A 72089-nucleotide genomic window follows, 5' to 3' on the forward strand; every position below is an offset into this window, starting at 1 on the left:
CTGTCCCTGACTTGTGAGGCTGGAATTACAGACAAGCTGCCACCCACAAGGCATTTAAATGAGGTGGCTCTCACACTTGGAAATAAAGTCCTTTAAATACTGAGCAATCTCTCCAGCCAGGGTTTATACACCTTAGTCACCACCCTGTCACAATGGAATATTGTAAACTTGCTGTACAAGATGGAGGTGACCAGTGACTCCCATCATGTCCTTGTCTGCCATAGCCAGATTTCTCCATGAAATTCCTGTACAGAAACGGCATGAGAGGCTCACTTTCTGAGATTTTATTGTCTTTTGTGCAATTAATTAGTCAGAGAAGTACAAGCATTAAATTTTTTTTCTTTATCTTTCAAAGACAAAGAAAATATTTAGAAGTCTTCCAAAAGTAATAACAAAGATAACAGAGGGAAGTGATCCTTGGTGGATCAGAGATATTATTTTTAAATTAATCTTATATATTGTATTTTTAACATTTAAAAGAACTATTAAGTTCAAACATATTCATATTATTCTTCCATTACTCCAAGTATTTCCAGATCCTCTCCTCCTCACTACCCATCAAACTTCAAGCTTCTCAATAAACAAAACCAAATATAAGAACAAAACATCCATGCCGGGCCGTGGTGGCCCACGCCTTTAATCCCAGCACTCGGGAGGCAGAGGCAGGCGGATCTCTGTGAGTTGGAGACCAGCCTGGTCTACAAGAGCTAGTTCCAGGACAGGCTCCAAAACCACAGAGAAACCCTGTCTCGAAAAACCAAAAAAAAAAAAAAAAACAAAAAAAAAAAACCCACAAGAAAACAAAATAATAAAATGCACATCCAAAAAGAAAAAAACACCAAACTTTGTGCAATAAACACACACACACACACCTGTGGAATCCAATCAAATGTTGCTCAACTACTCCTAAATGTGAGGTCCTGCAGGGGTTGATAAACCTAGTGTCTCTCTATTGGAAAAAACTGATTTCCCTCTCCCAGCAATTATAAGGGACAGTACAGTCATTAACTTTTACACCAGCTTAGGTTTCTGTTCATTCATTCATTGTATATGTACATGATAAAACAAGACCTAACACATCAAAGTTAGAAAAGACAAATAAACAGAAGGAAAGAACCTAAAAGATGGCACAAGAACCAGGGGCCCACTCACGAACATAAAGCACACAGAGACCCTGGTGCAGACCCCTGCAGACACTGTATTTGCTGCTTGAGTTCTTATGACCTTTGCTCATGTGGATTTAGATGTTTTCTTGGTGTCTTCCATCCCCTCTGGCTCTAATGCTCTTTCTACATCCTCTTCTGTAGGGTTTCCTGAGCTCTGAGGGGGAGGAATTTGATGGAGACATCCCATTCAGGGCTGTGTGTTCCAAGGTCTCTCACTCTCTCTGTAGTATCTGGCTGTGTGTCTCTGTATTTGTTCCCATCTGCTGCAGGAGGAAGCTTCTCTGAAGATGGCACAACAAGACTCTGATTTATGACTATAGTACAGCGTCATTAGGAGTCATTTTATCACTACATTTCCCCCTTTTCAGACCTGAATTATTTGGTTTTACCCTAGGCCCCTGGGCTATTTAGTCTCAGGTTCTTGGTTAACCAAGCAGTGTCAAGCACAGGCTTTATCTTGTGGCATTGGTTACTGCCCCAACATTTGTGCTACCAGTGTGTGTCCTAGCATATATTTCAGGCAGTATGCCATTGTAGATAAAGGGTTTGTGGCTGGGTTGGTGTGTATGTTTCTCTTTTGACAGGATGCAGAGTACCTTCCTGTAGTAAAGATGCTGGGACATAGGGATGAAGCTCCTTTACATCTCCAAGATCAGTTAGTATTTTCAGTGAGGTGTTAAGCAATGCAGCCTTGCAGCCAGTTTGTGGGCAGCAAAAGCCTGGAAATAGCCTTGATTTTTTAGGGATTCTATGGACCCTTTTGACCAAGAACCTCATTTTCCAATGTTTTTGTCTGTTGTAACATATGTAATGTACAACTTAGTTTCCCTGATCCTGGATTCCACATTCAATAGAAAGAACATAAATTTTGGTTTTCTCAAAAGCTGTCATTTAATTTCTGGAAGAAGCATTTTCAGCTTCTAGTATGTGTCAACTGTGCCTATGTATATGGAGACACCATCATGCAGGGGACAGAGTAAGAGCCGTAGCCTCGAACTCATCTCCTATGTCAACCCAATGATGCTTTCTTTTCAAGAATAAAATAATGATGTCATGATTTCTAATCTTAGCATTATATATTTCTTTGCATCATTTTCCATCTGGGACAGGTAGAGTCTCGTAGGACTGGAGAGGGAGGGGGAGAGGGAATAGGGGGAGTGAAAGGGTAATGGGAGGAGGTGGAAATTTTTAATAAATAAATAAAAATTTAAAAAGAATAAGTTACAACAAAGACCTTCACTACAACGAGGAAAGGTAGAACAAAGGATTCTCAACTTGTTCTAGTCCATGTTTGGGACATGCACATGAATCCCCAGTGTTGAGCATCATTCATTCTAATCCAATCTAGGAATGGATTTAAGGAAGGAAAGCCAGTGACTTGATCTATGTGTCAGAAGTTGGTCCATGCCAGGCCATAGCTTGGCACAAGGAACTCCAAACTTGTCTTGGTCCATGTTTGGAATCTACTTAGAAAGTAGAATTCCTAGAGCTAAGAATCATTTATTCTACTCCTGTTTAAAATGGGATTTAGAAAGGGACTTGGTCTGTCATTCAGAAGTTGCTCCCTGCCAGAGCACACCTTGGCACTTTGGGAAGATGAAAAACAGGAGTTGCGAGGAGCTCTGTACACAGAAAGGTAATTAGTTGTTCATTTTCCCACTTCACATCCTTTCTCTAAAATAATTAATCCCTAATTATGCTTGAAATTACTTTTGAACAAAGCAGATGTAGTAATTGTGGAAAGAGGGAAAACTGTACTTCAGGGACTGGGGCTCTGTAGAGAACTCCTTTTCCCCTGACACTGTAAGAACATGAAACTTGAAGTCTGCAATACCTGATGGCAGCCAAGAACCCATAAATCCTGAAGTACAAATAAGACCTGGAAAGTGTCACCTTCCCAGAGCTGCTCCAAAGCCTGTCTGCACCACAGAGGTCCAGGTGAGTACATGGAGGTAAGAGCTTCAATCCCCTCTGCTGTGCCATGGAGAGTTTCATTAAAGCAGAAGAGTCTCTCTGACTAATCCAGGGAGCAGGTGATCCTCAGCACCTCCACTTTCCTTCTGACCCTGGCTCCAGAGAAATCAAAGGAGACTAATTCCTGGAGATACAGAGATGGAACAGAAATGCGGAGGCATTGCTATCCATCCTCAGGCTGGAGTATCATGGCAGAGCTCTGGATGGGTCTTTGATTAAGGTTTCTTTCTTTTTTGTTTTTTTTTCTTCTTTTAGGAATCAATAGTATATAGTAGATTTTCAGAGGTCTGTCAAACCCTGGAGACGATCATGACACATTCCTGTCACGTCGAGACTAGAGAGACTGAGGCAAGGTACTTGCTGTTCAGGGCAAGCCTGGTTTACATAGAGAGACTCTGTCTCAAAAATAGCAAGACAAAAGAAAAACAAAATTTCTTGTTTTAACTACCATGTTTCCCAGTCTTGTGACTTCTTCAGTATCCCTAGTGTTTATAAGATTGGTTCTTGTCACTTTTACTACATTTCCAGTTTTCAAATATTGGCACGTGTTTTCTTTTACAATAACATTATAACTCCTAATTTATAGAAGGTTTTCCTTCTGTATCCATCCTTAGTCTCTGTAGTCTATCACATAATATTATACAAACTTATATCAGCCACAATCTTTGTATTCCTGCTGGGTATGGAGAAACATAAACCAGCAAACCATATTAAGAATTCTTGCTACAAAGGATTAAGGCTGCGAACTAGAACAAATCGAAATAGCTCATTTTAGGTTTATTCTTCTGCTAAGCAGCAAGGACAAATAATCTGTTTTGCTTTTGTTTCCTTGTTTTTAGAAAACCAGGAAAGATGGATGTAACCTACATCAGGTTATTGGGGTTTATTACAAGGGATCATCCATATAGCTAAACATAAGTCCATCCTGTCTTTTAAATTAATTTTCTATAGCATAGCCCAATATATATAATATACATAATTAATTATAATATAATATAATGTGGAGGATGAGTCATCTCTCTCTCCTGGGACAGTGCATTCCAGTAGAAGGAATACCTTATTAGGAGATCAGAATCTGTTCTGAAATGTGATTGAAACTTCTGGGGGAAAAAGAGAAGACCAGAAAACTAGGAATTTCCAGGAAATCAAACACCAAATAAACAGAAAAATGTTAATATTTTTTCATCAGAATTTAGGGTGAATATTGAAGGATTATTACAAATTCCAACCTCTGAATAGACACATAATTTTATTGTAAATATGTTAATAAATGCTGATGTGTTTGGTATTAATGTCTGGAGCATATTTTATTATGTGCAGATATTTGGGGTGTTATTGTGATTTCCAGATGTACCAATAATACAGGCAACAATTACCCCTCTGTCAGAGGAACAATTGAAAAACAATAACTGACATTTCTAGAGCCATAAGGCAACATAAACCTAAACCTGGGAACATGGCTCAGTTTATTCAGGACACAGGTAACATCATCAAGACATAAGCATTTAAAACAATCCTGTGAGTTTCACAGGAAGAAGAGCAGTGTGAACAGAGGCAGTACCTACTGTATACTGTGCATAGCCAATACTGAGGAGTCATAAGTTGATAACTGCATTCATCTCACCACAGCACCTAACACCTCATTAATCCCTTTCTTCCATCCCCCTCATCTTCTCCCCTGGTGGAGAGCTGATTCCTGCTCCCTGAGATGCCCTGAGGTCATTCACAGGAGTCACAAATGTCCTGAATCTCCACTGAAGTCACTGCTCTCTGCTACCCCCTCTCCTAGGAAGCACTACAGGGTTCTGCTAGACATGCTCCTTAGCTGCTACCAGGTGGATCCTTGAATTTTTCAGCATATCTTTTTATGACTCAGCTTTAACTGTCAGGCCCTACCTGGAAAGGTTTTACAGTTTGATTTGACATTGAGAATTATCTGAAAAATGACCAGTAAATATTTATACGGAATGAAATCAGAAATAGAAGTTATAAAGCTTCGACATCAAAGGCAAATCTAAAAACTGTTATGTAAGTCAAGATAAGTTAGATAAAAAAGGAATATCAGACAAAGGAGGAAGCAGTGTGGAGGATAAAGTTAGCAGATCTGAGAAAAGTTAGAGGTGCTGACCCAGCAGGTTTCACCGGTGTCTGTGTGATGTGGGGAAGCAGACAGGGTCAGCGTGAACCTCAGATTCTGGGAACTGAGTGCGGAAATATGAACTAGAATGAGAAACAGAGGAAGAAATCTTGGTTGGAGAATCTTGGAGTTCAATTCAGCTATGCTGAGAGTTAACTAGGATAAGCCATGCACGCAGACACACACACACACACACACACACACACACACACACACACACGACTTCATCAAGTCAGTTTTGCTAGTGTAGAGCTCAAAAATAAAAATCTTCTTTAAAACTTGACATTTTGAATATCAATTACCAAACTCACCTGTCAGAGCACACACAATATCCCAGAGTCCACAGTGTGGAAAAAGGAGGTATTTCAAGGATTTAAATCTGACTTGCTGATTCTTGCACACTAGAAAATGCTATTGTGTAAAATGTGTTTTTCAGGTCCACTTGTAACATTATTGATGCTTCCTTGAAAAGTGTTTGCATCCTGGGCACAAATTCTTCTATGTGGAAAGGAAGAAATGGTTTTGAATTTTATTATGGAAGTGATTTTCCTCTTCATGACTGTGTTTGGCACTCTGGGGAATATTTCTGTTTCTGTGAATAATATGATCAGTTGTTGGAGAGGCCCTGAGAAGAAACCCATACATATTATTCTCATCCACTTGACTTTTACAAATATCATGATCCTTCTTGCAAAGGGATTGCCAAAGACATTGGCAGCTTTTGGTTTGAGAAACTTCCCAGGTGACACAGGATGTAAGATTTTCATTTACCTGCAGAGGGTGACCCGTGGGGTCTCCATCTGCACCAGCAGTCTCCTCACTGTGGTCCAGGCCATCATCATCAGTCCCAGAGCATCTTGGTGGAGGAGGCTCAGACCAAAGTCTGCATGGCACATCCTTCCATTCTTTTCATTCTTTTGGATACTCAATGCTTTAATAGGTATGAACTTAATCCATTCTGTCACCAGTGTAAGCCTGAATATATCACAGTTTAAGAGTGAAGACGGCTACTGCTATTTTATGTTAGAAAGTCAGCAAACAAAATGGATTGTTCTCCCTCTCATGGTCCTGAGAGATGCTGTGTTTCAGGGAGCCATGGGAGGCGCCAGTGGCTACATGGTACTTCTTCTCCACAAGCACCACCAGCATGTCCTCCACCTTCAGAACTCCAAGCTTCTCTACAGAACTCCCCCTGAGCTGAGAGCTGCTCAGAGTGTCCTCCGTCTGATGCTCTGTTTTGTTTTCTTCTATTGGACTGACTGTGCTTTTTCTCTAATTTTGAGTATCTCTTTAAGGAACAATTCCTTGATGGCAAATATACAAAAATTTCTGGCCCTTGGCTATGCAACTTTTAGCCCCTTTGTGTTGATTCACAGGGATGGACTCCAGCCCGAGTGTTGGCATGCTCAGTGGGAGAAATTGAGAAACTATCTCTAATTTTTCTGTTCAATAAGTGTGAAAGAACTCTCAGTCTGTAATGCCGTGGGCAACACGAAATCTCACCCTGCAGTTTAAGCATGTGTTTATTCTCAGACAATCTTCCTGAAGACCCAAGCCTAGACTGGAGAGAGAGGGAGTCTAGAGCAAATCATAGTCATATAGAAACGTCATTCTGTTTATTGCCACACTTGGAAGGGTCTCTATTCTTTAAACTTTTTCATATTTGTATTCATTCCTGTGTATGAATAGTTTGCCTGAATTATGTTTGTATAGCTTCTGTGTGTCTGGTGCCTTTGGAGAGTGAAAAAGTCCATCAAATGCCCTGTTACTACTGGAGTACGACGTATGGTTCTGAACTAAAGTATGGGTACCAGGGACTGAACCAGGATCCTCAGCAAAACAAGCTAGTGCTCTTAACTGAACCATCTCTCAGGCACTGAAAAAAATGGCTTTAATTAGAATTTGTAAAATTGGTTTACTACTAGCATGACTGGAAACATGAAGATAAAGTTGACAAATTTTATCAGAATTCATAATGTCTTAATCCTATCATTTCAAGAAATTCCATATTTTGTTCCTGATGTTGTGATTGCTAAATGTTAGTCCCACAAGTCTATTTTGGGATTCTTCAAAGTGTCTGTAAGATTCCACCCACATAAAAGACTTTACAGAATTGTGAAAGGCTGACATGTGATGGATGAAGTTCATTGGCTAATAAAGGAACTGCCAAATTTATAGGCAGACATTAGCCCGAGGCGAACATGCCCCCCAAGGGGCGGGACCTATCCCTACATCTCCCCTTTTTGTCTAAATAAGACAGAACCAAACCAAATACAACTATATACAATAACAACAAATAATAAATATAACAAACAATATTGAGAACAAAAGCTTTGCTAAACATTCTATCTCAAGGAGTCCAAATAATGGAGAGAGTAACTACAACTATATAATCTTCAACTCCGTCAAAGATCTGAGAAGGGAATAAACACTACTCAACAAACGAGATATATCCAAAATGTGCAACAATTGACAGAGACAACTGACTACCTGGGCAATCACCCAAAGTCTCATTTGCAATGTTGAGTCAACCAATTTTGGCTAAGGCCTAACATAACATAACTGACATACCATTATTAAAGGCAAGGAACTTTTCAAAACTATCTTACCCTGTCTTGGCAGGATATGACAGTCCTGTTTTATCCATTGATGCACGCTCTGTATCTCTGTCAGTGGTTGAGGTATGGGCATTTCTTTGCCCAAAGGCCAGTTCTGTCAAATAGAAAGGCTCCAGATGGAGTGTCTTTGGTGCTCAACATTCTCTCGGGAATAGAGTGGTGTTGCCAGTAGCAATTGTGTCTCACTATCACGAAACTCTGAGTTAGATTAAAGGCCATTTTCTACAGCTCTTTGAAGAGGTCGAAGATTATCTATCTATACTGAGTATAATCTCTATATATCTAAAGAACCTGATTAGTCTAATTATAAATGACAAACTTAGATGACTATTTATCTATATAATTCTCAATCTCTATCTAACTTAAAGACTAAGACAATAAACAACTGTGTAACAAATGAGGATAATGACCTCCAAATATAAACACTGTACAAATATACATTACAATATGGTAAATATATATCAATACACAAACATTATATAAGTTTCTTAATCAGAGGTAGAAATGTACACTGCAATATGGTAAATATATACAATATATATTTATCAATACAATATATGTCAATACATAAAATATGTTTTAAACAGAGATAGAAACATGCATGCATACAATAGTCAATATAATTTAACTTTGTATCAATATACAAGAATCGATACCAATATATTTGTCTAAAAGCAGTAACTCACAATTATGAATCTATTATCCCATCATTCCCTCTTTTTTTTTCCAAAATGATCCCTGAGATTATAAAATTCCTCCCCCAACCTCCCAACCCCTAAATGATGTCCCTAAAACCAAGGCTAAACTTTACTGGGAGAGGGGACGTCGTCCTCTAGAATTACTTCCAGCTGTCATGGGGGCGACGTTCTTTCTGGGGGATCCTGTGAAAGTAAAATGATGGTTAAATTTCAAGATCAATGTCTTTTAAAATTGCAAATTGTCTCTGAGTATTTTGTGGAGGTCTGGCCAGAATGTTGTACAAGATGTGCAGCATTTCAGCTAACCAAGTTGAGATCGTCTTGTGCAGCTGGTATCCAAAACAGGTCTTGTAGTAGCGCTATCAGTATCATGACGTCATATCAACCAGGTAGAGTTGTTGTGGGGCCCCATCTTCTTCCTGGAAACTTCAAATGTCACTTCAGGAAAAACTCATTGTTCATTATGAAAAACTTAAACATTAATCATATAGACATACATATATATATATTCAATGAAAGGCATGATAGATATATTCAATGAAAAGTATGATAGATATGGAGAAAAGCAAAGATGTTTTCTAAACTCATATTTCTTTCTGTCCCATATCATGGCTCTTGATATGAGACAGAAACTCCAGAAACTCTGGGTTTTTCACTTACTAACAGGCTTGGAATTGGAGAGGGACTGAGCCAGAGTCCAACTTCAAAACCAGCTCTCTATATTTATAAAGAAATGTTTAATAAGACATATATATATATATATATATATATAATTAATACTTACAAAATGTGTCCATCCATCAGTAATTAAATATTCAGGGTCCCTCAATTTCTTTGAAGATGAGTATTTTCCTGTGGAGATAAGAAAAGAACCGTGCCTCCAACCTATCTGTATTTCTTGCCATCAGTATGTTCGCCATCCTTATGAAAGAATTGTTAAAAAAAAAGAATTGTTATTTATCTTTTCCAAGTGGCTTCTCTTCTTCAAATCGAACCTTTATTAATTTTGATGGTATCCACAATTTTTCCTCACCTGTGGAGATAAGAGCAAAACCCCTTCCCCAACGTAGCACATCTCCTGGCTTCCATTGTGAGGTCAGCACATCCTTGAAATAAACTGGTTGATTTAGTTCAGTAGACTTTTCCATTATCCAATGTCTTTCTGCAGCCGTTGTTCCCTTCTCATTAGCGTTGAGAAAATTCAAGGTTAACAAAGCATTATGTAACCTATTTCTGGGGGTGTTTTCCACCCCTTTCTGTTTGTTCAACATATCCTTTATAGTTCGATTTGATCTTTCTATGACTGCTTGACCTGTAGGATTGTATGGTATACCTGTAACATGCTTGATATTGTAATAATCAAAAAAAACCGTTTCATTTTCCTAGAGACATAAGCAGGACCATTATCCGTCTTTATTTGTGTAGGTATACCCATGATAGCCATGACTTCTAATAAATGAGTGATTACTGAATCAGCTTTTTCTGAACTTAAAGCAGTTGCCCACTGAAAGCCTGAATAAGTGTCAATGGTGTGATGAACATATTTTAATTTGCCAAATTCTGCAAAGTGGAACACATCCATCTGCCAGATTTCATTCCTTTGGGTGCCCTTTGGATTAGCCCCTGCAGGCAGTGGCGTTTGGTTATAGAAAGAGCAAGTAGGGCATTTCTTTACAATCTCCTTAGCTTGTTGCCATGTAATTGAAAATTCTTTCTTCAAACCTTTGCTATTAACATGATGTTTTTTATGAAATTCAGAGGCTTGTAGCACACTGCCAATCAATAATTGATCAATTTCTGCATTACCTTGTGCTAGAGGACCTGGCAGACCCGTATGGGATCGGATGTGTGTTATGTATATAGGGCAAAGCCTGTTCCTGATCAAATCTTGAACCTGGAGAAACAATGAGGTTAGTTCTGTATCATCAAGTATAAATTCAGCAGTTTCAGTATGTAAAATAACTCTGCGTATTGTGAATCAGTGACTATATTAATAGGTTCTTTAAAATCCCTTAGCACCATAAGAATGGCATATAATTTCGCCTTCTGGACAGAATTATATGGACTTTGTTCCACCTTACCCAAGTCTTCTGATTTGTAACCTGCCTTCCCTGATTTATTGGCATCAGTATAGAATGTAAGGGCTCCAGTTATTGGAGCATCACGGACGATTCGAGGAAGGATCCAAGAGGTTCTCTTTATGAAGTTAAGCCTCTTGCTTTTTGGATAGTTGTTGTTAATGTCTCCCAAAAAATTAGCACAAGCTCTTTGCCATGGTTCATTATCTTCCCATAATTTCTTTAGTTCATCAGCAGTGAAAGGCACTATAATTTCTGCTGGGTCTATGCCTGCTAGTTGATGAAGTCTCAGCTTGCCTTTTATAATTATCTCAGAGACTTTTTCCACATAAGTTTTCAGTTTCTTACTTGGTTTATGTGGTAAAAAGATCCATTCCAAAATAATATCATCTCTCTGCATTAAAATTCCTGTAGGAGAAATTTTTGATGGTAGCATGACGAGAATACAATCGAGCTCTGGATTCACCCTGTCCACATGTGCCTGTTGTAATTTTTCCTCAATCATTGTCAGTTCCTTTTCTGCTTCAGCTGTTAATTCTCTGGGACTGTTTAAATCTTTATCACCATCCAAGGTTTTGTTCAAATGAATTATTAGATCAGGTGTTATTCCAATAGCTAGTCGTAGCCTGGAAATGTCTCCTAACAGTCTTTGGAAGTCATTAAGAGTCCATAGGCGATCCCTCCGAATTTGTGCCTTTTATGTCTTAATTTTTTGCAAACCTATTTTATAACCTAAATAATTAACAGAATCTCCCTTCTGAATCTTTTCAGGAGCGATTTGCAATCCCCATTTAGGTAAAAGTATCTTTATTTCTTCAAACAGTCTGTTCAAGGTATCCATGTTTGAATCGGATAACAAAATGTCGTCCATGTAATGGTATACTATAGATTTGGGGAATTTCTTGCATATTATTTGCAATGGTTGGTTCACAAAATATTGGCACAGGGAGGGGCTATTTAACATACCCTGGGAGAGAACGGTCCAGTGGTACCTCCTCGAAGGTTGAGAATTGTTATAAGTAGACACTGAGAAGGCAAATCTTTCTCTATCTTCTTTTTGCAAAAATATAGTGAAAAAACAATCCTTTAAATCAATAACTATGAGAGGCCATCCTTTTGGTAATAAAGAGGGCAAAGGAATTCCAGATTGCACAGGGCCCATAGGTTGAATAACCTTGTTGATGGCCCTGAGATCTGTCACCATTTTCCATTTACCTGATTTTTTCTTAACCACAAATACAGGAGAATTCCAAGGGCTGGTAGATTCTTCTATATGTCCAGCATCTAATTGTTCTTTTACCAGCTGTTCTAAAGCCTGTAACATTTCCTCAGCTAAAGGCCATTGCTTTGTCCATATTGGTTTCTCAGTCAACCATTTTAGAGGCAAGCCTGTTGGTATCTCTGAAGGGACATCAATTGCTTGTTCTTGTACAGCCAGAATGGCCCGTTTTCTCCATTTGTAATATCTTTTAATATTATTCTCAGAAATATAGGCTCTAGAAGTAGCAGGAATGTTAATTTCGGTATTCCATTGTTGTAATAGGTCAAATTTAATCCCAGCACTCGGGAGGCTATTACTACAGATTGGCGCCCAGATGTGTGGACAACTGAATCCACTGAAAGCCTGAGAAAGCTTGGGAAAGAGAAGAGCATGTTTTCTTGGTAGCTGCAATTTAATAGAGGCTTCCTGACTCAGCTTTAGCTGCAAGCTTGCAGCTCTTTTAAGAGGTCCTGCTACGAAACACTTAAACAGTGTTGACGAAAAGCTGAATGCATGCTTTTTGGTTTTCAGCCGTAGCAGGAAAAAAGCTGAGCTGTTTAAAAATGCCGGCTTTCTGGGCCATCCTGCCAGGGCAAACTCTGACTGTTTGAGGCAGGAGGGCCGGCTACAGAGAGAGGACTTGAGTGTTGTCTGTTGTAGCTCGCTGGCTGGCAGGGACCTTGAAACACCATAGAGTTGTGGCTATAAACATGGCTGCAGCCTGTATATCTGCCATGAGGCTGGAAAGCTAAGGAATGGACTGGATCTAGCTGGCAAAGCCACGGCTTTAATCCTACTGATATTGCTTGGTAAATTAAAGACTCATGTGATCAGAAAAAAGAGAGATATACAGTAAAGAGAGATTCAAAGACAAAGAAAATTTTTAAATGGTTTACAGTGTGTTAAAAATCTATGCAGACTAAAAGTTGAATTTCTTAAAGTAAAAAACATAAGAAAGGAAGAGATTTGTTGTGTGTGGTAGTACACACCTTTAATCCCAACACTTGGAAGGCAGAGGGAGATTGACCTCTGTGACTTCAAGGTGTGGTAGCACACGCCTTTAATCCCAGTTCCTAGAAGGCAGAGACAAACAGATCTCTGTGAGTTCAAGGTGTAGTAGTGTACACCTTTAATCTCGAATGCCTGGGAGGCAGAGACAGGCTGATCTCTGAGAGTTCAAAGACAGCCTGGTCTACAGAGTTACTTCAGGTCAAAGATACAGAGAACCTGTCTCAAAAAGCAAAGAGTTAAAAGTAAAAATAAACAAAATAGAGGTTAAAACAAAGCTGCACAAAGATGGAAAACACACTGAGAATTTTGATACTGTATGCTATTATGCTCTCTTTAAATTATTTAAATGGTGAGGAAGGAGCAACAGATGCTAAAAGATATTTATTTATAAATGCTGCTGAACTAATCCAACATAGATATTTTGATGCCTTGACTTTGAAATTTGGATCTAAGGACATGATGCTTTGGAAAGGAGTTTCTTATTTTGTTTTCACAGAGGATGAGACCCTGTTCATTTCTTCTATTCCGATTTGGTATGATGGACCACGCCCTCCTGAAGGGTTGGTGTGAACACCTTCAGAAAATTGCTTCGCTCAACTGCCAACTGAGATGAATCTAGCACACAGGTTATACCATGAAAGACCTAATTAACGACGCCCCCATTCAGCAGGAAGAAGTTTGGAGAGAAATAACTGCGCCCATATTCCCAAAAAATGTTTATAAATGTTCTTTTACATTTAAAGGGGGATATGATATAGGTATGAATAATTTGCATTAGTATAGATTTTGCTTTATTGATAGAGATTTACGGTCAATTTTGTTATTTGTATATGTATTTCTGATATTGATTAAGGTATTGTGATTGTGTAGTTCACTTAAAATGTAATATATATATATATATATATAGCTTGTTAATAGATAATCATAATAGTCAAGTTTGTAGTCATGTTAGTTAAGATTTTCTAGATGTGCATAGATATATCTTAGACAGGCATTCTTCATATCTTTCAAAGATTATAGATTATGGCATTTTAAATGTTTTAATAACTTAGGACTTTTCATGACAATGAGACACTCTGCTCCTGGCAGCACCAATCTACTTCAAGAGGAAGATGGGCATCGAAGAGGCTCGTTATGGAATTTGATAGCCATTTGGGCAAGAAACGGTTCTTGCCTGGACTATTGCATAAACTGGACACAGAGAACCCGCAGAGAGAGGACTACTGAACTTGCCTAAGGTGAGATGATCTTTCAGGGTTCCTGATTCATGAAAGAGTCTGTGAGACATTCTGCAGGACACAACAGATAGTGACTGAACTGACTTTGAATTTTCCTGCTTTATGGAAATGTCTGCTGGATACCATGGGCCTGAAGGCTGAAGATGGATGCCCCAACGGTACAGAGGAACTTTGGGTGACTGTCCAGGCAGTGAGATGTCTCTGTCATTTCTAGAGTTTTAAAAGTTGCTTTTTTCTTCTTTGCTTAGGTAGTATTGTATCTTTCTGGAGTCTTTGATGGAGTTAAGAATAGTTAGTTATAGTTATAGTTTTCCTTAGTTATGATAAAGATTATTGTAACTTTTACTTGATAACTGTTTTGTTATATGTAATTTTGCTATGTTAAAGTTAAAGCCTTTTTTTTTTTTGTTTAAACCGAAAAAGGGGAAATGATGGAGGAAGGTCATTGGCTAATAAAGGAACTGCCTTGGCCCATTTTATTGGTTAGAAGACAGGTGGGAGGAGTAAACAGAACAGAACGCTGGGAGGAAGAGGAAGTGAGCTCAGACTCCACAGCTCTCCTCTCGGGAGCAGACGCCTCAGAGAGATGCCATGCCCCGCTCCCGGGCAGACACACGCCATGAAGCTCCGACCCAGGATGGACTAGGCTAGAATCTTCCCAGGTAAGACCGGTTTTCACAGATTATTAGAGATGGGTTGATCGGGATGTGAGAATTAGCCTGTAAGGGCTAGAGCTAAAGGGCCAAGCAGTGTTTAAATGAATACAGTTTGTGTGTTGTTATTTCAGGGCATAAGCTAGCCAGGCAGTTGGAGTGCCAGGGACGCAGCCCCGCCGCTCATATTACTACAGACATGTACTGTGCAGTCAGTCACTAGATGATCAATGCTCAGTCACTACACTTAAATGCCCTGAAACTTCTTACTGGTCTTATACCTGAGAGCATTCTCTGCAGGAATAAACATTGCATGTGTAATAAAAAAATTATTACTCAACATAGAAACGTGGGATAATGTAGATCAAGGTAAAAAAGTGAGAACTCTTTTTAAAAGGGTTACAAACACACGAAAACAGGGTCGAGCATGGCTTCTTGGTAACCACCTTTTCTTTGGTAGGCTTATTGCTAGTGGCAATCAGAGGCACAGCCACTTTAAGTGGCCCTGCTACTGAGCACTTAAATGGGGTTTATGAGCTGTGTGCAGTGTGCTACTTGGTGGTAAAGCAGACCCAACAACTTTCCAGAGCTGGAGCAGTGAAGGTGGCTCCTGCTGGTACCTTGGCCATGAAGCTAAACTAACTGTCCGGGAGCCAAGAGGCAAGGAGCCAACCACATGTTCTATGCCAACACATGTGGTAAGCTGAGTAGTGCCAGTGACTACCATAGCAGTTTACGATCATCTCAGACAATCAAAGAACAATACAGATTCAGATGGAGAAATACTCTAAACAGGTTGCAAGGTGTTTAAAAATATACATAGGCCTGAGAGAGAAAAGAGAAAATGTATATGCAGTTATAAAATAAAAAATAGTTTAAAGATGATAGTAAATTCTTTAAACATTTTTAGTCTAAAATTTTTAAAGTTAAAAAAAATAATAAGCCAACCCTAAGGTGGCTCCCTTAACTAAGAATTGTTCTTCCGTGCTCCCCTATCCAATCTTCCTTTATCCCAATCATCTTGTTTCCCCAAGTTCCCCCCATCCTCCCCTTCTCCCTCTTCTCTCCACATCTCCCCTTACTCCCATCCCACCCCACCCCCAAAATCCCAATTTTCTCCCCGGCCATTTTGTCTATTTCCCATAGCCAAGAGGATAACTATGTTTTTCCTTGGGTTCACCTTCTTACTTAGCTTCTTTAGGTTCACCAATTGTAGACTCCATGACCCTTATTTATGGCTAGAAACCAATTATGAGTGAGTACATCCCATGTTCATCTTTTTGGGTCTGGGTTACCTCACTCAGTATCGTGTTTTCTTTTCTTTTTCTTTTTTTATTGAGAAAAGGAGAAAAAAAAAGCAAGTTTCCCCCTCCTCCCAGCCTCCCGTTTCCCTCCCCCTCCTCCCACCCTTCTCCCCCTCCTCCCACCCTTCTCCCCCTCCTCCCACCCTTCTCCCCCTCCTCCCACTCCTCCCCCCCTCCCTCTCCAGTCCAAAGAGCAGTCAGGGTTCCCTGCCCTGTGGTAAGTCCAAGGTCCTCCCCCCTCCGTCCATGTCTAGGAATGTGAACATCCAAACTGGCTAGGCTCCCACAAAGCCAGAACATGAAGTAGGATCAAAACCCCGTGCCATTGTCCTTGGCTTTTCATCAGCCCTCATTGTTCGCCATGTTCAGAGAGTCCACTTTCATCCCATGCTTTTTCAGTCACAGTCAGCTGGCCTTGGTGAGCTCCCAATAGATCAGCCCCACTGTCTCAGTGGGTGGGTGAGCCCCTCATGGTCCTGACTTCCTTGCTCATGTTCTCCCCCGTTCCGCTCCTCATTGGGATCTTGGGAGCTCAGTCCAGTGCTCCAGTGTGTGGGTCTCTGTCTCTATCTCCATCCATCACCAGATAAAGGTTCTATGGTAATATGCAAGATATTCGTCAGTATTGCTATAGGATAGGGTCATTTCAGGTTCCCTATCCTCAGCTGCCCAAGGAACTAACTGGGGACATCGCCTTGGGCTCCTGGGAGTTACTTTAGTATTATTTGTAATAGCCAGAACCTGGAAACAACCTAGATGCCCTTCAAAGGAAGAATGGATGAAGAAAGTGTTGAATATATATACAGTAGAGTACTACGCTGCGGTAAAAAACAATGACTTCTCGAATTTTGCATGCAAATGGATGGAAATAGAAAACACAATAATGAATGAGGTAACCCAGACCCAAAAAGATGAACATGGGATGTACTCACTCATAATTGGTTTCTAGCCATAAATAAGGGTCACGGAGTCTACAATTGGTGAACCTAAAGAAGCTAAGAAAGAAGGTGAACCCATGAAAAAACATATAGTTATCCTCTTGGCTATGGGAAATAGACAAAATGGCCGGGGAGAAAATTAGGATTTTGGGGGTGGGGTGGGATGGGGGTAAGGGGAGATGGGGAGAGAAAAGGGAGAAGGGGAGGATGGGGGGAACTTGGGGAAACAGGATGATTGGGATAAAGGAAGGTTGGATAGGGGATCACAGAAGCACAATTCTTAGTTAAGGGAGCCACCTTAGAGTTGGCAAGAGACTTGAAAAATATTTATTTTTATTTATGTGTTTGTATAATTTTAGCTTCCTTGTCCAAAATCAGGTGTTCATAGGTGTGTGGGTAAGTATCCAGGTCTTCAATTCGATTTGATTGGTCAATCTGTCCATTTTATGCCAATATCAAGCTGTTTTTATTACTGTAGCTCTATAATAGAGCTTGATATCAGGGATGGTGATGTCTCGGGAAGTTCCTTTATTATACAGAATTATTTTGGCTATCTTGGATTTTTAGTTTTTCCATATGAGGCTGAGTATTATTGTTTTGAGGCCTATGAAAAATTGTGTTTGGGTTTCTATGGGAATTGTATTGAATCTGTAGATTGCTTTTGGTAGGTTTGTCATTTTTATTATGTTGGTCCTTCCTATCCAAGAATATGGGTAAACTTTCCATTTTATGGCATATTTTTCAATTTCTTTCTTCAAAGACTTAAAGTTCTTGTTGAATAAGTCTTTCACTTCTTTAGTTAGTGTTACCCCAACGTATTTTATATTATTTGTGACTATTGTGAATGGCGATGTTACTCTAATTTCTTTCTCAGCTTTTTTATCATTTGTATAAATGAGGCCTACTGATTTTTTTTTTTTCGAGACGGGGTTTCTCTGTGTTTTTGGAGCCTGTCCTGGAACTAGCTCTTGTAGACCAGGCTGGTCTCGAACTCACAGAGATCCACCTGCCTCTGCCTCCCGAGTGCTGGGATTAAAGGCGTGCGCCACCACCAAGGCCTACTGATTTTTTAAAGTTAATCATGTATCCTGCTACATGGTACCATTGACTTTAATCTCAGTCCTGAACCCATGTTTATTTACATCATGTTGGATTTGGCATAGGAAGGACCTCCAGGGAACTAGCTTGAAAAACACACAGAAGGACCACTCTAGGACATACCTAAGTTTTTAAAAAGTGCCCTTAAAGTTTTCTAAGTAAAGATTGCTTTTAGGATAAGATAAGTATTGGGGAGGCTTTTATATTTCAATTCCCACATGGTATTTAAAGTATCTAATGGGCAGGAATGAATGAGTCATTTACAACAAAGTTCTTCACTACAGATGGGCGCAGGTAGAACAGGGGACTCTAAGTCGTCCTGGTCCATGTTTGGAACTTTCTTAGTAAGCAGAATCTCTAGAGCTGAGAATCATTTATTCTACTATTGTCCAATGAGGGATTTGATAAAGAACAGCAAGAGACTTGTCCATGTGTCAGAAGTAGATTCTACCCAGGTTGACACTTTGGGAAGATAAAAAACAGTCAGGAGATGCAGGGAGCTCCATACACAAAAACTTAGTTAGTTGTTCATTTTCTCAACTCACATTCTTTTTCTCAAAATAAGTAACACCTAATTAAGCTTAAAATAAGTTCTAAGCAAAACAGATGTAGTAATTGTGGAAAGAGGGAAAGTTGTACTTTAGGGACTGGAGCTCTGCAGAGGCCTTCCTTCCCCCGACACTATGACAACATGAAACTTGAAGTCTGCAATTCCTGGTAGAAGCCATGAGCCCCACAAATTCTGACAGTACAAATATGACCTGACAAGTGTCCCCTTCCCAGAGCTGCTCCAGATCTTGTCTGCACCACAGAGGTCCAGGTGAGTACATGGAGGTAAGATCTTCAATTCCCTCAGCTGTGCCATGGAGAGTTTCATTAAAGCAGAAGATTCTCTCTGAAAAATCCAGGGAGCAGTGCCAGACTCTGGAATCCTCAGGACCTCCACCTTCCTTCTCTTCTTGAGAAGGGTGGTCCCTGGTGCCAGAAAAATCAAAGAAGAGTAGTTCCTGGAGATACTGAAATGGAACAGAAAGAAATGCTGAGGCCTCGCTATCCATCCTCAGGCTGGAGTATCCTGACAGAGCTCTGGCTGGGTCTTTGACTAAGGCTTCCTTTCTAAATGGATCAATAAGATACATAAGATTTTCAGATGTCTCTCAAACCCTGGAGACGGTCATGATACATTGCTGGAACATCAGGACTAGAGAGACTGAGGCAAAGGAATTGTCGTTCAGGGCTAGCCTGGTTTACACAGAGAGACTCTCTCACTCAAAAATAACTAGATAGATGAAAGACAAAATATTCCCCTTTCAGGTATAAGTTTTCCGGCACTGTGACTACACCAGTGTCACTAGTGTTTGTAACACTTGTACTTTTCATTTTTGATGCATTTTCACTTTTCTAATATTGGCATAGGTTTACAATAGCCTTCTAATGCCCAATTTGACAGATTTCTGTCTGTATCCATCCTTAAAGACTCTTGATTTTATCACATATTATTATAATACTTGTCTTAAATTCAGCCATTGAATGCCTGGCTGGTGAAGAATAGAGCACTCAGTGTAACAGATATCGTTACCATCTTGAGAATTGCACCATTTAGGATCCAGGCTGTGGAGGAGGACATCCTGAAACAGCTCATCTTTAGTTTATCCCAGGCTAAGAAGCAATGAGCAACAATCTTTTTAGTTTGGTCTCTTTTTTGCCTGCTTGCTTGTTTCTTTTAGAAATAAACAGAACGGCTGGATGTAACTCACCTTATCAATCTAAACACAAGTCCATCCCTTCTTTTAAATTCATTTCCTTTAGCATTTCACAAATAATGTGGAAGATGAGACACCGCTTCCTCCACTGACAGTGACTTCAGTAGAAAGGAATCAATTAGTAGAAGATCAGAGTCTGCTCTCAAATATGACTTAAAGTTTGGGAAAAAGAAGAGAGGACAAGAAAAGTGGGAATCCCCACAAAAGCAAGGACTAAACAAATAAAGAAAAAGTTAATATTTTCCATCAGTACTTGGATGAACTGATAGCAGGGATTCTGGCAGATTTTAATAACTGACAAAACACTTAATTTTTTATTCTAATTATGTCAGTGAATACTGATGTGTTTTCTGTTAATATCTGGAGCATATTTCATTTGTACAGATACTTAGATGGTATTGTGATTTCTAGGACTCACTGAAACAGGCAATAACCTCTCTGATAAAGGAACAGTTGAAAACAATAACTGACATTTCTAGAGTCATGAGGCCACCTGGACACAAATCTCAGGACAAGGCTTGGTTGATGAAGGTCTCTGATAAAATCATTGGGACATACACATTTGAAACAATCTTGTGAGTTGAACAGGAAGGAGGGCAGGGAAGAGAGACATTGCAAGTACTCAGAACACACAAACCCATGCAGCCACTGTAATATTCAGATTTTTCCATGTCCTAAAAAAAGGTGCACAAGCTTACAGCAAATCCCTGAGAAATGAGAATGGAGCTCCAGAACTTGAAGAATAGCATCCTTCCTGAGTCCAATTTCTGGAATCACCTGGGACTGGTAAGTAAAAACCAGTCTGCCTGACAAACAGGTTGGAGGAAAAGCAGGCTGCAAAACCAGCTGACATAATAGCTGCTCAACAGGCCCCACAGAAGCAAATGGCACCATGAACTCTTAGATAGTGGAACCCCTACTCATACCAGTATGCCCCCACGTACTGTGCTTCATGCAGTTGATTTGAGGACTCATGATTCCAAAAACTGTACTCATTGCATGACAATATATAACACCTCATTAATCCAATTCCTAGGTTTACCTCATCAGCATCCCCAGGTCCAGAGCTGTTCCATGTTCCCGTATGTGTCCTGAGGTAACTTACTGGGGTACAGATGCCCTGAGTCATCTGCTAGGATCACAGCTCTCTGCTAGCCGTCTTCTAGGAAGCAACACAAGGTTCTGCTAGACACCATCCCTAACTGCGGCCTGGTAGTTCTATGAAAATTTGCAGGTTATATTTTTATGGTTTAGCGCTAACCGTATGGCTCTATCTGGAAAGGTTGTGCAATTGAACTTGACATTGAGAACGACTTATTAAAAATAACTAGTAAACATGTATATGGAAGGAAATCATAGAATGCTCAACATAAAAACTGTGAAAATATTAGGATGTAGAAATTGAAGTTATAAGGCTTTGAAATCAAATGCAAATATAGAAATTGTTACACTAATTAAGATGCAAATAAGAAAGGAGACTTTGCCCAACTGGGTGGGGAAATATGATGAAATAGAGAAAAAAGGGAAGAAATTTGATTGCAGAAATATGGAATTCAATTCAGCTATGCAGAATTAATTAGCATAATTCATGGACACAAATAAACACACACATTCAAACAAGTCATTTTGCTAGGATAAAGTTCAAACATATCTCCTTTAAAACCTTAGAGTTTTATTCCAGTTACCAAGCTCACCTGTCAGAGCACACACATAACTCAGAGTCTACAGGGAAGAGGAAGAGTTCAGGGCCCCAGTCTACAGCAGCACATGTGTCCATCACTGACTCTCATATATCAGAAAATGCTATTATGTGAAATGTTTTTCAGATAAATGTCTAGCATTACTGATGCTTTCTGGAAAAACTCTTTGTATCCTGATTACAAGATTTTCTACACAGGTAGGAAAAAAATGCTTTCAAAATTCATTAAGCAAGTACTTTTCCTCTTCATGACTGGGTTTGGCACTCTGGGGAACATTTATGTTTCTGTGAATTATATGTTCAGTTTCTTCAGAGGGCCTGAGAAGAAACCCGTACACTTTATTCTCATCCATTTGGCTTTTACAAACATCAATTCTTCTTGCGAAAGGATTGCCAAAGACAATGGCAGATTTTGGTTTGAAAAACTTCCTCCATGACATTGGATGTAAGATCATTGTTTACTTGGAGAGGGTGGCCCGTGGGGTCTCCATCTGTACCAGCAGTCTCCTCACTGTGGTCCAGGCCATAATCAATCAGTCCCAGAGCATCTGAATGGAGGAGGCTAAGACCAAAGTCTGCACGGCACATCCTTCCATTCTTTTCATTCTTTTGGATACTCAATGCTTTAATACCTATTAACCTAATCCATTCCATCACAGGTGTAAGATTGAATTTGTCACAGCTTAATAATAAAGATAACTATTGTTATTTTATGCTAGAAAGTAAGACTACAAAATGGATAGTTCTTCCCTTTATGGTTCTGAGAGATACTGTGTTTCAGGGAGCCATGGGAGGGGCCAGTGGCTACATGGTACTTCTCCACAAGCACCACCAGCATGTCCTCTACCTTCAGAACTCCAAGCTTCTCTACAGAACTCCCCCTGAGCTGAGAGCTGCTCAGAGTGTCCTCCTTCTGATGCTCTGTTTTGTTTTCTTCTATTGGGCTGACTGTGCTGTTTCTCTATTTTTAAGTCTCTCTTTAGCAGAAAAATCTTTGATGCCAGATGTTCAAAATTTTATGGCCCTTGGTTATGCAACTTTTAGCCCCTTTGTGCTGATTCACAGGGATTGATTTCTGCCTGAGTGTTTGCATGCTCAGTGGGAGATATTGAGAGACTACCTCCTTTATTTTTCTGTTCAATGAGTGTGAAAAAGTTCTCAGTTCTGCAATATTGTGGGTAAGACAAAATTCTCAGAAAACAGGTTAGGCATGTGTTTATTCTCACACAATCTTCCTGGTGACTTTATAGCCTTGACTGAGAGAGATCTTAGAAAATTACAGTGATAAAAGAAATTCTATTCTCTAATTTTCCTCTCTTTTGAAGGGACTTTTTCATTCCTATATTTGTATTGTGCTTGGATAATTTACCTGTATTATGTCCATGTAGCACATCCATGCCTAGTTCCTGTAAAGATTGAAGAGATTGTGAAATGCTCTGTGACCGACTGAATATGGGATGTACTCACTCATAATTGGTTTCTAGCCATAAACAAGGGTCACGGAGTCTACAATTGGTGATCCCAAAGAAGCTAAGTAAGAAGGTGAACCAAAGGAAAAACATATAGTTGTCCTCTTGGCTATGGGAAGTAGACAAAATTGCTGGGGAGAAAATTGAGATGTTGGGGGTGGGGTGGGATGGGGGTAAGGGGAGATGGGGAGAGAAAAGGGAGAAGGGGAGGATGGGGGGATCTTGGGGAAAAAGGAGGATTGGGATAAAGGAAGGTTAGATAGGGGAGCACGGAAGCACAATTATTAGTTAAGGGAGCCACCTTAGAGTTGGAGTTAGAAAGTTTGCTCTGAACCAAAGTGTGGTGGCTAGCAATTAAACCTGAGTCCTCTGGAAGACAAGCCAGTGCTCTCAGCCAGTCACAGAACCTAAATGCACTGAAATGTTTCCGTGGTCTTATATTCACGAAGGTTCTCTGCAGGAATGAAGGTTGTCCATATGGGATAAACTGGATAAGGAATACATAGTGAAGTTTCATTATATCTATTTGTAATTTCTCTGTTGAATAAAGATGTGGATTTCCCTTTTTACAAGATTAATCTGCAGTGTGACTGAAGCAGACTGAGTCTTGTTAGCAGCTGCCCTTTGTTAATGCCTGGTTGCTCTCCACAACACTATCCAGCTGTTTGTCATCAAAGAGCTGCAAAAGGATCTGATTCTACATCTGTTTAAGGGAAGGATTCGCTGCTTGATTTCTTAAATTAGATCCACACAATAAGATATTGACATGGTTCTAAGAATCTGATATACCCATCCTGAAAACTACGTATTGATATAATCATTGATCATGAAAGTATAGAATTGCTAGAGGTGGGTTTATGTCTTTTATTTTATTTTTAAAAAAACTGCTCTGTCATATCTGAATAAACTCCTGTAAAATTTTGGGTTCCACATGGCTTTACTTTACAATGATATATAAGTTTTTTATATTTTGCTTGGTTGCACAGTGTATTACAAATTATTTAAGTAAATGATGTGTATTGTATTATGATACATATTATTAAATAGCTTGTTTTTCAATTATAAAGATTTATTTTATGTATGTTTCTCTCTCTGTATGTGTCACGTTTGTATGGTTCCCCACACAGACCAGAAGAGGGCACTGACCACAGGGAGCTAGAGCTACAGGCAGTCATGGGTCCTAGATGTGAGTGCTGGGTAAGGAACCAGGGTCCTCTGCAAGAGGAACAGGTCTCCTAACCATCCCTGTAGCTCCTTCTCACATTTCTCATGTAATGTGACTTGTTTGTAGGGAACATTTACTATTTCTCTGAGTCCCAGTTACATAGAGGACTGGACTAATGAACACTTTCTCAGTCAGTCTGTGTAATTTGACTCAAAAAGAAGCGATGTAGGAACACAGAGAAGGAGTGAAGAAAGATGTGTTTAATCTGAATGATGAAAAGATTGTTCAGTGTTAAGAATAGAGAGAGGTGGTTAGGTGGTGTTTGTGTGCACCTTTAATCCCAGCACTTAGGAAGCATAGGCAGTCAGTTCTCTGTGAATTCAAGACCAGCCTGGTCTACAAGAGTTAGTTCCAGGAGGACAGGTACCAAAGCTACAGAGAAAACTTATCTTGAAAAATCATAAAAAGAAAAATAGAAAAAAGAAAAAGTAAAAGAAAAAAAGAAGAAAGATGAATCTTGACGGATGCCTCGGTGGGTAAAAGTATCTGCCTACAAGTCAGACAAGCTGATCCATCTCTGATGAAGAAAACTGACTCCCATGTGCTGCCCTATAACCTCCACATTCATGTTGAGACATACACACAAGAACACACACACAAACTCTTTAATTTGAAATAAAAAAATATATAGGATATACATAACTGTTGACTCAGTATGAACCAGGATGTTCTGAACTCTGAGTGGCATATAGAGTTGGTATTGTGAATTTCCCCCCAAAAAGAATAGAATTTAAAAAAATGAAACAAAACTTGGTCAGAATAATAATTAAAATTATAACATACGATGAAAATTCTAAATAAATAGTGGATAGTGAAGGCGACCGGCAAATCGGATTCAGTTTTGCCCTTCAAGTAAAGCACGTAAGATTAGACAAATAGATTAGTGTAAATAACTTCATTATTTCCTTATTCTGGACACATTGTTTCTAACCAATGTGGACCTGTGGACATTATGCTAAGTGAAATAGGTCATCTGCATACAGACAAATATACCACATGATTTTACTAGTAAGTTGAACCTAATAGAACAGAGAATAGAGCCTTCAGAATGTGGTGTGCAGCCTACAGCCCTCAGAAACTACCTCATATTTGTGAGGTGTTTATGCTTGTGTCTGGTTTCTCCATATAACTGAAAATATGAAGGGGTGGCTACTCAGAGCTTGCTAGTCTTCACCTTCAAATTCTCCCTGTCATGTGACTTCCTAGGAAGATATTTAAAAAAAAATCATTGGCCCTAGATCAGGGTAAAAACTGTGCAAGGAATTGGTTCATCTAAGCTGAGTTGAGTGGACCAGTTTACTTGGATATCCAAATTACATTGTAATTTATAGGTCATGGGAGACTCAAATGCACCTGCATGACCAGAAATTCTGGTTCAGCAGGTGACAACCTACAAAAAAAATCTGTATGAGAAAAGATCCCAAGCCTCAATCAAGATTCTACCTCCTATGCACTCCCCAAGCCAATTAGCAGCTATGGCAGGAAGAAGTGGAGACTGGAATCTTAGGTGAAGCTGTGAAAATGGCCTCCACATCCCCATGAGATTCTAACTGTCTCATTGCCAGTACCATAGGGAAGGCTACAACTCTACTGTGCCAAAGGTATTCTGTGGGCTACAGTCACTGCTTCATGGTGGCCAATGGCCATGGACTGGCTAGTTCTGTCAACTCGAGACAAGCTAGAGTTATCTAAAAGGAGGAAACTGCCATTGAGATAATGCCACCATAATATCCAAATGTAGGGTATTTTCTTAAGGAGTGATTGATGGGGGAGTCCCAGCCCTTTAGGGTAGTGCCATCCTTGGGCAAATGGTTCTGGGTTCTATACAAATGTAGACTGAGCAACCATGGTGAATAAGCCAGTAGCGCACCTCTCCATAACTTCTGTATCAGCTTGTGCCTCCAGGTTCCTGCACTAGGTGAGTTCCTGTCCTGATTCCTTGATGATAAACAGTGATGTGGAAGTGTAAACCAAACAAACCCTTCCCTCCATTAAAGAACATGACCCAGGAATATAGTAGTTTGAGAGTTCTGTGTGCTTGTGGAAACACCCCAAGAAAACACAACAAAAATGTTCTCTCTCGGTTTCTCCAAATCACAGAAATGTTCTTTCTCTGTCCAGGCAGAGCAGAAAGGAGTGGGTTTATTTCTGATTGCTGCTTATTATGTGTTATTGATAATCATTTAAATGTTTAAAAAGTCCTTTGTGTGCTTCTGTGAAGAACCTGATTTTGACATGCTCAGCTTGTCTTTGCCATTGTATACAGCGTGACCTCATGTGAACTTTCTTACCCTCAGAGTATAACTTGTCTGCTGCTCTGAATAAAGTTGGCTGTTGCATGAGACTTTAGTCCTCCTCATTCTCCCAGGTCCCACTAACTCTGGAGGGTGACAAGTGGTGCCTGAAAAGGGACCTGAAATTGGCTATGAAATCAGAGAGTGGGGACCCTCACGGAAGGAGATGAGTGAGAATAATGGGGCAGAAACCAGGGAAAGATTTGTCTTATGTTGACTTTCTGCTTCATTTTTTAAAGAAAAGAGGTTTTATAAAAACCACAACTATTAAATTTCTTTCAAGTTGTTTGTGAGTATAAGCTCCGGTTTTCAGAAAAAGAAAAATTAGATGAGGAAGTATGGGACAGAATCCAAAAAACACACTGAAAAGAAATATAAACAAGGTGAAAAGATAACCGTTCAATTCTGGGTCACTTGGGCATTAATCTGATGGTTATAAAATTCTTAGGGAAGATAAGGGCATTATTAATCATGAGAAAGAGATTGTTAATTTTTTCATGACTATAAGCTGGATGATGAAACCTTAAAATTGTTACTGGAGACTCTTTCAGATATGTCCCCTCCCTTGTTTGAAGATTTCCCTAAAGCATGGGTGAGGAATTTGATGATCAAATTAATCTTGAAATCTTGACATTTCTTAATGAGGACTTAGGAGAGCCCATGAAAAAGTTAAGTTTAGAACCCAGACAAGCTAGGGCATGGCAGGGAAAAAGAATTCATTTATCAACTATTTCCCAGCCCCATGAGATCCGCTTGATATTTCCAGTGCAATTTCAACAAAGTCAGAATGTTTATCAGCGATTGAACTTGGCCATAATGAAAGGGATATGTGTTTGGAACCAGCACCCCTGCATCTTTCAAGTACTTGATGGTGACACTAATTTCTGCAGTTATTCTAAAAATGCGATACTGTTTTCAATTCACCACTTTCCTTGGAAGATACATCACTAAAGACTTCAATTTAGCCTTTTCAATCACAATAGCCCTCACTCTTCAGGTCGGTGGATCAATGTGAGATTTCTGCCATATTCTAAGTATATTGATCCCTTTTATTCATTCTGAAACTGGGTAAATAAACATTGGATGAGATTGGAACCTATTGGACCTATTGGGATTCAGACTACAGTCATTTCTTTTCCTCTTCCATTGTATCCACCTTGTCTTCTGAGGAGTTCATGAGGAGTCTTGGTAGCATCTTCCCATTTGATACTCTTCCAAGTACTGTCTGGCTGTGTTTCCCTGAATCTATTGCCATCTATTACTCAAGAAGGCTTTGCTGATGATGACCGAATAAAGGACTGATCTATGCATACAAAAAAATAAGAGAATTTTTTAAAGACTTGTGCTTCCTATGGTACTGTTCATTGTTGTTATGAATATCTTACTGTTTAGGACAATACTACACAATGATTGGCATGATTTTTATATAACTGATAAAATGGTTCTTAGCCCTCCCCAAATTCTCCAGTGGTAAAGGTGGATTACACTCCTGAAGTCCATGAAAAGTTTCCATAACTAGGACTAAGGGGTTATCCTGGAAATGCCACATATGAGATGCTGGCAGGGGTTGGTAGATGGGTTGCAACAAAATATCAGCTGCACAATATACATCCCACAGCCCTTCCACATGTCAGTGGTGTAGCTACAGCTGCCTGGATGAAAACTGATACTAGGTCCTTCTCTGAGCCTCTGCTGATTTCATAGGGAGACTCTAAGATGCTATTGAAATACAAGTAAAGGGAATCAAACTAAAAAGCAATTATTAAAAGAGCTGGCTTTGATAAAGTCAATGAATATTGCTAAGGAATAATCAGGACTTAGAGACAGAGGAGAGGCACAGACAGACAGACAGACAGACAGACATAAACACACACACACACACACACACACACACACAGAGAGAGAGAGAGAGAGAGAGAGAGAGAGAGAGAGAGAGAGAAGAAATGTACTTATGCAGAAATGTGGATACCTACAAACAAAAAATTAGCTGCTTTAGAAACATATGCTGTTCAAAAACAGATGTCAGCAAAATGCATAGCTACTTAATGAAACAATGTAAATTGCCTTTGTAAAAAAGGAATGCTCATAGTCAAGGAGCTAGTTTATACCCTGAGTGCAAAGAAGTAAAGCACTGGTCTACAGAAGTGCCAAACTAAATACGCTAAGTCTTTACCTTGCAACAATAGCAATATCAGCAAATAATTGGGAAATGGATTAAAGGCCCTCCCACAAGCCTCATAAAATTAGAGGATTAAATCCAAACATGATAATATTTGTACCATCTTCTTACTGTAATCAATTGTATTCTTTTATTATAGGCTGCTACTCAAGGAAATGCTGCTATTGATATTCATTGTCCTAAAGACATGCCGTTTCCCCCTTTCAATGGCCTTTTACATTATTCACAGGATATTGGGGACCCATATAGTCTGGAACAGTTGAAAATCTATTGGCTCACAATAGTTTATCTATGAAAGGAATCACAGATCATACAGGATTTATTGATAAAGATTATAATAGGAGAAATTATAGTCATAATCCCAGTACTGACTGGCAACTAAAACAGGAGGAAAGAAAAGTACATGGTGGTTTAGTCCTTTTGCATAAAAAGGTACTTTGTGGGGGATGATTTGGTATTAATAAATAAAACTATAGCTTTAAGCACCATATTAAAGTAAAATTATAAATCACTTTGGGCATAAAAATAAGAAAAAAAACTTTTAAAAGTTTGATTGATTCTGGAGCTGATGTCTCTATTTTAATTATGGAAAAGTTGCACCTGGAACGGTCTTTTGTTGTCTTTAACAAAGTCTCCATTGTTCTATTTTACCAATAAGAACTTGGGAGTCAGATGCTGAGATGAAAACCTGGTAGCTCAGAGAAGCAGAGAAAGCACCCAACTGCTTCATCATCATCCCAGAAAAAGAGCTTTCTCCTATGCCATCTCAAAGAAAAAAACCTCCAACCAGATGTCCCTCCCTCCTACTTCCTGTGCATCTCTCTCTCAGTCTTACTGATTTCCTGTTACTCTTTATGGGTCTTTTTTTCTTGTAAACTGGTTGTTAACTCCTCCTCTTGGCCTATGGTTAATTTTATTTAATCCTGTTGACAATATTCAAGCAGAGAGCTCTTGGATAAAAGGTGTGTGTTAGGGATAGTTCACACTACAGCTACAAGTAGGTTTTTCCACCAAATAATATAATCTTGGGGCTCACGGTGTGATCAAACAGCCTGCCCTGACAGGGTTAGGAACTATGAGCTCTAATGAGATTAAGCAACATTGAGAAAGCACCACCTGTGAAAATTACATGGAAATTTAGCGAACCTGTCTGGACTCCTTAATGGCCCCTTTCTAGAGATAAGTTACAGGTGCCTCACCAGAATCAGAGAACAATTGGAGAATGGGCACATAGAACACTCCTTTTTCTCCCTGGAATTCTGTTCTTGTAATTAAAAAGAAATCTGGTAAGTGGAAATTCCTGATTGGTTTGTGTAATATTACTGCCACCATGTGACCAAAGGGAGCGTTACAGCCTGGTTTACCTACAGCTACCCCTATTCCTAAAGATTGGCCTTTAATAGTTTTGGGTTTGAAAGATTGCTTTTACCGCATACATATTCATCCTGATGATAAGATGCATTTCACCTTTTCTGTTCCCTCGCTCAACCATAATGAACTTCAGCTCTGATATCAATAGACTGGATTACCTCAAAGTATGAAAAACTCCCTGATGTAATGTTAATACTATGTAGAAAGGTTTTAGAGCTGTGAGGCGGGCCTTTCCTCAGCTTATATTATTCATGTATATATGTTGACATCCTGATGGTGACCTCCAAAGAGGAAGAGCTACAATCATATATGATATGACTCAAGATCGTCTGCATAAATATGGGCTTAGTATGGAGCCGGAATCAGTAAAAGGATCAGACACTGTGAATATATGGGAAAACTAGTTTTTACTAAAACACCATCCAACAATAAAAAATTATCTATTTGACAAGACAAATTAAAAAGCTGGTCTGTCCATTCTCTCCACTCCATCAAAACGCTCTCTTAATAATTCAGATGCTGAATCCAAGCCCAGTTCACACTCACTTGGAGGGTATGACTGAAGATCCTAGAGTTCCTCATTCTTTTGTTTATGGCACAAGAGTTTTTAGCCTCTTTTTGTGCAGATTATATTACTTAGTAACGCTCATTGATTCGCACCAGAAACACCTGATAAAGGGTGACCTGGAGACCACTCCTATGCTTGAGTAGCAACCAGGAGGTTTAATCCAGGACAGGACCGGTGACCAGGAGCCACATCCCAGCCCAGCCCAGCACGGCTCTCACTTCTGCACTGGAGATGTTCCTCTCACCTCCTCTAAGTCCTGTGTCCACAGCTATTTACAGTGCATTGCATCAGCAACTGGAAAGGCCCTCCAGGTGGGACAGTACATGACAGACAGAAGCATCCCTAAGGTAGATGAACTGTACAAGCTTCCTTAAAGCTGTAGATGAGGCTGTTGGCTTTTTGAAATGGGGGTGGTGAGCCAATCAAGATTTGGAGTCCCATTGATAGTTTAGTGTACAAGGAATAAAGCTGCCAAATACACCAATGACCTTGAAGTGCCTGTGGTTTACACAAGCAAGGTGACTCTCATCTGTCCAGATCCCTGGTTGGAACTTTATCAGAGGACAGAATCCTCAGCATTCTCCATATCTGTTCAGTGCCAGTGTTTAAAGAAGGACCTGAGGAGGAAGAGGCAGTGACCATCTACTCTGTGACTCAGAAGAGGGTCCTTGAGCTGGCTCACAGCTTGAGAGTGTGGACAAAGGAGGGTCTGGAGAAACTGGAAGCTAGTTTCAGAAACTTGACTGCTGGGATAACTCCAGAGCCAGGCAAATATAATCATTGTGGAGGAATAAAAAAAATAGCACTTTAGGGGCGACTCTGCAGTTTCCTGACATGGTGACAATGACAACTAAAGTCTTTGCCCTGCTTTCTTAGAGCTAAGAACCACAGGAATCCTGAAAGGACATGAGAGGCCTGACCCAGCACTCACCCTCAACACAGGCTCCATGGTGAGCAGCCCTCGCATCCCTGGCTCAACTACATGATTTCCTTCAAGGGAAACATTTCGTTCTCTTTCACTAAGGAATGGAGGTCATTAGGGGGGCTTTGAGCCTTACAATCTCAACTCCTTTGATACCAGAAAGATAGGAATTGATGTTCCCGTGAGGCTCTAGCTCACAATCTCCACACCAACAGATTGCATCATGGGGCATTGCTGCATAGCTGTCTCCTTCAGATTGAATTATTCCCACTGGATGGCGTAAGGAGACCCACAGGTCAGGGCAAGCTCACTACCAAACTTAGCACACTCACAAAGTTCTTTTCTCAGGGAGACATAATCAGGAAACATTTTCTGGGAGGAGAAGAGACTCTTCTTTCGTGGAACAGCTGTCCACAAATTGGGCAGGGAGTGCCAGTGTGCTCTTTAGACTCCTGTCAAGTTGACACACACTGGAGTCATCTGGGAAGAGGAATCTCAACTGAGAAAATGTAGTTTTGTTTTCTTTTGTTTTGTTTTACTCTTTGGAGGCTGCCACACAGCTCCCAAATAAATACACTTTGTCTTATTCTTACTTATGAATGGCTGACCTTAGCGTGGCCTGTTTCTAGCCAGCTTTTCTAACTTAAATTATCCCATTTCTCATTAACTGTGTTTTGCCTCTAGGCTTTTTACCCCTCTTTCTTCTATATCTCTTTTTTTTCCTTCTCACTCTGTGGATGGTGGTGTGGCTGGGTGTCTGACCCCGGTGTCTTCCTCTGTTGTCTTCCTTTCCTTCTCTTGCTCTTTTCTCTTCCTCTTTTGGAGTCTAGATCTCTCTTCCTATTTATTCTCTCTCCTGCCTAGCTATTGACCACTCAGCTCTCTATTAGACCAATCAGATATTTTAGACAGGCAAAGTAACACAGAATTACAGAGTTAAACCAATGCAACCTAAAAGAATGCAGCTCATCTTTGCACCATTAAACAAATATTCCACAGCATGAACGAATATAACACTTCTTAAACTAATATTCCACAATAAGAAAGTGCATCCATCAGACTGACCTACAGGCAAGACAGTGGGGGCATTTTTTGATTAATAATTAATGTCATGATATTGGAGGGTGTGGTGGTTTGAAACGAAATAGAGTGGCACTATTAGGAGGTGTGGTCTTCTTGGAGCACAGGTGTCACTATGGAGGTGGACATCGAGGATTCATATATGCCCAACATCTCCCCAGTGAGTCAGTTCACTTCTTGTTGCCTATGGATCAATATGTGGGCCTCTCAGCTCCAGCATCTTTCTGCCTGCATGCCACCACGATCCACTATGATGATATGAACTAAACCTCTGAAACTGTAAGCCACCCCATTAAATATTTTCCTTTAAAAGAGTTGCTTTGCTCATGGTATCTCTTCACAGCAATAGAAACCTGGAGACAGAAGTTGAATGAGGAACTGGGTTATTGCTGTGATTAGAGTTGACCATGCTTTTGTTTGATGGAATATGGACCTTGGGACAAATAACAGGGTGTAAGGTCAGTAAACAAATCTAAATATATTTTACATTCTAATAAAAAGTATATTGAAACAAAATCAGCAAAACAATACTTTTGAGAATAGTCTCAAGAAATAAAAAAAAAATACCTAAAAATAAAATTCAAAAAGTCCTTCTGGGAAAACAAGAAGTCAACATATAAAGAATGATATTGGACCCCATTACCATCCTGAGTAAAAGGCAGTTTAAGACAAATCACAGATCCCATTTGAACCCCAGATTCCTAGACTACAGGGTAGACATGCAGAGAAAAGACTTCAAGATAGAGCGTCGGGAAAGGTCTTCTGCACAGAGCATTCCTGTCGAAATCATAAGGGTGATGCTCACATCTGTATTCTCTTCCCAATTATCTAGCTAAAACCAGAACACAAAAATATATCTGTAAAGAAATGTCAACTTAAACAAAAAATAATTAAACCTAGGACAATTCATGAGTCAAATGAAGTAATTGTGGAAGGTTGGAAGTGGAAATTGTGTATCAGGGACTGAGATTCCACAGTAGGTTTGCTTCTCCCTGACATGTGACAACTCAGATGTTAAAGTGTCTCTGATATTTTATGGTAAAAAGAACTCTGCAAACCCTGGAGATACACATACTGCCAAACAAACATCACCTGCTAGTAGAACTAGCCACAGCTTGTCTGCTCCACAGCCATCGTGGGGAGCAGACCTGACAGTTCTTTGGTTCACTTGCATGTGTCAGTTTCCCTCAGAAGCACACATGCTGCTCACTCTTTGGATGATCAGGGAACTCGGAAGGGTGAACCTGAGGACCTTTCCTCTCTACCTGAGACAGAAAGGTGTATGTCTGGGGCCAGAATGCTGGAAGTTCCACTGACAGATGTCCCCCAGCAGTCTTGAGCGTCTCTGTTCTTGTGTTCAGGATCTGCTCTCATCACAGAGCTCCAGGGTGACCTGTGCGCGAGGCCATCTCAGCGCTTCATTCAGAAACTTTATCCAAGGTCCTTACCCTCACTGTTCTTCATCTGCCGCTATGTCCTGCTTTGTACTGCTGGCTGCATCATTGTAGTTTAGAAAATTTATTTATCTGAATTTGGTGAGTTTCTAGGTTTCAGTGGGTCACCTTCTCTGCTTTATTTATTTATTTATTTATTTATTTATTTATTTATTTATTACTGTTTTGCTTGGTCCCATATGGACTGGCTTAAAAAGACAGAATTTTGTAAATCTACTTTGGAGTCTCCTTCTTCACACATAACATACTATACATGAAAATAAAGAAATTTTTGGTATACTAAACAACAAAAATGGTGTTTTTCTAATCATTAGTGACCTTCAAGAGGATTCAGAAAAGCAGCAGGAAAGAACACACAGTAAATTCAGGATGTAGACCAGAAAGTCAACAGTACAGACTAGACATTCACCAAGAAATACGAAATTTTGAAAAAAAAAAACAAATATTAAATGGAAAACTCAATAAACCAAATTTAAAAAACAGTAAGAAATACTATTCAAAAAAGATGGCTTAAGAAGAAAAACCTGAGGGGTTGAATAAAAGTTTAAGGAAATAACTCAACAGAGGCAGCAGTACAGAAATGGGCATGACCATGACTTTAAAGACTCTGTATCATCAAGAGGGAAGACCTTGGAAGCCACAGTCTAGGAGAGATTATATCCTACACACTACAGGAGGAAGCTACACATGTGCTCTGCACACACTATATGAAGTGATTTTGTGTTACATAAGACACGTACACACACGTACACACACACACACACACACACACACACACACACACACACACACCTAACTTTAGAGAGAACCCCTAAGTCACAGTTAGGTATGTCTAAGATTGGAGAAGAATAAAATGAGAGAATGTGTCTGTACAGCAGCCCCCAGCAGTCCAGGGCTGACACTAAGTCTCAGTAAGAGACAGTCTGATGCAGCAGAAAGGCCAGAGCCTCCATTTCAGGACAGTACTTAGACACCACAGGGTGTCTCTGAGCAAGATTAGAAGCCTTCATCTCTCCTATCCCTCCTCTCCCAGTCTCACTTATCCACCTCATCTAATGCAAGCACAGATGCTCCCATGGTTGGGAAAAACAGTCTCCTGAATATTAGTCCCTGGATATGACCACTCCAGTGCATTCCTTCACACCAGGAAGTGAATAGACCCTGGGAAGGGAAAGGAGCCATGGAGGTCGAGAAGTGTGAACTAAGTGCTCTTCATGACTGACTGTGCGCACGGTAGGTGTGTCGGAGGCTCTCTCCTTGGATCTCCTCTGCTGTCTAAGGGAAAATGAGAACTAAAGACTTCATATCTCAGGCTGCTTGCTGTTAGAGACCCAGACTGATATGTGGACCTTAGAGTTAAATATACATAACCCTTCTCCGTGTAATCTGAGCAATAGCTAAACAATCTCATCTTCAAGAGACAGAAGCCCATTATTTTTACACAGTGAACATCAGCCTAAAGAGATTTGCATCCAGAGGAGAAGAGAAAGGGAGAACTTGGGATGGAAGGGAGATGACTGCTATGCACAGAGTCAGCACTCAGAGCAGAAAGAGACAGACTTGGAACTGTCCCTCGTGGCTCTACCATGAACACCACACCTGAAGACCAGCCAATGGCCCTCGACCTTGAACATCTTTGTTCTTGGTATACTGAGATTCTTTTTAGTTTTCTTTAAAATTTTTTTATTAGATTGATTTATTTTATCTTATTTATTTTTTATTAATCATTTTATCCGTATGTTTTGCCTGCATATATGTAAGTGTACCATGTTTTTGAGATACACATGGAGGTGAGAAAAAAGTATTGGATCCTATGGAATCGGGGTTATGTGTTACAAGGTGCTGGGGATTGACTGGATCTTTTGAAAGAGAAAAAGTTGCTTTTTTGAGTCGTGATTGAGTAATCTCTCCAGTCTTGGTGTTCAGCCTCTCAGAAGTTTCTCCCAATTCACTAACTGACTTGGGGTAAGTGGAGTTCAATTTCCCAGGAGCCAGGAACCCAGGGTGCTGTTCATCCTCACAGCCCTCCTTGTCATCACACAGGGACTGTAATTAGGAACAGAATGTTTCATCCTCAGCAAATGGCAGACCACCAGGGAGTGTGCAGAGCTGGCAACCAGGAAGGACATGTGCATAAGAAGCACAAACTCCTGATGGTGACATCCTAACAGCAGTGACAGTTGCTGGGAACACAGGGCTTAAGGATGATAAACTGAGCCTGACTGTGGTGTGAGAACACCCACCCTGAGCCCTGCACAAACTCCACAGGTAAATGTTCCATCAAGCCACAGTGGACTGAAGCTGCCTTTCACCTTGACAGAGGGCTGTGAGGTAGGAATGGGAAGGGAAGTTGGTTGAAGAGAAGAGTCTGGGCTCCTCTGTCACTGTGAGAAAGAAAGGTGACAGGATCCAGGGAAAAAGCAGGCTCTCATTGCCACCTGCAGTGCAGAATTGTTTCTATGTCCATGAGGGAGCCTTGTGCAGCTGCATGGGGGGCACTGGGCCAGAGATGCTCATGAAAGCCCAGGCAGGTAGAGCAGACATGGGCTGAGATTTCAGCTTGAGTGTGAGGAAGCTTTTCCTCTCCGCAGTTTCTCCAGTCTCTGTGTTGTCCTCACAGGAGCAAAGGTATCTTGGGTCTGGTGCCCTCCCACCTCTCAGAAGGTGGTAGGGGGCTTTGCCCTCCTTTGTTCTTATTTTATTGTTCCTGGAGCTTTCCTGTCCAGACTCAAAACATAACACAGTGTGACAGTGCAAAGAATCGTGGGGGATCTGACATGACACAAATCACAGAATAATGCATTAGAGTGTGGTTAACACTGGGCAGGCACTGTCCTAAGCACTGTGCGCCTCTGCTCCATCGAATCCTCACAAAACACATGGATGTTACCAAACACCATCCCTACATTAGGGATTATTGAAGGGACCAAGAAAATGTTCCATGGCAGTCACAGAGCGGTTAGGAAAGGTGGGGTTTGACAGAGGGAATAGCTTTTCAACTTGACAATTTATCCTTCTCTAGTTTATGGATTTTTCTCTCATGCATCTAGACCTAGCATTGGCCCCTAGAGTCCATGACTCATTCCTAAAAGAAAACTCTGAATTGATTAGTTTCACACAGGTTGCTCTTTTTTATTTCTTACATATTGGAGGCATGATGGTTGAGGAAGTATATTAAATATGTATATGAAGATATATATATATATATATATATATATACTCAGTCACCCTGAAATAGACAAATAGACATAGGTGAGTGTGTGTGTATGTGTGTGTGTGTGTGTGTGTGTGTGTGTGTGTAGCTTTTACAACTAAGTTCTTACTGTTTGGAAATCAAGGACAATTTCGTGCTTGTAAATTTTGCTATTGGCATCTCAGAGATCACATAAAAACATTTGAAATGCTATCAAATTATAAGCATTTCAGTACAGTGGGATTTTGAGAGAAAATAAAGCTCTGTTGGTAAGTTCTTAAAGGATAAACAATGTCCATCACTAAATTGTTTGAAGCCTGAAAGCTCACATCATTGCACAAGTGAGAAAGTGTTAGACACTTATCAAATGTATAACCCAAACTGAACTGACTTCTCAAAGATACTCAGATTCATCAATTGTTATGAAAAGCCCAACTCAAATGCTTCTCTAAATTGCTCTAAGTTCGTCTCCATGATTAAAGAGCAGTTTTAAACCAACAGTTGCCTTGAGAAACCTATAGACTTTCCAGCCGGCATTATGAGAACACTTACAGACTACACACAGAACCAGTGTCTCTGAGGCTGCTCAGTGCCCAGTGTAGGAAGCGAGCACATACACAGGCTGCACAGCCTTCTGAGGTCAGGGAAAGCATAAGACATGAGACGCTAAGCAGGAGCCATGAGGCATGGGAGCTGGGGAAGCTCAGCTGTGGGTACAGCCCATGTACCTGTGGAAAGGTAAGTAAGTGCCAATGCTAACATTTGCTTGGGAGGGGTCAAAGGAATTCAGAACTGACTTTGATGTGGACCCGATGTCAAATTGTAGACACAGATAGAAATTAAGGTTGTTGTGTGAAGCTCTCTGTGTTCTGTGAAGCGTGAAACAAATGGAGTAAGTTCCTTCTTTAAAGACTTATTTTGTGTTCAATGTAGAAACTAAAGAACAGGGGAAAACAGATACCATACATAAAAAGATGGCAATCACAGTGTGAGATAGCAGGGAGGACTCACAGGCTGGGGGATTTCTGATTGAGAACATCACTAGACAGAACCAACTTTAAAACAATCAGCAAGCCAGGCCTTTGTTTTTTTTTTTTTTTATTTTTTTTTAAATTTATTTATTTATTAAGGATTTCTGCCTCGTCCCCACAACCGCTTCCCATTTCCCACCCCCTCCCCCCGATCAAGTCCCCCCCCCTCATCTGCTCGAAGAGCAATCAGGGTTCCCTGACCTGTGGGAAGCCCAAGGACTGCCCACCTCTATCCAGGTCTCGTAAGGTGAGCATTCAAACTGCCTAGTTAAGACTCTACAGGAACAGTTTTCCTGGTGTTATACTGGGGAAGAGATCCTAGGAGAAAGAGTAACAACAGGATAAAGTGGAGTAAACAGGAAATAAACTTCAGGATGAGTCTACGCATGGATGTTGAGGACACAATCTTTGATCACATATAGTCCACATTGAGGACAGTGATCTAGACGTCCATGTCCCCACTACGTCACTAACCTCTGCATGATTTATGATCAGAGAGCTTGGGAAGAGGCGAATACTGTACCATCTCCCCTGAGAATCTGAACCATTGACCAACAACAGTTTTCTGAGAAACAGCACGGATTTATTAGTTCCACAGCCTTTTGAGTGACAGTTGCATTTGAGGCAGTGAAGAGGATCAGGATGAGGCATCAACACAGTCCAGGAGCCTGAGGTCCCACTGGGTGTGATGAGGGAGAAGGAAGGAGGCTGTCAGGCTAATACTAAGGACTGTGTTGCTTAGAAAAACCGACAGAGTGATGACATGTGTTTACCTTTCTCTAGGAAGAACATAGTCATATGGCCATGGATGAAGGATGGAGACAAAGAAAGGTCTTTGTGAAAGGCAGGAATAGCAATGTTTATGCCCAGATTGCAACTAGCACCACTTCTGTGGGAATGGTAATTAGACAAAGGAGGAAAATAAGGAATGTGATCAGGCATCATCAAGGACAGAACCATATTGTCTCACATAATTGATACTATTCTTTTCATCAGAATAAACAGAGAAAATCTTACACATATTTCTCAAATGATTTTCCTTAGTGCTGTACATGAAGTCAGAGGATGAAGTGGAATAACATTATCCACACAATAATCTTCCTTTCTCTTGCTGGACCTGAAATTGTGGGGAATATCCTAATGCTTGTGAGACTTGTGCACACTTTAACCTTGGGGACTGAGAAAAAGCCTGTAGGCATTATTCTCATCCACTTGGCATTTTCTAATATCATCATTATTTGTACTACAGGGATCAGAGATATAGCCACGGTGTTTTATTTCAGAAACTTCCTCGGAGATATTGGCTGTAAAGTTGTGGTTTTTCTGGCAAGGATGGCATGGGGCTTATCCATCTGTACCACCTGTCTCCTCACTGTGGTCCAGGCTGTCACCATCAGTTCCAGGACCACCCTTTGGACAAAGCTAAAACCACGGACCTCATGGCAAGTTCTTCAATTTCTCCTCTTCTTCTGGAATGTTAATGTTCTCATAAGCTCCAACTTACTCTGCTATGTCAAATCAGGGAATGGCTTGAACAGTTCTGTACCTGGAGCATACATTGGCCATTGCTATATGATGCCATCAAGACATACAGTTAAGTGGCTTTTCCTCTCCCTCATGATTCTTCGTGATGTCATCTTTCAGAGTCTGATGGGCTGGAGCAGCGGGTCCATGGCTCTCCGTCTGTATGAGCATCACAAGCGCGTCCTCTACCTTCACAGCTCCAGGTGTGTGCACAATTCCCCTCCAGAAATCAGAGCTACCTGGAGCGTTCTCATTCTAATGACCTGCTTCCTTTTCTTCTACTGGGCAGATTTCATTCTCTCCTTCTACACTGGTTTTATAGTAACACACGATTCTATTTTACTAAATATTAAGACATTTTTAGAACTTGGTTATGCTGGTTTTAGTCCCTATGTTCTGATTAGCAGATACATCCATGTTCCTAATGTCTTACATGCTCACTGAGAAGTGTAGAAATTACATTCTACACATACTCATATGAGCTAAAGGTATGTACATTGTAAGCTGCTTTGCCATGATGAAGTTTAGAAGTGCAGATACAATGTTTGCTCTATAGCATAGGCTGACCTGGCAGTCAGTATATGGCACAGGCTTACCTTGAGATGCCTCAGAACCCCAAAAGCTTGTATTACAGGCAGTTGCCACCAAACTGTCATTTGCCTAAGTGTTCTAACATATCACATTAAATTAAATTTCAAAATAATGTATTTTCTTTCCTTAAAAAGTCTAAAATTGCACAATCTTAAGACTAGTTCAGGGTTTCTAGACAAGTAGAAAACAGATTCTTACCATCTCCCTATTCCTCCATCCCTGTCATATGATGGGTTGCTTCTCATTAGCCCTGGGGGAAATGCTGGAGGTAAGGCTGATGCCAGAAATTAGTATCTCACTTTTGTCCAAACCAGAGAAGGAAAACAAAATAGGTTAAGTGGAGGTGAGGAGAAGCCCTTATCTGAGGTGAGCTCATCCTGCAGAGTGAAGACCATAGTGTGACAAGCAAGGTTACAGCTGCACAGCAGATTTGCTTTCCATTTGTTTGACACGGCTAGGTTCCAAAATGCCTCCCACTACAGTGTCAACATTGCTGGATAATTATAGCTGGGTTAAAACTTAGTGTACCACTGCAAGAAGCTCTGGTAAATGGGCTCTCTCAAATGACGCCTCGCTCCAGACCAGGGCTTCAGGGGAATATTGTTGTGTTAAAACCTCCAAGAAAAGTTGTTAACATTGGAGTTTACACCTCTGACTCTCACTATGGCCTACACCATCCTAGTGTTTGCTAGGTCTTCTTGGTCCGTGAATCTGAGACACCGTCTTCCCGATATTGCACAGACACAACGTTTGAGCTGAGAACTATATGTTTGTGTGTAACAATTTTTTTCATTTTCTTGGTTCTGTTCTTCTGTGGAACCCTAACTCTAAACATCCACCTTTTTCCAGTGCTCTGAAGGGCTGCCTCTCCAAAAACCTTGTGAGTGTTTTCTGGGTGTATCGTCCATCTTTCTTATACAGTGGGCAATATGGTGAGAATAACAGGCCAGAGCTCCACCTGACATTTCTATCCAAAGCCTATTCATTTTCTATATTTTCCCTTACATTATTAAAAATAAAACTGATTTATAATTAACCGTCAATAAACATACTTTTAATACAAATTTGAAATCTCACGGATAAGCTAAGTTTCCATATCCACCTGCTCCTTCCTTATCATATGATGGGTAATGTGGAAGCCCCTGAAGTCTCCGGGATCCCCAGTTATTTGTTGATATTGCTAATGTTGCTGGGTAATGAACTGAAGTCTTTATCAAATTTAGTTTGGCATTCCATAGACCAGTGCTTTCCTCCTTTGCAATTAGGGCATAAATTTGTTACAAAGGCAATTTACATTGTTTCTTGAAGTGGCCAGGTCAGCCATAATTGAAACATTTTGCTGACATTTGTTCTTGAACAGTATATGTTTCTAAAGCAGTTAATTATGCTCTAATGTTTGTAGGTTCCCACATTTTATATAACTACATTTCTTCTCTCTCTCTCTCTCTCTCTCTCTCTCTCTCTCTCTCTCTCTCCTTCCCCCTAAGCCCTGATTAATCCTTGGCAAGCTTTTGAATTTGATTCCCTTTACTTGGTTTTCAAAAGCATCTTTGAGTCTCCCTATGCAATCAGCAGAGGCTCAGAGAAGGTCAAGTATAGTTTTTTATATAACTAGACCCAAAGCCAGATCCTATATCAGTTTTCATCCAGGTAGCTATAGCTACATCCCTGACAAGTGGACAGGCTGTGGGAGGTATATTGTGCAACTGATAATTTCTGGCAACACATCTTCCAACTCCTGTCAGCATTTCATATGTTGCATTTCCAGAATAATCCCTTAGTCTTAGTTATCGAAACTTTTCATGAAAGTAAGATACATTTACAATTGGAGAATTTTGGAAGGGCTAAGAGTGATTTTAGCGAAGATAAAGACACATCATACCCAAACATATGGGACACAATGAAAGCAGTGCTAAGAAAAAAGTTCATAGCACTAAGTGCCCACATAAAGAAAACAGAGAAAGCTCACATTAGAGACTTAACAGCACACCTGAAAGCTCTAGAAAAAAAAAAAAGAAGCAGACTCACTCAGGAGGAGTGGAAATAATCAAACTGAGGGCTGAAATCAACAAAATAGAAACACAGAAAACAATCCAAAGAATTAATGAAACAAAATGCTGGTTCTTGGAGAAAATCAACAGATTGACAAACCCTTATTCAAACTAATCAAACGGCAGAGAGAACATGCAAATTAACAAGATCAGAAATGAAAAGGGGGACATAACCACAGACACAGAGGAAATTCAGAGAATCATAAGATCTTACTACAAAAGCCTGTATGCCACAAAATTGGAAAATGTGAAAGAAATGGACTTTTTTTTTAGATAAGTACCATATACTAAAATTAAATCACGACCAGGTGAACAATTTAAATAGACCTATAAGTTGTGAGGAATTAGAAGCTGTCATCAGAAACCCCCCTACCAAAAAAAAAAGCCCTGGACTAGATAGTTTCAATGCAGAATTCTACCAGAATTTCCAAGAAGAGCTAATACCTATACTCCTTAATGTGTTTCACAAAATAGAAACAGAGGGTCATTGCCAAACTCCTTTTATGAATATACAGTTACCCTGATACCAAAACCACACAAAGACTTAACCAAGAAAGAGAATTACAGACCAATCTCACTCATGAACATCGATGCAAAAATTCTCAATAAAATACTGGCAAACCGAATCCAAGAACATATCCAAAAATTATACATTATGATCAAGTAGGCTTTATCCCAGAGAGGCAGGACAGGTTCAACATATGAAAATCTATCAATGTAATCCATCACATAAATAAACTGAAGGAAAAAAAACATATGATCATTTCATTAGATGCTGAAAAGCATTTGACAAAATTCAACACCCCTTTATGATAAAAGTCTTGGAGAGTTCAAACAAAGTTCATTCCTAAATATAATAAAAACAATATACAACATGCTGACAGCTAACATTAAATTAAATGGAGAGAAACTCAAAGCCATCCCACTAAACTCAGGAACACGACAAGGCTGTCCACTCTCGCCATACCTCTTCAATATAGTGCTTGAAGTTCTAGCAATAGCAATAAGAGAGCATAAGGAGATCAAGTGGATTTGAATTGGAAAGGAAGAAGTCAAACTTTTGTTATTTGCAGATGATATGATAGTGTACATAAGTGACCCCAAAAACTCCACCAAAGACCTCCTACAGCTAATAAACACCTTTATTAATGTGGCAGGATACAAGATCAACTCCAAAAAATCAGTCGCCCTCTTATACACAAAGAACAAAGAAGCAGAGAGGGAAATCAGAGAAACATCACCTTTTATGATAGTCACAAATATCATAAAATATCTTGGGGGTAACTCTAACCAAGGAAGTGAAAGATCTATTTGACAAGAACTTTAAGGCATTGAAGAAAGAAATTGAAGAGGATACCAGAAAATGGAAGGATCTCCCATGCTCATGCATTGGGAGAATCAACATAGTAAAAATGGCAATCCTACCAAAAGCAATCTATAGATTCAATGCAATCCCCATCAAAATCCCAACAAAATTCTTCACAGACCTTGAGAGAACAATAAAACTTTATATGGAAAAACAGAAAACCCAAGATAGCCAAAACATTCCTATACAATAAAAGTACTTCCGGAGGCATTACCATCCCTGACTTTATACTCTATTACAGAGCCACAGTAATGAAAACAGCTTGGTACTGGTACAAAAACAGAGATGTTGACCAATGGAACCGAATTGAAGACCCGGATATTAATCCACAAACCTATGAACACATGATTTTCGACAAAGGAGCTAAAAGTATACAATGGAAGAAAGAAAGCATCTTTAACAAATGGTGCTGGCATAACTGGATGTCAACCTGTAGAAGAAGAAAAATAGATCCATACCTATCACCATGCACGAAACTCAAGTCCAAATGGATTAAAGACCTCAATATTAATTTGACCACACTGAACTTGATAAAAGAGAAAGTGGAAAGTAGTCTGCAATACATGGGCACAGGAGACCACTTCATACACAGAACCCCAGTAGCACAGACAATAAGAGCAACAATGAATAAATGGGACTTTCTGAAGCTGAGAAGCTTCTGTAATGCAAAGGACACTGTAATTAAGACAAAAAGCAACTTACTGAATGGAAGATCTTCACCAACCCCGCATCAGACAAAGATCTGATCTCCAAAATATATAAAGAACTCAAGAAACTAGACATTAAAACTCTAATTAACCCAATTAAAAAAATGGGGTACTGAACTGAACAGAGAATTCTCCACAGAAGAAGTTCAAATGGCCAAAAGACACTAAAGGTCATGCTCAACCTCCTTAGCTATCAGGGAAATGCAAATCAAAACAACTTTGAGATACCATCTTACACCTGTCAGAATGGCTAAAATCAAAAACACCAATGCTAGCCTATGCTGGAGAGGATGTGGAGTTAGGGGAACACTCATCCATTGCTGGTGGGAATGCAAACTTGTGCAACCACTTTGGAAATCAGTGTGGCAGTTTCTCAGGAAACTGGGAGTCAACCTACCTCAAGACCTAGCAATTCCCCTCTTGGGAAAATACCCAAGAGATGTTCAATCATACTACAAAAGCATTTGTTCAACTGTGTCCATAGTAGCACTATTTTTTTTTAAGATTTATTTATTATGTATACAACATTCTGTCCACATGCCAGAGGAGGGCGCCAGATCTCAGTACAGATGGTTGTGAGCCACCATGTGGTTGCTGGGAATTGAACTCAGGACCTCTGGAAGAACAGTCTGATGTGGGAGTGTCATATATCAATCTGTTGATTTCATTGGTTAAGTAATAAACAAACTGCTTGGGCTCATAGCTTAGAACATAGGTGGGTGGAGTAAACAGAACAGAATGCTGGGAGGAAAAGGAAGTGAGGTAAGACACCTCAGACAGAGATACCATGCTCCTCTCTCCGAGGCAGACGTGATTCAGCTCCTACCCAGGATGGATGTAGGCTAGAATCTTCCCGGTAAGCGCACCTTGGGGTGCTACACACCTGATTGGAAATGGGCTAGTCCAGGTGTGAGAGTTAGCCGAGAAGAGGCTAAATATAATGGGCCAAGCAGTGTTTAAAAGAATACAGTGTCCATGTAATTATTTCTGGGTATAAGCTATCCAGGCGGCCGCGGTGCTAGGGACACAGCCCCACCGCTCCTATTACAACAACAGTCAGTGCTATTAACCTCTGAGCCATCTCTTCAGCCCCCTAGCAGCATTATTTGTAATAGCCAGAACCTGGAAACAACCTAGGTGCCACTCAATAGAAGAATGGATAAAGAAGGTATACACTTTAGAGTTTTACTCAGCAGTAAAAAACAATGACATCTTGAAATTTGAATGCAAAAGGATGGAAGTAGAAAACACTTTACTGAGTGAGATAACCCAGACCCAAAAAGATGAATATGGTATGTACTCACTCATAAGTGGATTCTAGCCATAAAAATGGACATTGAGCCCATAATTCGTGATCCTAGAGAATCTAAATAAGAAGGTGAACCCAAAGAAAAACATATATTCATCCTCCTGGAAGTAGACAAGATTGCCTGGCAAAAGTTGGGAGCATAGGGGTGCGGTGGGGGTAAGGTGAGATGGGGAAGGAGAAGGGAGAAGGGAAGGATTGGGGAGAGCTTGGAGGAATGGTATGGTTGAGATGGAGGAAGGGTGGATATGGGAGCAGGGAAGTAGATATCTTAATCAAGGGAGCCATTTTGGGGTTGGCAAGAGACTTGACTCTAGAGGGGTTCCAGCTGTCCAAGCAGATGTCCCCAGCTTGTTCCTTGGGCAGCAGAGAAGAGGGTGCCTGAACCGACCTAATCTTATAGCCACACTGATGAATATTTTGCATATCACCATAGAACCTTCATCTGGCGATGGATGGAGATAGAGACAGAGACCCACATTGGGGCACTGGACTAAGCTCCCAAGGTCCAAATGAAGAGCAGAAGGAGGGAGAACATGAGCAAGGAAATCAGGACCGCGAGGGATGCATCCACCCACTGAGACAGTGGGACTGATCTAATGGGAGTTCACCAAGGCCAGCTGGACCTTGTGATCAAACCGGATTCTCTGAATGTGGCTGACAATGAGGGCTGATTGAGAAGCCAAGAACAATGACACTGGGTTTTGATTCTTTTGCATGTACTGGCTTTGCGGGAGCCTAGTCTGTTTGGATGCTCACCTTCCTAGACCTGGATGGAGTGGGGGAGGACTTGGACTTCCCACAGGGCAGAGAACCCTGACTGCTCTTAGAACTGGAAAGGGAGGGGGAGGACGAGTAGGGGGAGTGGGAGGGAAATGGGAGGAGGTGGAAATTTTTAATAAAAAAATAAAAAACAACCCAAAAAATAAAATATAGAAATAAACAAAAACTCATGGCCATCATTATGTAGTGCTATTGTAACCAGTAAGATATTCATAACAGTATGGAATAGTCCCATAGGGAGCATAGGCCTTTACAAAAATCTTTCCTTATGTCCAAGTTCAATCACTGACATACATTTTGACTTTGTTGAAATTGAACTGGGATTACCAAGCTCAGCTCATGAGGCTGGAGAGGAATTGGTAAATGAATTTCTTTTACCTGGGTCTCCTAGCTTTCCTGAGTTCTAAACTTAGATTTCCACAGGCTCTCCTAAGTCCTCATTAAGAAATGTCAAGATTTCAAGATTAGATTGGTCATCAAATTCCTCATCCATGCTTTAGGGAAATCTTCAGAAAAGGGAAGGCACATATCTGAAAGAGGCTCCAGTAAGGGAGCTGGGGAGCAATCACCCCAGATTTGTCAGTGGGGCATTTTCACTTTCCATTTTTCCTGAATGGGAAAATCTTTTGTCTTGTTTTTTGAAAATCAATTTTAAGGTTTCATTATCCAGCTTATAGTCATGAAAGGAATTAGCTATCTGTTTCTCATGATTAATAACATCCTCATTTTCCCTAAGTATTTTTACGACTGTCCAGATTAATGCCCAAGTGACCCAGAATTGATCTGGGATCTTTTCATCTTGTTTATAGGTCTTTTCAACGTGTTTTTGGGACTCTGTCCCATACTTCCTCATGTAAAGTTCCTTCTTCCGAAAGCCAGGGTTTGTACTCACAAACAACTTAATAGCTGTGATTTTGATAGTGGTGTTCCTTTTTTCTTTAAAAAATGAAGCAGAAACTCAGTGTAAGACAAAGCCTTCCCTGGTGTCTGCCCCATTATTCTCACTCATCTCCTTCCATGAGGGTCCCCACTCTCTGATTCCAAAGCCAATTTCAGGTCCCTTTTCAGGCACCACTTGTCACCCTCCAGAGGTAGTGGGACCTGGGAGAAGGAGGTGGACTGGAGTCTCATGCAACAGCCAACTTTATTCAGAGCTGCAGACAAGTTATACTCTGAGGGTAAGAAAGTTCACATGAGGTCATGCTGTGTACATTGTCAAGGACAAGCTGAGCATGGCAAAATCGTGTTCTTCACAGAATCACAGAATCACAGAAAGGACTTTTTAAACATTTAAATGATTATCGATAACAAGCAATAAGCGGCAATCAGAAATAAACCCACACCTTTCTGCTATGCCTGGACAGAGCGTGGAAACACATTCCACGAAAAGTTCTGTGATTTGGAGAAACGAAGAGAGAAGATTTTTGTCCTGTTTTCTTGGAGTGTTTTTTCAAGCACTCAGAATTCTCAAACTTTTCCATTTTCATAAATGTTCTTAAATGGAGTAGTTTGTTCTTAAATGGAGGGAAGGTTTTGGCTTATGCTTCCACATCACTGTTGATCATCAAGGAATCAGGACCGGAACTCACCTAGTGCAGGAACCTGGAGGCACAAGCTGAGACAGAAGTTACTTATGGAGGAGTGCTACTTACTGGCTTGTTCACCATGGTTGCTCAGTCTACTTTTGTATAGAGCCCAGGACCATTTGTCAAAGATGGCACTATCCACAAAGTCTGGGAACTCCTCATTCAATCAGTGATTAAGAAAATACCCTACATTTAGATATGATTATGGCATTTTCCCAATGGAGGTTTCCTCCTTTCAGGCAATTCTAGCTTGTGTCAAGTTGACAGAATCATTGGCCACCATGAAATAGTGACTGTAAGTCCTACAGTATATACCTTTGGCACAATAGAGTGGTAATGAGACGGTTAGAATCTTTTGGAGAGCTGGAGCCTGTTTTCACAGCTTCACTTAAGACACCAGTCTCCACTTCTTCCTGCCATAGCTGCTTATTGACTAGGGGGAGTACATAGGAGGTAGAATCATTATCAAGGCTTTGGATCTTTTCTCATACAGATTTTTTTGTAGGTTGTCGCCTATGTTGGAGCCAGAATTTCTGGTCATGCAGGTGCGTTTTAGCCTCCCATGACCTATATATTACAATGTAATCTGGATATCCAAGTAAACTGGTCCACTCAACTCAGCTTAGATGAACCAATTCCTTGCACAGTTTTTACCCTGATCTAGGGTCAATGATTTTTTTAAATGTCTTCCTAGGAAGTCACATGACAGGGAGAATTTGAAGGTGAAGACTGGTAAGCTCTGAGTAGCCACCCCTTCATATTTTCGGTTATATGGAGAAACCAGGCACCAGCACAAACACCTCACAAATATGAGGTATTTTCTGAGGGCTGTAGGCTGCACACCACACTCTGAAGGCTCTATTCTCTCTTCTATAAGGTTCCAATTAGTAGTAAAATCACGTGGTGTTTGTCTGTATGCAGATGACCGATGTCACTTAGCATAATACCCACAGGTCCACGCTAGTTACAATGTGTCCAGAATAAGGAAATGATGAAGTTATTATCTAACCCATCTGTCTAATATTATGTGCTTTACTTGAAGGGCATAACTGAATCCGATTTCCTGGTTGCCTTTACTATCTACTACTTATTTGCAATTTTCATCATATGTTAAAATTTTAATTTATGTTCTGATCAAGCTTTTATTTTATATTTTCCAATCTACTGTTTTGTTTAGAGAAAAATGCACAATACCAACTCTATATGCCACTCAGAGTCCAGACCATCCTAGTTCATGCTGTGTCAACTGTTATGTATCTCCTGTCTGTTTATTTTTTAATTTCAAATTAAAGATTTTGTGTGTTTATTCATGTGTGCATGTCTCAACATGAATATGGAGGTCAGAGGGCAAGGCATGGGAGTCAGTTTTCTTTGTCAGAGGTAGATCAGCTTTTCTGACCAGTCAGCAGGTGCTTTTCCCCACCAAGGCATCTATTTTGTTGTTGTTGGTTTTGTTGTTGTTGTTTTGTTTTTCAAGGAAGAATTTCTCTGTTGCTTTGGAGCCTGTCCTGGAACTAACTCTTATAGGCAAGGCTGGCCTCAAATTCACAAACATCCACCTGCCTCTGACTCCTGAGTGCTGGGATTAAAGGCATGAACCACCACCACCCTGCCACCTCTCTCTATTCTTAAAACTGAACAATCTCATTGCCAATTTCAGATTAAACACATCTTTCTTCACTCCTTCTCCATGTTCATATATAGCTTCCCTTTGAGTCAAATTACACAGTCTGACTGAGAAAGTGTTCTTTAGTCTGGTTCTCTATGTAACTGAAGAGGGTGTGACTCAGAGAAGTAGTAGATGTTCCCTACAAACAAGTCACATTACATGAGAAATAGGAGAAGGAGCTGCAGGGATGGTTAGGAGACATGTTCCTCTTGCAGAGGACCCTGGTTCCTTACCCAGCACTCGCATCTAGGACTCATGACTGCCTGTAGCTCTAGCTCCCTGTGGTCAGTGTCCACTTCTGGTCTGTGTGGGGAACTCTACAAATGTGACACACACTCACAGAGAAACATAGGTAAAATAAATCTTTATATTAGAAATCTAGCTATTTAATAATCTATAGCACAATACACATCACGTACTTAAATATTTTGCATATTTATACAATGCAACCAAGGAAAATATAAATACTTATGCATCATTGTAAAGTAGAACCATAAGGAAGCGAAAATGTTTCAAGGGTCAAATATGACAGAACAGTTTCTTTTTTTTAAAAAAAGGCATAAATCCACCTCTAGGAATTCCATACTTTCATGATCAATAATTATATTAATAAGTATTTTTCAGAATAGGTCTATTATGTTTTTAGAACCATGTCAGTATCTCATTGTGTGGATCCAATTTAAGAAATCAAGCAGCGAATCCTTCAATTAAATGGATGTAGAATCAGATCCTTTTGCAGCTCTTTGATGACAAACAGCTGGATAGTGTTGTGGAGCGCAACCAAGCATTAACAAAGGGCAGCTGCTAACAAGCCTCAGTCTGCTTCAGTCACATTACACATTAATCTTGCAAATTGGCAAATCCAAGTTTTTTATCAACATAGAAACTATAGATGGATATAAAATAAAACTTTATTGTGTATTTCTTATCTAATTTATCCCATATGGACAATGTTAATTCCTGTAGCAAACCTCCATGAATATAAAACCATAGAAACATTTCAGTGCATTTAAGTTCTGTGACTGGTGCACTGGGAGTCCAGGAAGTGGAGGTAGTTTATATCATTTTTCAAAATTCTGTATAATATTATCTACAAATGGAAAAATACAGACACATTAAATAGCATCATAACTAAACTAACATTTAGCAAGTACAACATCTGGTACAAGATATGAATTTCTTTGGATAACATGACTAAATCACTATGAAGTTAATAAAATTGACCAAATTCATCTGTGCGCTTCCAGTCATGGTGACAGTTTTACTAAATATAATTAAGACCATTTTCCCTGTGATGGAGACATGACTCCTTAGTTGAGAGCACTAGCTAGTCTTCAAGAGGTCAGGTTTAAGTCCTAGCAACCACACTTTGGTTGAGAGCAACCTCTCTAATTCCAGTCAGTCACAGGGCATTTGATGACCAATTCTACCCTTTATGGGAAAGAGGTTTGTCTGTGCTACATGGACATAATGCAGGTAAATTATCCATACACAATACTAATATAGGAATTTAGCAAATCCCTTCAAAGGAGAAGAAAATTGGAGAATAAGGTTTCTTTTATCACTATAATTTTCTAAGATTTCTCTCTCAGGACAAGGTTGTGAGTCACCAGGAAGAATAAGTGAGAATAAATACATGCTTAATCTACTTTATGAAAATTTTGTCTTACCTACAATATTGCAGAAGTGAGAGTTCTTCGACAGTCACTGAACAGAAACATGAAAGAGATAGTTTCTCAATTTCTCACAACACTCTGGCAGAAGTCCATCCCTGTGAATCACCACAAGTGGGCTAAAAGTTGCATAACCAAGACCCAGAAACTTTTGAACATTTAGCATCAAGGATTTTTCTGCTAAAGAGAGACTTAAAAATAGAGAAAAAGCACAGTTAGCCCAATAGAATAAAACAAAACAGAGCATCAGAAGGAGGACACTCTGAGCAGCTCTCAGCTCAGGGGGAGTTTTGTAGAGAAGCTTGGAGTTCTGAAGGTAGAGGACATGCTGGTGGTGCTTGTGGAGAAGAAATATGAGGTAGCCACTGGCTCCTCCCATGGCTCCCTGAAACACAGCATCTCTCAGGACCATGAGAGGGAGAACAATCCATTTTGTTTGCTGACTTTCTAACATAAAATAGCAGTAGCCGTCTTCACTCTTAAACTGTGATATGTTCAAACTTGTACTTGTGATGGAATGGATTAGGTTCATAGCTATTAAAGCGTTGAGTACCCAAAAGAATGAAAAGAATGGAAGGATGTGCCATGCAGACTGTGGTCTGAGCCTTCTCCACCCAGATGCTCTGGGACTGATGATGATGGCCTGGACCACAGTGAGGAGACTGCTGGTGCAGATGGAGACCCCACGAGCCACCCTCTGCAGGTAAATGGTGATCTTGCATCCTATGTCATCTAGGAAGTTTCTCAAACCAAAAGCTGCCATAGTCTTTGGCAACCCGTTTGCAAGAAGCATTATGATGTTTGTAAAAGCCAAGTGGATGAGAATAAGCTGTATGATTTTCTTCTCAGGACTCCCACAGCATCTGATCATATAATTCACAGAAACAGAAATGTTCCCCAGCATGCCAAACACAGTCATGAAGAGGAAAACTATGTGCTTAATAAATTTCAAAAACATTTTTTCATTTCTGGGTAGAAAACCTTGTATTCAGGATACAAAGAGTTTTCAAGAAAGCATCAGTAGTTCTAGACATTTATGTGAAAAACAATTCACATAATAGCATTTTCTGATATACGAGAGTCAGTGATGGACACATGTGCTGCTGTAGACTGGGTCCCCGAACTCCTCCTCTTCCCTGTAGATTCTGAGTTATGTGTGTGCTCTGACAGGTGAGTTTGGAAACTGGAATAAGACTCTAAGGTTTTAAAGGAGATGTGTTTGAACTCTCTACTAGCAAAATTGACTTCTGTGAATGTGTCTGTGTGTGTGTCCCTGTTTATCTGTGTGCATGGATTATGCTAACTACCTCTCAGCATACCTGAATTGAACTTCATTTTTCTGCAACCAAATTTCTTCCTTTTTTCTCTATTTCATCATACCCCCCCCAGGTTCAAAGACAAAGGCTCCTTTCTTATTTTTATCTTAGTGTAACAGTTTCTAGTTATGCATTTGGCTTCAAAGCTTTGTAACTTCAATTTCTACATATTAATATTTTTAAAGTTTTTATGTTGACTCTTCTATGATTTCATTCAATATAAATGTTTTCTAGTTATTTTTAATAAATAGTTCTAAATGTCAAGTCCAATTGCACAACCTGTCCAGATAGAGGCCTTCAGTTAAAGCTGAATCATCAAAATAGAATGTGAAAAATTTCATAGAACTACCAGGCTGCAGTTAGGGATGGTGTCTAGCAGAACCTTGTGTTGCTTCCTAGAAGAGGGCTAGCAGAGAGCTGTGATCCTAGCGGATGACTTCAGGGCATCTGTAGCCCACTCAGTTACCTCAGGACACATAAGGGAACAGGGAACAGCTCTGGACCAGGGGATGCTGATGAGGTAAACCTAAGAACTGGATTAATGAGGGGTTATATACTGCCATGAGATGAGTGCATTTTGAGTCATGAGTCCTCAATGTCAACTGCATGTAGCACAGTAAGTAGGGGCAACGGTGTGAGCAGGTGTTCCACTATGTAAGAGTTCGTGTTAGCATTTGCTTCTGTGGGGCCTTTTGAACAGCAATTATGTCAGATTGTTTTGCAGCCTGATTTTCCTCCAACCTGTTTGTCAGGCAGGCTGCTTTTTATTTACCAGTCCCAGGTGATTCCAGAATTTGGTTCTGGGTAGGATGCTATTCTTCAACTTCTGGAGCTCCATTCTCATTTTTCAGGGATTTGTGGTAAGCTTTGGGCTCTGTTCTAGGATAAGAGGAATCTGAACATTAGAGTGGCTGCAAGGGTTTAAGAGTTCTTAGTACTTGCAATGTCTCTGTTCCCTGCCCTCCTTCCTGTTAAACTGACAGGATAACTTTACATGTCTATGTCCGGATGATCTTACTGGTGACCTTCATCAACCTAGCCTTGTTCTGAGATTTGTGATAGGTGGCCTCACGACTCTAGAAATGTCAGTTATTGCTTTCAACTGCTCCTTTAGCAAAGAGGTAATTATTGCCTGTGTAACTGAGTCCTAGAAGGCACAGTACCATCTAAATATCTGTACAAATGAAATGTGTTCCAGATATTAATAGAAGACACATCAGCATTCACTGCCATATTAAGAATAAAAAATTAAGTGTTTTGTCAGAGATTGGAATCTGTCAAAATCCCTGATATCAGTTCACTCAAGTACTGATGGAAGATATTAACATTTTCCTGTTTCTTTAATCCTTGTTTTCATAGGGATTTTTTTCCAGTCCCCTCTTCCCTTTTCCAAGCTTTAAGTCATAATTGAGACCAGGCTCTGATCTTCTAATAATTGATTCTTTTCTACTGAAATTACTGTAAGTGGAGGAAGAGATGTCTCATCTTCCACATTATTTGTGAAATGCTAAAGGAAATGAATTTAAAAGGTGGAATGGACTTATGCTTAAATTGATGAAGTAAGTTACATCCACTCATCCTGTTTTTCTCTAAAAGAAGTGAGCAAGCAGGCAAACAGACCAAACTAAAAAGATTATTGTTTTTTGCTGCATAGCATGGGATAAACTTAAGATGAGCTGTTTCAGGGTGTCCTCCTCCACAGCCTGGATCCTAAATAGTGCAGTTCTCAAGATGGTAACAATAACTGTACACTGAGTGTTATATTCTTCATAAATTCAGGCAAATAATGACTGAATTTAAGACAAGTGTTACATAAGAGTATGTGATAAAATCTAGAGCCTTTAAGGATAAATACAAATGAAAACCCATCAAACAGAGTTAGGAGACTATTGTAAAAACTATGCCACATATTAGAAAAATGAAAATGCATCAAAAGAGAAAAGTACAACTGTTACTAATACTAGTCACACTGTTGAAGTCACAGTGCTGGCAAACTGACAACAGAAATAAATAACTTTTTTCTTTCATGTATCTAGTTATTTTTGAGAGAGAAACAGAGAGAGAGAGAGAGAGAGAGAAAGAGAGAGAGAGAGAGAGAGAGTCTTTCTCTGTAAACAACACTAGCCCTGAATGACAATTCCCTTGCCCCAGTCTTTCTAGTCTTGATGTTACAGTAATGTATCATGATTGCCTCCAGGGTTTGAGAGACATCTGAAAATCTTATCTGTCTTATTAATTCATTTAGAAAGGTAGCCTTAGTCAAAGACCCAGTCAGAGATCAATCATGATCCTCCAGCCTGCAAATGGCTACTGATGCTTCAGCATTTCGGTTCCATTTCAGTATCTCGAGGAATGTGTTTCCTTTGATCTTTCTGGAGGCAGGGACAGAAGGAAAGTGGAGGTCCTGAGATTTACAGAGCCTCTCTACTGCTCCCTGAATTAGTCAGGGAGATTTCTCTGCTTTAATGAAACTCTCCATGGCACAGCAGAGGGGATCGAAGCTCTTACCTCCATGTACTCACCTGGACCTCTGTGGTGCAGACAGGATCTGGAGCAGCTCTGGGAAGGTGACACTTTCCAGGTCATATTTGTACTTCAGGATTTGTGGGCTCTTGGCTTCCACCAGGTATTGCGGACTGCAAGTTTCATGTTGTCACAGTGTCGGGGGGAAGGAAGGCCTCTGCTGAGAGCCCTGGTCCCTAATTTTTTCCACAATTACTACATCTGTTTTGCTCAGAACCTATTTTAAGCTTACTTAGGGATTAATTATTTTGAGAGGAAGAATGTGAGTTGAGAAAATGAACAACTGACTATGTTTCTGTGTATGGAGCTCCCTGTAGTTCCTGACTGTTTTTCATCCTCACAAAGTGCCAAGCTGTGACCTGGGCAGAATCTGCTTCTGACACATGGACAAGTCTCTTGCTGTTCTTTATCAAATCCCTCATTGGACAGGAGTAGAATAAATGATTCTCAGCTCTAGGGATTCTGCTTAATAAGAAAGTTCCAAACATGGACCAGGACAATTTAGAGTCCCTTGTTCTAATTGTGCCCATCTGTAGTGAAGAAACTAAAGATCACACAGGCATTTCCTGCCTGATTTGCAGAAAGCTGTTTCACTCCCCCCAGCAAGTGTTTCCTGCTATGTCTCCCTGGGAAGAGGACCTTGTGAGTGTGCTAAGTTTAGTAAGCTTCCCCTGGCTTGTGTGTCTCTTGCCACATCCAGAGGAAATAATTCAATCTGAAGGAAATAGCTATGCAGCAATGCCCCCATGATGCAATCTGTTGGTGTGGGATATTTCCACATGAGGAGTGATGGCTGGATTTTGAATTTGAGCCTCACCTGGACTATCAAACCCACATAGCACCCTTGGAGAAGAATTTATTCCCTGTACTTTCCTGTGTATTTTGTGACCATCATTCATGGCTCAATGCGCATGAATTTTATTATTTATTCATTCATCCTTACAAGTTTCCTTAGCACTTTTGGAAGGAGCACCAAGTAATGCCTAGAGGAGGCCACTGTACTCTGGAGAGTTTGCTACTTTCTCTGGCCACCTCCACTGGGCCCTGTAAACTGGACCCTGATAAGAGACATCTCCTGACTCTTCTTCCTCATTTTTCTCTTATGCACATTGTTCCTGGGGGAGCCAGGTCACATAATGTACTGGCAACTATTGCAGATTCAATGATCTGGGGTACAAACTCTTTATGTAAACTAGCAGCATGTGTTTAAGAACCATTTTCTAAAGGTATTACTGTGTGGCCTTCTGTCTATTTTTCACTCAGTTGTCTGTGATAATGTACATAGTTGTGTTTTGGATCCTGGACTGGATGGATTGGAAGTAGAAAAATGAAAGAAAGAAAGAAAGAGAGAGAGGGGAGGGAGGGAGGAAAGAAGGGAGAGAGAGAGAGAGAGAGAGAGAGAAATGATGGAGAAAGGAATGAAGAAGGAAGGATGCAAGCAACAAAGAAAGCAAGAGTGTTTCTGTTTAAAAGGCTAAGAGGTCCCATAAATGATGCAGATTCCCACTGGTATGCAGAGATGATGTTCATAAATTGGAGATTGTGAAGAATAAGTGCATTTACACACCCTGGTCCAAAGGTCATGTGTGGTCACGTGTCCTCTCCCTCCCTGGCCTGGGTGAAAGGAGCAGTGCCCAGCACTGTGGATCCAGTGTAGCGCTGAAGAGGACTTTTCATTGACTGAGGAGGAGAGGTTTGGGGAGGGCAGTTAACATGATAGAAATGATTCACTTCAGTTTTAACCCATTATTCTACCATGCTGTTCTACTGAATGAAATTATGCTTTGTGACTGAGTGTAATACATGGACTACCTCTGTATTCCATCACGTGGGAGGCAGAGTTATTATGACTGCAATGTTGAAACCTGCCAGTTTCTACTAGTGAGACTTAGTGTTTTTTATATGTTTATTTGTTTTAAGGAAAAAATAATAAGACAGCTGCATGTCTTTACCCACAAATAATAAAACTTATATTCATCATTAATTTACAAGTAATGTAAAATCCATTTTTATGGCAAGATGCATACAGATTTCTTTTTTAGTTTGTCCTCTCCTCCTGTGCCCCGTCTCTTTTACCCTCTCACCCACAGCTGTGTCTTTCATCTGCCCCCTCCACCATTTTAAAGCAGAGTCTCATTTTGAAGCCCAGGCTTTCCTGGAATTCACTATATATGCTACGTAGGCCTTAAATGCATGGCAATTGTCCTGATCACTACCATACATGCTTGCACTGAGTGTAAGCCACCACACTTGGCCACCCAGACCTTGTAAATGAACCAAACGCCTTCCCTGCTGTTGCCATTTATCTCTATGAAATAATGAGCACCCCCATCTACAGCATTTCCTGCTGTGTTTCTCAAAGCAAGTATGTTTGGAGGGTCAGGTTTTAGAAAAGGAGATCCAGGGAAAATGAAGCAACAAATCCTAATCTTGATAAAAAATTTGGCAAATGATTCCTGGTCTATAATACTAGTGAAAACTCAGTCTGGAGACTTGGAAGATTTACAGTTAAATTACTTCACGAGCAGCAGAATGGAGAATGAGGTGTCTTTTTCACTCTGACTGTGAACTTTAGGTCTGCTTAGAGCTTCAGTTTACCATAATTCTGTTCTAAATAAAAATCTTCTTCAGCTACTGTGATGAGATTTAGTTTTGTTATTTACTATCAAGGAATTGTTGTCTAAGGAGAAACTTAAAAATGCAGGAAACCACATCCTGTCCACTAAAGTAAAGAACACACAGCATTAGGAGGAGGACACTGTGCAACTCTCAGCTCAGAGGGGTTTGGTTGGAAAACGTAGGGTTCTGCATGTGCCAGTGGTACTTGTGGAGAAAAAGTACCATGTAGCCACTGCCCACCCATCTCTCTTCTTCAAAGTAGCATATTCCAATTTGAAGTCGACATTTTTAAAATATATAGGTTAGTTTAATCCAGAAGTTTTCACAATCCAATGTGTTTTAGCAGCTGCCATTCCTTCATTAGAAAGCAAAGTATCTAAAGTTCGCACAGTAACATGCAGGATTCAGACTCTCTGTGTATTTCCCATCTTTATGTGGCTTATTATTAATTTTTTAACTTTAAAAGTTTTAAACTAAAAATGTCTAAAGACTTTACTATCATCTTTAAACTATTTTTTTTTATTTTATAGCTGCATATACATTTTCTCTTCTCTCTCTCAGGCCTATGTATATTTTTAAACACCTTGCAACCTGTTTAGCGTATTTCTCCATCTGAATCTGTATTGTTCTTTCATTGCCTGAGATGATCTTAAACTGCTATGGTAGTCACTGGCACTACTCAGCTTACCACATGTGTTGGCATAGAACATGTGGTTGGCTCCTTGCCTCTTGGCTCCCGGACAGTTTAGCTTCATGGCCAAGGTACCAGCAGGAGCCACCTTCACTGCTCCAGATCTGGAAAGTTGTTGGGTCTGCTTTACCACCAAGTAGCACACTGCACACAGCTCATAAACCCCATTTAAGTGCTCAGTAGCAGGGCCACTTAAAGTGGCTGTGCCTCTGATTGCCACTAGCAATAAGCCTACCAAAGAAAAGGTGGTTACCAAGAAGCCATGCTCGGCTCTGTTTTCGTGTGTTTGTAACCCTTTTAAAAAGAGTTCTCACTTTTTTACCTTGATCTACATTATCCCACGTTTCTATGTTGAGTAATAAAATTTTTTATTACACATGCAATGTTTATTCCTGCAGAGAATGTTCACAAATATAAGACCAGTGAGAAGTTTCAGGGCATTTAAATGCAGTGACTGAGCATTGATCATCTAGTGACTGACTGCACAGCACATGTCAGCCTTTCACAATTCTGTAAAGTCTTTTATGTGGGTGGAATCTTACAGACACTTTGAATAATCCAAAAATAGACTTGTGGGACTAACATTAAGCAATCAAAAACATCAGGAACAAGATATGGAATTCCTTGGATCGACAGGATTAAGTTAATATGAATTATGATAAAATTTACCAAATTCATCTTCATGTTTCTAGTCATGGTAGAAGTAAACCAATTTTATGAATCCTAATTAAAGCCATTTTTTTAGTGCCCGAGAGATGGTTCAATTATGAGCACTAGCTGGTTTTGCTAAGGATCCTGGTTCAATTCCTGATAACCATATTTTGGTTCAGAACCATACGTCTTACTCCAGTCAGTAACAGGGCACTTGATGGCCTCTTCCACTTTCCAAAGGCACCAGACACACACAAGCTATACAGACATAATTCAGGCAAACTATTCATACACAAGGAATGAATATAAACATGAAAAAGTTTAAAGAATAAAGTCCCTTCCAAGTGTGGAAATAAACAGAATGACGTTTCTATATGACTATAATTTGCTATGGTCTTCCTCTCTCCACTCTAGGCTTGGATCTCCAGGAAGATTGTCTTAGAATAAACACATGCTTAAACTGCAGGGTGAGATTTTGTGTTACCCACAGCATTACAGAACTGAGAGTTCTTTCACACTTATTGATCAGAAAAATTAGAGATAGTTTCTTTATTTCTTTCACTGAGCATGCCAACACTCAGGCAGGAGTCCATCCCTGTGAATCAACACAACAGGGCTAAAAGTTGCATAACCAAGAGCCAGAAATTTTTGAATACTTCCTATGAAGGATTTTTCTGCTAAAGAGAGACTTAAAATTAAAGAAAAAGCACAGTCAGCCCAATAGAAGAAAACAAAACAGAGCATCAGAAGGAGGACACTCTGAGCAGCTCTCAGCTCAGGGGGAGTTCTGTAGAGAAGCTCAGAGTTCTGAAGGTAGAGGACATGCTGGTGGTGCTTGTGGAGAAGAAGTACCATGTAGCCACTGGCGCCTCCCATGGCTCCCTGAAACACAGCATCTCTCAGGACCATGAGAGGGAGAACAATCCATTTTGTTTGCTGACTTTCTTGCATAAAATAGCAGTAGCCGTCTTCACTCTTAAACTGTGATATGTTCAAACTTGTACTTGTGATGGAATGGATTAAGTTCATACCTATTAAAGCATTGAGTATCCAAAAGAATGAAATGAATGGAAGGATGTGCCATGCAGACTGTGGTCTGAGCCTTCTCCACCCAGATGCTTTGGGACTGATGATGATGGCCTGGACCACAGTGAGGAAACTGCTGGTGCAGATGGAGACCCCACGGGACACTCTCTGCAGATAAATGAAGATCTTACATCCTATGTTACCTGGGAAGTTTCTCAAACCAAAATCTGCCAATGCCTTTGGCAATCCCTTTGCAAGAAGGATCATGATATTTGTAAAAGCCAAGTGGATGAGAATAATGTGTATGGGTTTCTTTTCAGGTCCACCGCACCAACTGATTATATTATTCACAGAAACAGAAATATTTCCCAGAGTGCCAAACACAGTCATAAAGACGAAAATCACTTCCATAATAAAATTCAAAATGATTTCTTCCTTTCCACGTAGAAGAATTTGTGCCCAGGATGCAAACACTTTTCAAGAAAGCATCAATAAGGTTACAAGAGGAACTGAAAAACACATTTTACACAATAGCATTTTCTAGTGTTCAAGAGGCAGCAATGGCCAGATGTAATGTCGAAAATTAAATCCCTGAAACACCTCCTTTTTCCACACTGTGGACTCTGGGATATTGTGTGTGCTCTGACAGGTGAGTTTGGTAACTGCTATTCAAAATGTCAAGTTTTAAAGAAGATTTTTATTTTTGAACACTACACTAGCAAAACTGACTTGTTGACGTCGTGTGTGTGTGTGTGTGTGTGTGTGTGTGTGTGTGTTTCTGTCTGCGTGCATGGCTTATCCTAGTTACCGCTCAGCACAGCTGAACTGAACACCAAGATTCTCCAACCAAGATTTCTTCCTCTGTTTCTCATTCTATTTCATATTTCCCCACCCATTTCCCAAAATCTGAGGTTCACGCTGACCCTGTCTGCCTTCCCCACATCACAGACACTGGGAAAACCTGCTGGGTCAGCAGCTGTAACATCTCTCAGATCTGCTAACTTTACCCTCCACACTGCTTCCTTCTTTTTCTGATATTCCTTTCTTATCTGCATCTTTACTAACATAACAATTTCTAGGTTTGCCTTTGGTGTCGAAGCCTTGTAATTTCTATTTCTGGGCACAGAGGCGGAGTGGCAGCGGCCAGACGCGGCGGAGCGGCGGCCGGCCAGACGAGGAGGAGCGGCGGCCGGCCAGACGCGGTGGAGCGCGGCCGGCCAGACGAGGAAGAGTCTTTCGGGGACCAGCGCAGCGGCAGACCCAAGCAGCGGGGACAGGCGTGCAATAAGGAGAGCAGATCGCCCTACTACAATTGAATCAAAGAGGTAGGCCTTTGGTTGGCCAGGTCACTGGCACAAAGGGAGCCTGGTCCTGTCCTGAAGATCCTTCGGAGGGGTGAGAGGGTTCTTGGCCTGCAGCAGGAACCACGAAAGAGAGTGAGGGCATTTTGTAAGCGGAGCCCTTGGACAGCAGGGAAACCTGATCCGGTTTTTAAAGGACCCATTGGATAGGATCAATAGGAGGAGATGGGCAGGCGCCAAGGCAAGAATTCACCCAATAATCCGAAAAACAACATGAAAACATCAGAACGCAATGATCTTACAACAGAAGTATTTGAACAACCTAACACAGAAGAAGTGGAAAAAATTGACTTTATGAAGATAATAGAGTCCCTTAAACAACATGTAAAAAATGCCCTTATAGAAATGGATGAGAAGTATAACAAAAAGTTTGAAGAAATGAGTAAATACGTACATGATACCCTGGGAAACCAAGAAAAAACCATCAAACAGGTAATGGAAACAGTTCAAGAATTGAAAACTGAAATGAAGGCAAAGAAGAAAATACAAACTGAGGACCAGCTGGATATGGAAAATCTAGGCCAACGAGCAGAGTCTACAGAAACAAGCATAATCAATAGAATACAAGAGCTAGAAGAAAGACTCTCAGATGCTGAGGACACCATAGAGAAAATAAACGAACAGATCAAAGAAAACAGCAAAGCCAACAAATTCTCAACACAAAACATTCAGGAACTATGGGACACAATAAAAAAACCAAACCTAAGAATAATAGGAATAGAAGAAGGAGAAGAGTCACAGCTCAAAGGCCCAGAAAATATTTTCAACAAAATTATGGAAGAAAACTTTCCCAACTTAAAGAAAGATACTCATTTAAATATTCAAGAAGCATACAGAACACCAAACAGACTGGATCAAAGAAAAACATCTCCTCGCCATATAATAATCAAAACACAAAATATACAGGTTAAAGAAAGAATATTAAGAGCTGCAAAAGAAAAAGGGCAAGTAACTTATAAAGGTAAACCGATCAGACTTACACCTGACTTCTCGATGGAAACTATAAAGCCAGAAGGTCCTGGATAGAGGTTCTGCAGAAGCTAAGAGACCATGGATGCAAACCCAAACTACTATACCCAGCCAAGCTATCGTTCATTATCAATGGAGAAAACAAGACATTCCAGGATAAGAACAAATTTAAACAATACGTAGCCACAAATCCAGCCCTACAGAAAGTAATAGAAGGAAAATCACAACCCAAGGAATCCAACACTGCCTACAATAACCCAGGCATCTAATGACCCTTCACGAGCACATCTCAAAGAAGGGAGACACACAATCTCTACTACCAAAAGCAAAAAGAATAACCGGAGTAAACAACCACTGGTCATTAATATCACTTAATATTAATGGGCTCAATTCACCTATAAAAAGGCACAGGCTAAAAGATTGGATACGAAAACAGGATCCAACATTCTGCTGTTTGCAAGAAACACATCTCAACCACAAAGACAGGCACCTACTCAGAGTAAAGGGTTGGGGAAAGGTGTTTCAAGCAAATGGTCCTAAGAAAAAAGCAGGTGTGGCCATACTAATTTCTAACAAAACTGACTTCAAACTAAAATCAATCCGAAGAGACCGAGACGGTCACTTTATACTCAACAGGAACAATTCATCAGGAGGACGTCTCAATCCTGAATATATACGCCCCCAATATAAAAGCACCTACTTATGTAAAAGAAATATTACTAGAACTCAAGGCAGACATCAAACCACACACACTAGTAGTAGGAGACTTCAACACACCTCTCTCTCCAAGGGACAGGTCAATCAGACAGAAACCTAATAGAGAATTAAGAGAATTATTGGAGGTAATGAAGCAAATGGACTTAACAGACATCTATAGAACATTCCACCCAAATAGGAAAGAATATACCTTCTTCTCTGCAGCTCATGGAACCTTCTCAAAAATTGACCACATACTCGGAAACAAAGGAAACCTCCACAGATACAAAAAAATATCAGTGTCCACCTGTGTCTTATCAGATCATCACGGATTAAAGTTAGAAGGCAACAACCACGCTGCCCCCAAAAAACCGACAAACTCATGGAAACTGAACAGTCAACTACTGAACCACACCTGGGTCAAGGAAGAAATCAAGAAAGAAATTAAAGTCTTCCTTGAATTTAATGAAAATAAAGGGACAACATACTCAAACCTATGGGACACAATGAAAGCAGTGCTAAGAGGAAAGTTCATAGCACTAAGTGCCCACTTAAAGAAAACGGAGAATGCATACATTGGGGACTTAAAAACACACCTGAAAGCTCTAGAAAAAAAAGAAGCAGACGCGCCCAGGAGAAGTAGAAGACTGGAAATAATAAAACTGAGGGCTGAAATCAACAAAATAGAAACACAGAAAACAGTCCAAAGAATCAATGAAACAAAAAGCTGGTTCTTGGAGAAAATCAACAAGATCGACAAACCCCTATCCAAACTAATTAAACGACAGAGAGAGAACACGCAAATTAATAAGATCAGAAATGAAAAGGGGGACATAACCACAGACACAGAGGAAATTCAGAGAATCATTAGATCTTACTACAAAAGCCTGTATGCCACAAAACTGGAAAATACAAAAGAAATGGACATTTTTTTTAAATAAGTATCATATACCAAAGTTAAACCAAGACCAGGTGAATGATCTAAATAGACCGGTCTCTCACGAAGAATTAGAAATGGTTATCAAAAATCTCCCTTCGAAAAAAAGCCCAGGACCAGATGGTCTCAATGCAGAATTCTACCAGAACTTCCAAGAAGAACTAATACCTATACTCCTTAATGTATTTCATAATATAGAATCAGAAGAGTCATTGCCAAATTCCTTTTATGAAGCTACAGTTACCCTGATACCAAAACCACAAAAAGACCCAACCAAGAAAGAGAATTACAGACCGATCTCACTCATGAACATCGACACAAAAATTTTCAATAAAATACAGGCAAACCGAATCCAAGAACACATAAGAAAAATTATCCATTATGATCAAGTAGGCTTCATCCCAGAGATGCAGGGCTGGTTCAACATACGCAAATCTATCAATGTAATCCACCATATAAATAAACTGAAAGAAAAAAACCACATGATCATTTCACTAGATGCTGAAAAAGCATTCGACAAAATTCAACACCCCTTTATGATAAAGGTCTTGGAGAGAATAGGGATACAAGGGTCCTACCTAAATATAATAAAAGCTATTTACAACAAGCCAACAGCTAACATTAAATTAAACGGAGAAAAACTCAAAGCCATCTCACTAAAATCAGGAACACGACAAGGATGTCCACTCTCTCCATACCTCTTCAATATAGTGCTTGAAATTCTAGCAATAGCAATAAGACAACATAAGGAGATCAAGGGGATTCGTATTGGAAAGGAAGAAGTTAAGCTTTCGTTATTTGCAGATGATATGATAGTGTACATAAGCAACCCCAAAAATTCTACCAAAGAATTCCTACAGCTGATAAACAGCTTTAGTAATGTGGCAGGATACAAGATCAACTCCAAAAAATCAGTTGCCTTCCTATACACCAAGGATAAGGAAGCAGAGAGGGAAATCAGAGAAGCATCACCTTTCACGATAGCCACAAATAGCATAAAATACCTTGGGGTAACCCTGACCAAGGAAGTGAAAGATCTACTTGACAAGAACTATAAGTCTTTGAAGAAAGAAATTGAAGAAGACACTAGAAAATGGAAAGACCTCCCTTGCTCTTGGATTGGGAGGCTCAACATAGTAAAAATGGCAATTCTACCAAAAGCAATCTATAGATTCAATGCAATCCCCATCAAAATCCCATCAAAATTCTTCACAGATCTGGAGAAGACAATAATCAACTTTATATGGACAAACAAAAAACCCAGGATAGCCAAAACAATCTTATACAATAAAGGATTGTCTGGAGGCATTACCATCCCTGACTTCAAACTCTATTACAGAGCTACAGTATTGAAAACAGCTTGGTATTGGCATAAAAACAGAGAAGTCGACCAATGGAATCGAATAGAAGACCCTGACATTAACCCACAAACCTATGAACACCTGATCTTCGATAAAGGAGCCAAAACTATACAATGGAAGAAAGAGAGCATCTTCAACAAATGGTGCTGGCAAAACTGGATGTCAATCTGTAGAAGAATGAAAATAGATCCATATCTATCACCATGCACAAAACTCAAATCCAAATGGATTAAAGACCTCAATATCAGTCCGAACACACTGAACCTGATAGAAGAGAAAGTGGGAAGTACTCTACAGCACATGGGCACAGGAGACCACTTCCTATGTATAACCCCAGCAGCACAGACACTAAGGGCATCATTGAATAAATGGGACTTCCTGAGGCTGAGAAGCTTCTGTAAAGCAAAGGACACTGTCACTAAGACAAAAAGACAACCCACTGACTGCGAGAAAATCTTCACCAACCCTGCAACTGACAAAGGTTTGATCTCCAAAATATATAAAGAACTCAAGAAACTAGACCGTAAAAGGCTAATCAACCCAATTATAAAATGGGGCACTGAGCTGAACAGAGAATTCTCAACAGAAGAACTTCAAATGGCCAAAAGACACTTAAGGTCATGCTCAACTTCCGTAGCGATCAGGGAAATGCAAATCAAGACAACTTTAAGATACCACCTTACACCTGTCAGAATGGCTAAAATAAAAAACACCAATGATAGCCTTTGCTGGAGAGGTTGTGGAGAAAGGGGTACACTCACCCATTGCTGGTGGGAATGCAAACTTGTGCAACCACTCTGGAAAGCAGTGTTTCGGTTTCTCAGGAAATTCGGGATCAACCCACCCCTGGATCCAGCAATACCACTCTTGGGAATATACCCAAGAGAGGCCCTATCACACAACAAAAGTATATGCTCAACTATGTTCATGGCAGCATTGTTTGTAATAGCCAGAACCTGGAAACAACCTAGATGCCCTTCAACGGAAGAATGGATGAAGAAAGTATGGAATATATACATATTAGAATATTACTCAGCAGTAAAAAACAAGGACTTCTTGAATTTTGCATACAAATGGATGGAAATAGAAAACACTATCCTGAGTGAGGTAAACCAGACCCAAAAAGAGGAACATGGGATGTACTCACTCATATTTGGTTTCTAGCCATAAATAAAGGACATTGAGCCTATAATTCATGTTCCTAGAGAAGCTAAATAAGGTGAATCCAAAGACAAACACATAGGCATCCTCAGGAATATTAACCTTCATCAGGCTATGAAAGGAGACAGAGACAGAGACCGACACGGGAGCACCGGACAGAAATCTCAAGGTCCAAATCAGGAGCAGAAGGAGACGGAGCACGAGCAAGGAACTCAGGACCACAAGGGGTGCACCCACACACTAAGACAATGGGGATGTTCTATTGGGATCTCACCAAGGCCAGCTGGCCTAGGTCTGAAAAAGCATGGGATAAATCCGGACTAGCTGAACATAGCAGACAATGAGGAATACTGAGAATTCAAGAACAATTGCAGTGGGTTTTTGACCCTACTGCACGTACTGGCTTTGTGGGAGCCTAGGCAGTTTGAATGCACACCTTATGAGACCTGGATAGAGGTGGGCAGTCCTTGGGCTTCCCACAGGTCAGGGAACCCTGATTGCTCTTCGAGCAGATGAGGGAGGGGGACTTGATCGGGGGAGGGGGAGGGAAATGGGAAGCGGTTGTGGAGACGAGGCAGAAATCCTTAATAAATAAATAAATTAAAAAAATCTATTTCTGATTTAATCCCGTATAAATATTCACTGGTCAATTTTTAAGGTAGTTCTCATTGTCAAATCAAACAGTAAAACCTTTTCAGGTAGGAGCTGACAGTTACAGCTGAATCATAAAAAGATATGCTGAAAAATTCAAGGATCCACCTGGTAGCAGCTAAGGAGCGTGTCTAGCAGAACCCTGTAGTTCTTCCTAGGAGAGTGGGTAGCAAAGAACTGTGACTCCAGTGGATGAGTTCAGGACATTTGTGACTCCTGTGAGTGTCATCAGGGCATCTCAGGAAGCAGGGATCAGCTCTCTACCAGGGGAGAAGATGAGGGGGATGGAAGAAAGGGATTAATGAGGTATTAGGTGCAGCCCTGAGATGAGTACAGTTAACAGCTTATGACTCCTCAGTATTGGCTTTGCACAGTACCGTAGATTCAGGCATACTGAGATGAGTAGGAATTTTCCCATCAAAAAAAAGTCATGATGTCATTTGCCTCTCTGTAGGGCTTTGTGTGCTAAAGTCATGTCAGCTTGCTCTGAAGCCTGGTTCTCTCCCTGTTTCCTTTCCAATCTGTTTATCAGGCATGCTGCTATATTCTTTTTCCATCTGAGTTGATTCCAGAACTTTAGCTCTCGGAAAGACGCTACTCTTTATTTCCGGGAGCTCCAGTCTCATTTCTCAGGGATTTGTGGTAAGCATTGGCACCTTTTCTAGAAGAAGCAGAGTCTGCATGTTCCATGAGTTTGTGTGCTCTGAGTACTTGGAATGCCTCTGTTCACACTGCTCTTCTTCCTGTGAAACTCACAGGATTGTTTTAAATGCTTATGTCCTGATGATGTCACCTGTGTCCTGCATAAACCGAGCCATGTTCCCAGGTTTGGGTTTATGTTGCCTCATGGCTCTAGAAATGTCAGTTATTGTTTTTTAACTGCTCCTCTGACAGAGGGGTATTTGTTGCCTGTGTTATCGGTAAGTCTAGAAATCACAATACCACCCCAAGTATCTGCACATAATGAAATGTGCTCCAGATATTAATACCAAACACATCAGCATTCATTAACATTTTTACAATAAAATTATGTGTCTAGTCAGAGGTTGGAATCTGTAAAAATCCTTCAATAATTCACCCTAAATCCTAACGGAAAGATATTAACATTTTTCTGTTACAAACACTAGTAATGCTGTATGAGTCACAAGACTGGCAAACATAGTTGTTAAAACAAGCAAATTCATATTTCTTTCGTCTTGCTATTTTTTGAGACAGAGTCTCTCTATGTAAACCAGGTTAGCCCTGAACAGCAAGTACCTTGCCTTAATTTCTCTAGTCTCGACGTGACAGGAGTGTGTCATGATCATCTCCAGGGTTTGACAGACATCTGAAAATTTTCTATATACTATTGATTCCTAAAAAAAGAAAAAAAAAGAAAACAAGGAAGAAACCTTAATCAAAGACCCAACGAGAGTTCTGTCATGATACTTCATTCTGAGAACAAATAGCAATATGTCAGCATTTCTGTTCCATCTCTATATCTCCAGGAACTAGTCCTCTTTGATCTTTCTGGAGCCAGAGACCAGTTTTGTCAGGTTCAGAAAGAAAGTCGAGATCCTGAGGATCACAGAGCCTGGCACCTGCTCCCTGGATTAGTCAGAGGGAGTTTTCTGCTTTAATGAAACTCTCCATGGCCTAGCTGAGGGGATAGAAGATCTTATCTCTATGTACTCACCTGGACCTCTGTGGTGCAGACAGGATCTGGAGCAGCTCTGGGAGGGGGACACTTGCCAGATCTTATTTGTACTTCAGTATTTGTGGGCTCTTGGCTGACATCAGGTTTTGCAGACTTCAAGTTTCATGTTGTCACAGTGTCAGGGGAAGGAAGGCCTCTGCTGAGCCCCGGTCCCTGAAGCATATCTTCCCTCTTTCCATAATTAATACATTGTCTTTTCTCAGAAGTAATTTCAAATATAATCAGGGCTTAATTATTTTGAGAGGGAGTATGTGAGGTGAGAACACGAACAATTAACCATGCTTCTATATGCAGAGCTCCCCACAACTCCTAACTGTTTTTCATCTTTCCAAAGTACCAAGCTGTGGTCTGGCAGGCAACAACTCCTGAATGACAGCCAAAGTCCCTCTTTAAATCCCATTTTAAACAGGAGCAGAATAAATGATTCTCAGCTCTAGGAATTCTGCTTTCTAAGTAAATTCCAGACATGGACCAAGACAAGTTTAGAGTTCCTTGTGCCAAGCTATGGCTGGCAAGGACCAACTTGTGACACACAGATCAAGTCACTGGCTTTCCTTTCTTAAATCCATTCCTAGACCAGATTAGACTGAATGATGCTCAACCCTGGGGATTCATGTGCAAGTTTCACATATGGACTAGAACAAGTTGAGAGTCCTTTGTTCTACCTTTCCCCGTTGGTAGTGAAAGTCTTTGTTGTAACTGATCTTTTCATTCCTTCACATTGAATGTTATATGGGACTTGAAATGAATACTTTCTTGGTCTTATTCCAGAACCAATATTTACTCATCATAAAACTTCAGTGACATTTCTAAAGCTTATGTGTACACAAAGGCAGACATTCCATTTACATTCCATTCTAGTTCCTAACAGAATCTACCTGTCCCAGATGGAAAATGATGTAAAGAAATATACAGTGCTAAGATTAGAAGTGACCCCTTTAGAGGTCTATATCTGTCTGAATCTGTCTTTATTGTGTTTCTGTAAATATTTTCTCACCAGGATGGCTTATTAAAATGCTAAGCACTTCTCTAAGAACCTAAGCTGCAGCATTGCAAGGGGAATAAGCACTGCCTGCTTTCCCCACCCAGTCCAGCATGTTCACTGCCTCTGAGAGCCATGTACATCGCCCTACTTTTAGGCACACAGCTGGTCTATGCTGTCATTAAGCAAACTGTATCACTCTGCTCACAAAACCCATTTAAATGCTCCATGACCAAACCTTGTCAGAGTTTGTACTGGAAGTACAGACCAGGAAGCTACCATTTAAAAATGGCATGGCTATTTTTCTGCTATCACTGAATCAGGAAGTCCTCTCTTAAAGGGACTGTGACACACCACCAGCAAAATGCTGCCTAACAAGAAGCCATGCTTAATTCTGTTCTTTTGTGTCTAGAATTACTTTTCAAGCTTTCTCAGGTTTTATGCGGATTTAGCTAGCACCCTTTGGAGTGCCAATTGGTTGTATGAGGTTGCTTGTTGGTTCCCAGCTGCTCAGCCCTGAAATAATTACACAGAAACCCTATTATTTGCAATATTGTTTGGTCAATAGCTTGAGCATATTCCTGACTAACTCATATCTTAAACTAATCCATCACTATTAATCTGTCTATCACCACATGGCTGTAGCTTACTGGGCAAGTTCTGTCCCATGTTTGTCTGTGACAGGGACTAAATGGCTTCTTTTTGACTCTGCCTCCTTTTTGGCTCCACCTCCTTCTCCCAAGCATTCAGTTTAATTTTCCCTGCCTAGCTAAGTTCTGTCCTGCTATATGTTCAAAGGAGTTTCTTTATTAATCAACGGTAATCACAGCATACAGAGGGAAATCCCACACCAGGGTGGCTTTTAAAATGTGCTGTTATTTGCCATTGTTTTACTGAAAGTTCTTCAGTGACTTCCTGTTATTCTCATTGCCAAGCCTAAACATAGTGTCTATTACTAACATTTTGTTGGATAGTCCTGATCCCTATCTCATCATTTGCATGCCTTCCATCTGTCAGAAATAAGAATGCTCTTACACAAAAGTCCACATGCAAAATACTACTCTCCTGCTTTGTTTTTGCTTTCACTAGTGTATAGTGTCTTTGGTCACAATTCTGTAATAATTTTTAAATTAAAATATAAGCATATAATCTCCTTCTTCTATTTCCTCCCTCTAAATTCTCCTGCATACCTAGCCCATTGTTCTTTTTCAAGTTTATCACCTCTGGAACCTTTCTCTTTAATTCTGCTTTGAGTGTACATGTATGCGAGTGTGTATGTGTGTTTCAAATTATATCGATACAGTATGCTCAGACTTTATGTATTACTTGTATGTATATAATATAATTGTATGCTGACCACATGGTACTGGAAATATTGAATATTAAGATAAGCAGAGAGATATGCTGAGTATATTTTGCATGCCTTTAATCCCAGAACAGAAGCAGAACTGGCAAATTTCTGTGCGAGGAGCCTAGACTGATCTACATAGTGAGTGCCAGGATAGTTAGAGCTAGATAGTAAAGACTTGTCTTAAATAAAAACAGTAAAAAACATAAAAATGAGTTAAATTTTAAAATATAAAAAATAAAATTGCTCTGAGTTGTATTTTCTTTTGAGATTAAAGCTGAGCTTCCTGTTCCTTCAAAATATTACAGGTTGGATATTCTTTCTTCTAATATGTCTAGTTATTTGCAAAGAAAATTAACCCATTGCATGAATGGACTTAAGAAATGTGAAAAGGGGAAGAATCTGTCCAGTTTTCTTGATTCC

The 72089-nt window shown here is 40.2% G+C and overlaps 3 protein-coding genes and 1 pseudogene across 3 annotated transcripts; 3 read left to right on the forward strand and 1 right to left on the reverse strand.

Annotated features, from left to right (window-relative positions):
- Window positions 1–5675: 5675 nt before the first annotated feature.
- LOC121434083 (vomeronasal type-1 receptor 4-like) lies at window positions 5676–6714 on the forward strand. Its single transcript, XM_041632888.1, has 2 exons — window positions 5676–5750; window positions 5788–6714. Exon 2 carries the CDS (start codon window positions 5794–5796, stop codon window positions 6712–6714), a length of 921 nt encoding a protein of 306 aa, XP_041488822.1. The 5' UTR covers window positions 5676–5750; window positions 5788–5793.
- A 15050-nt stretch (window positions 6715–21764) lies between these two features.
- Window positions 21765–22708, forward strand: LOC121434073 (annotated as a pseudogene).
- Window positions 22709–39487: 16779 nt separating this feature from the next.
- Window positions 39488–40390, forward strand: LOC121434169 (putative vomeronasal receptor-like protein 4). Its single transcript, XM_041633019.1, has one exon. The coding sequence runs from the start codon at window positions 39488–39490 to the stop codon at window positions 40388–40390; it is 903 nt and encodes a 300-aa protein (XP_041488953.1).
- Window positions 40391–48344: 7954 nt separating this feature from the next.
- Window positions 48345–52636, reverse strand: LOC121434080 (vomeronasal type-1 receptor 4-like). Its single transcript, XM_041632886.1, has 2 exons — window positions 51676–52636; window positions 48345–48365 (listed from the first exon to the last, which is right to left on the reverse strand). The coding sequence occupies exon 1, from the start codon at window positions 52634–52636 to the stop codon at window positions 51710–51712; it is 927 nt and encodes a 308-aa protein (XP_041488820.1). The 3' UTR covers window positions 48345–48365; window positions 51676–51709.
- Between the last annotated feature and the right edge of the window lie 19453 nt (window positions 52637–72089).

Source organism: Microtus oregoni, unplaced genomic scaffold (assembly GCF_018167655.1).
Source record: "Microtus oregoni isolate MIOR12 unplaced genomic scaffold, Mior012 000042F_ref0000377, whole genome shotgun sequence".
Lineage (NCBI taxonomy): Eukaryota > Metazoa > Chordata > Mammalia > Rodentia > Cricetidae > Microtus > Microtus oregoni.

Coding starts and splice junctions, on each gene's coding strand:
- LOC121434083 (XM_041632888.1), top strand. CDS start 5,794: ATGGTTTTGAATTTTATTATGGAAGTGATTTTCCTCTTCATGACTGTG.
- LOC121434169 (XM_041633019.1), top strand. CDS start 39,488: ATGAAGTGGAATAACATTATCCACACAATAATCTTCCTTTCTCTTGCT.
- LOC121434080 (XM_041632886.1), bottom strand. CDS start 52,636: ATGTTTTTGAAATTTATTAAGCACATAGTTTTCCTCTTCATGACTGTG.